This window comes from Pleurodeles waltl, chromosome 5 (genome assembly GCF_031143425.1).
Source record: "Pleurodeles waltl isolate 20211129_DDA chromosome 5, aPleWal1.hap1.20221129, whole genome shotgun sequence".
NCBI classification, from domain to species: Eukaryota; Metazoa; Chordata; class Amphibia; order Caudata; family Salamandridae; genus Pleurodeles; species Pleurodeles waltl.
The window spans coordinates 38,502,614-38,574,702 of record NC_090444.1 but is presented as its reverse complement, the minus strand read 5'-3'; positions in this window follow the sequence as shown (position 1 = coordinate 38,574,702).

Genomic DNA, 72,089 nt, shown 5'->3' with positions numbered 1-72,089 from the left:
TGTAAGGGTGCTCTCTGTTTAACTGCCTGCTGTTGGTGTCTCAGATTGGCGTTTTTGAAGCAAAGGATTGTGGGTTGTCTGGGGTTGTGTTATAGTGCAGTGTGTAGGTGTTTAAAGTGTGTGGATGTGTGGGGTTTTCAAACTGTCTAATGTGGTGTTGTGTTCTCACAGTAGTGGGTTCGGACTGCAGTGGCTCGCACCGCCAATGATTATCCGCATTGGAAGGACCACTGTGGTGATTTGTGAGTCGTAATCTGGTGGGCAGATTTGTGTTGGCCGGGTGGTGCTGGAGGTGGAATCACCACTTTCCTGCCCTCCAGGTGCCTGGCGGTAGGAATTTTGGCTGCTTTTGGCAGTCATCATGTGTTGTGTCATAAAACGGCAGTCGGATACCCGCCAATATGGCAGTCTTTTGGCAGCCACCACTGTGGTGGTCTTGCCAAAATACCGCCAAAGTCGCAATGAGGCCCAAAGGGCCTGATTTATATTTCGGTGGATGGGTTAGTCATTCACAATGTTGACTGATATGCTGTTCGCTGAAATATAAATCCCATTATTTCTTAGGGGATATGTATTGTAGCGGAGGGATATCCCGCACCACTGGGATAGTGTAACCTGTCCACGGAATTATAAATCAGGCCCTCAGCGTAAAATAAAAAATAAAAATAAGTGAAAACTAAAACCAACATTAAAATACACGATATTTCCCTTAAATATAATGCAGCTGTGTTTTTTCTAATTTCTTACACATTTAGGAGCATAGGCGGTCATTATGATCATGGCGGTCCGGACTGCTATGTCGGCGGTGGCAGTAATTACCGCCACTGGAATGGCGGTCCGGACTGCCATATTATGTTGATAGCAAGACCGTCACAGGCTGAACTCCGTCACTGCCAGGCTACTGCTGACAGGAAGCCTGGCGATGGTGGAGTTCCTTATCCATCATGGCAGCGCTGAAAGCAGCTCTGCCCGCTGCATAATGTACCTGTTTTCACCCCAGCCTTTCCCTGGCGGTTTAGCTTGCCAGGGAAAGGCTGGTGGAATGGGTGCCCTGGGGCCCCCCTGGGGGCCCCTACACTGTCCATACACTTGGCATAGGCAGTGCAGGGGCCCCTGTGCGCAGCCCTGCCACACTGCTGCATTGATGCCGTCTCCGTGTGGAGCCGGCATCAATGTACAGGCCCTGCATTCCGCTGAGCCCGGCTGGCAGAAACACTTTTTACGCCCGCCGGCCCAGCGGAATGTTGTTTATGTGGCCCGCGGGGTCTTCAATGCGCTGGCAGTCCTTTTTAGACTTCCAGTACTGAACTAGGTGGGATTTCCCGCCGAGTTCGTAATCACCCCATAGTTATTGTTTTGTGGCACAGAGCAGCAAACTACCTTCCTGCACTGGCCAGCATCACTTGGAAAGTCCAGGAATGCCCAGTATTTATGGTATGTAGTGAACTCCTGTCCCTTCCCCCTGTGCTGGCACCATTTCGGCATCCTAGTACTGATGCAGACTTCTTTGCACCATGGTATAAGGGTGCCTTCATTCAATGCAGGTTTGTTTTTGTGCAGGCAGGGGCACCTCCCTGGACAAAAACAATCATGGGAGGCTTTTTCCAGAAAGAGGAAAAAACTAGGAGAAATAATGATAGTGAACCTGGGTGTGTTTATGTTTGTTTTACTACCCTTGCGGAGACTTGGGTGTGGTAACACATGCTGTGGGGACTTGATGAAGGAACTACTATGTCTCTGCACCTGTACCATATTATGGATAGGTCATAATACTCTAAAACATGTGATACACACAACTAACATACCTATTATGCCTCCGTTATATGATGACATCATCCCAGCACTCCCAGTGCTCCACTAGCTACCCTTTGCCAGATGCCCTTTTCCATCAATAACCTTTTCATTTGCTTCCAGAGCCACCTGTAGCACTGGACGATCCTTCGTTCAAGTGATACGTGCCAAATAGAACCCTGCCCACCATTGTAAACTACTGACTGGCTATCTTGCCTTACAGAAAGTCACACATTGGTGGATCCTCCATACTTAGTACAGCTACACAAATGCATTTACAGTATAGGAACACCTTTTGGTTATTACACAGGACACCTACATATATCCCACCTGATCATTCTTTCAGTCTATACACTTCCAACATGCTGTATAGGCAGACATGATTTTAAGTAACACTCCTTGTCACTCTATTCTATGCTCAAGCATTGCAACATGATAACAGCACCCCTCTGTTTGCACTACACAACACCAAATGTTTGTGCCCACACTCTTCCTACAAGCACTACCTGTAGAGCAGTATTCTACTTGTCCACTGAAGCATTCGACACCTTGTCAGGGGTATGTCAGGGATATGATCATCCATATAAATGTAATTAGAATACAGGGCAACACAATACTGGGAATTTATTCAAACTTCAGAAAAATGATTTGTATTAAATTGCATATATCCCCATTTATTAAAGATTATGTTCAAAATTAAACGTAATTGATGTAATAGTTCTGTATTATTGTTATCAACATTTCAGGTAATTACATAAAATTAATGTATATTAATATTTAACACAATACGTGTTTATTATGTATTTTCATGTTAAATACATTTTTAAACACAATCTATTCACCTAACCAGATGGAGACTCCACAATTGGGGGTGGGACACCGGCTGTAACATATAGGAATGTTTTTTTTTAAAAACTCAAAAATGGAAAACAATATATCTTTATGTTCAATATTGTTGTAAATTCATTTGATATATTGACTTGAAATGTAGAACAAAATACAAAATGCTACAGCACAACTTTAAATCAAAATATATACTTCCAGCTAAAGATTTTTTTTTTTTTATATTCATTACTAGTTATTAAAAGCGACATGCAAAATTAATTAAAATTAATTTAATTTAGGCTTTCAAATGAATAACAATGAATCCTCCTTGTTGCATTTGTTATTTCCCTTTGAGTAATTTCCTTATAGCCTAACATTTTAGCCGTTAGTAGTAGGTTAGGTCCGGTACGAAGTGCATTTCTGTAAACATGAGCTAAGGCACTATTCTAATGTTAATCGCATTATAAGTAATATCTACTAATATCTACTTCTTGCACATGACCAGCAATCTATATATGAATAGAACATACCACATAATGCAATGCTATAACATGAAAATGTGGGCATGTGCTCATGAATGTATTGTGAGTGTGTGTCAGTGTGATTTTACTGTGTCACTGGGATCCTGCTAGCCAGGACCCCAGTGCTCATAGATGAAAACCTATATATCAGTATGTTTTGCCTGTCCCACTGGGATCCTGCTAGCTAGGACCCCAGTGATCATAGTTTGTGGCCTAATGTGTATGCCTGTGTAGCGCCTAACTGTGTCACTGAGGCTCTGTTAATCAGAACCTCAGTGCTTATGCCCTCTCTGCTTTTAAATTTGTTGCTGTAGGCCAGTGACTCCATTTACCAATTTCAATTGGCACACTGGACCCCCCTTATAAGTCCCTAGTATATAGAACCTAGGTAACCAGGGCATTGGGGTTCCAGGAGATCCATATGGGCTGCAGAATTTATTTTGCCACCCATAGGGAGCTCAGACAAACCCTTACACAGGACTGCCATTGCAGCCTGCATGGAATAGTACACACACTATTTCTCAGCCATTTTCACTGCACTTAAGTAACTTATAAGTCACCTATATGTCTAACCTTCACTTGCTGAAGGTTAGGTGCAAAGTTACTAAGTGTGAGGGCACCCTGGCACTAGCCAAGGTGTCCCCACATAGTTCAGGGCCATTTCCCAGGACTTTGTGAGTGTGAGGACGCCATTACACGTGTGCACTACATATAGGTCAATACCTATCTGTAGCTTCACAATGGTAACTCCGAACATGGCCATGTAACATGTCTAAAGTCATGGATTTGTCCCCCCATTCCAAATCTGGTATTGAGGAGCCAATTCCATGCCTCCTGGAGGCTCCACCATGGACCCCCAGTACTGCCAAACCAGCTCTCTGAGGCTTGCACTGCAACTACAGCTGCTGCCATCTTACAGACAGGGTTCTGCCCTTCTGGGTTCTGGGTAGCCCAGTCCCAGGAAGGCAGAACAAAATGTTTCCTCTGAGAGCAAGCAACTACAGGGACCACTCCCCTGTCCATCACTACCCCAGGGGTGGTGCCCAGAACTCCTCCAGAGTGTCCCTGGGATTTGCCATCTTGGATTCCAAGGTGGTAGGGCACTCTGGGAGCATCTCAGTGGCCAGTGGCAGCAGGTGACGTCAGAGCCCTCCCCTGATAGGTTCTTACCTATATAGCTGACCAATCCCCTTTTCAGGGCTATTTATTGTCTCTCCTATAGGGCTTTCCTCAGATTCGGATTGCAAGACTCCAGCAGGAATTCTCTGCAGCCTTTACTTCATCTTCTACCAGCAGAACTGCATCTGGACGCTCCAGGAACTCTACAAACTGCAACAAAAAAGCAAAGATGATTTCTGCAACATTGTATCTTCAGCTCCTGCCAGCAACTGCAACTGTTTCCGGGTCGTGCATCCTCTGAGGACTGCTTGTCTTCAGCCTGCACCAGAACAACCAAAGGATTCTCCCTTGAAGTGAGGGAGTCACTTCCCTGCTTCAGCAGGCACCCCTTTGCAATGACGACCAGTTGCGTGGGTCGCCTCTCCTGATGAAGTGCGTGGATCCAGCAACACGGGTGGTGGACTGAAGTTGTCCCGATGGTCCCAAGGTCCAGCTGTCCAACTTTGGTGGAGGTAAAAGTTGGCCTCCCCACGCAAGACAGTACCCCTGTGCACCGCATGGTTTTCATTGGCCAAGGCTTGTGTGCAACCTTCCACAAAGTTCTTCATGCACAGCACAGCTCAGGCCCCCAGCACTCCTTCCGGTGACGCAAAGCTTCCTGAGTGGTTCTCCGATGGTGTGGAATCCCTTTGTATCATGCTGCATAGGCCTCCATTTGCACCTTCTTTGTCCCAATGCTGTGGGACTCCTATGCATGCTGCCTGTTCTACTGAGGGCTCCCTAAGTTGCTGAGTGCCCCCTCTGTCTCCCTCTCCTGGATATAGGCCACCAGGTCCCTCTTGGTCCCAGGATGCACCATTTTCAGCTAAACGCTGGCTTTGCGTTTGCCAAGGCTTGCTGGCAGAATCCAGCACCGCAGACCAGACTGCAATCATTAATCCGGTTTTGGACATCATCTGCACCAACCAGGAACCCGCATCTGCTTTCTTGGGTGCATAACTGACTTTGGGCCTGATTACAACTTTGGCGGAGGAGGTTAATCTGTCCCAAATGTGACGGATATCCCGCCCGCCGTAATACGAGTTAATTATATTCTATGGAACTCGTAATATGGCGGGCGGGATATCCGTCACATTTTGGACGGATTAACCCCCTCCGCCAAGGTTGTAATCAGGCCCTTTGTCTTCTCACAGGTGGTTCATCTTTTGCACCTTCACCCAGGTTACCAGGGCCTCCTGTTCTCCCTGGACTCTTCCATGCTTCTTGGACTTGGTTTCCTTCTTCCACAGGTCTTCAGGTCCAGAAATCCATCATTGGTGTCTTGCAGCCTCTTCTGGTTATTTCATAGTCTTCTATCACTACTTCTTGTGTGTTCTAGGAAACTTACTGTGATTTACTCCTGTTTTCCTGGGCTCTCGGTGGGTTCTATTACTTATCTTTGGTGTTTCAGTACACTCCCAGCCCCCCTCTACACCCTATACTTGCCTGGGTAGGAAAACCGACTTTCACATTCTTTTGTTTTAGTATATGGTTTGTGTTCCACCTAGGCTCATTGTAACCTATTGTGATTATAACTATTTGCACTGTTTCCTAACTGTTTCTACAGCTATTTCTGCATTCTAGTGTACATACTGTGTATATTACTTACCTCCTCAGGGAGTATAGTCTCTAAGGTATTTTTGACATTGTGTCACTAAAACTAAAGTACCTTTATTTTTGTAACACTGTGTATTTTCTTTCATGTGTGTGAGTACTGTGTGACTATAGTGGTATTGAAAGAGCTTTGAATGTCTCCTAGATAAGCTGTGGCTGCTCACCTACAGCTACCCCTAGACATTCTGGCTTCAAGACACTGAATACATTTAACTAATAAGGGGTAACTGGATCTGGTGTAAGGTGTAAATATCTTTGGTACCCAATAAAGTAAAGTAAAAATACAATATTGATCTGAGGGCTCTCAGATCAACAAAGAGGGCACTTCTAATATTAAGTTTGAAATATTTTATAATTCAGATTTCTTAAATGTGTGTTCAACTCTTTTATTCATCAATTGTGTAAGGTATACATATTGTGCAATAGACATGGTGTAGATGATAATATCCAATACATTTTGAAGGTTAACGTGAATCATTTGAACCCCTATAAATTTCATACCATATGGCCCTTCCTCAAGGTGAGGTTCATGGAAAATAAAAGCAGTCAGTTTTTCATTTCAATGCTGCTCTTTCCATGGCATCCGTCTAGTCAAGGTAAACAAAACACTGTAATAATTTCCAGAATTTCTTATTGCTTCTACTAGTGCCAAGGTAAAGATGAGATATAAAGACTGGCTACTGCTCAAATGTTTGGCTGACATCACCTCTACTGTTTAATTGAATCTTTGTTTGGTGTTGGTTAGGAGCAGTACCTTAGCGTATCCTGTTCATAAGGTATGCTGTCAAGCATCCCCATTGTATGTACAGATTGCTGTGCATGGAGAAAGAGAAGGAAAATCAAGAGCCAGATGCAACAGGCTTGGTGCGAAGGGACATCCTTTTGTTAAGTAAAAGAGAATCAAACAGCTGTCAGTACAACAGTATGTACTAACATTGTATATGATAATTAGTTTGTGTTTCAATATGTATATATATATATATTCTTTAATCTCTGTGTAGGTATATTATTGTAAGAATGTTAACAGGAATTAACAGGAATAATGATTTAAGATATTGTAGGCTTAAAACAAAGGAGCATATTAACAAGGACTAACGCATCACTGCATTGCAGCAGCAATGCGTCACAAAATCTTTTGCTGCATCAAGTCAGCTTATGATGCCATGGATGTATTCTATTTACAATATGGAGCATAATGGCATAGGGTCCAAGGATGCATCAGAAATACTGATGCATCTAAAGGAAGGATGCTGCAATGCATCTGCCCAAAAAGTGATGCATTGCTGAAGTTGGGCTTAGAACAAGGGCAACTTCAGCAATGAGTAAAAACAAATAGGTGATGTGTCACTTCTGACTGGCACAAGTAGCCTCATGTGTGGCTCATCTGGGGTGAGGAAGGTCCAGTGCTCCACAATCATTTGGTGATTGGCTTCCGAGGCATGATTGGCATCTGTGGTAGTGCTGGTTGGTGGACGGGTGGACATTTGCTTAGGAATCCTTTAGAAATGTGCTGAGGCTGTTGCAGAGGTCTGGGGAGGGTGGGATGTCTGTGGTGTCCATGTCGGGTTGAGTGTTTTCTATGAATGTCAGAGACTAAACTTATACCACATTGTTCGGCAACCTATCTTTCTACAGCCGTTGAAGAAGCACAGAGTGAGCAAGAATGTCTTGTTTGAGAACAAAGTGCTGGCCTAGACAAAAACAGTCAGATAGAAGAAAATAAAACAAGACCATGAAAGTGACTACTATAACAATAATAAATTGGAGCTGAATAAAACATATCTAGGTGAAAGTGTACAGCGACAGGCCTAGTATGCTAAAATAGCGTGCATGAAGCTTATAACTAAAATGGCTATACAACAAGGTTGGAAACCGACTTTCGCATTCCACTATTTTAGTATATGGTTTGTGTTGCCCCTAGGCCCATTGCAACCTATTGTGATTATCTACTGTTTGCACTATTTTATGACTGTTTACTTACCTGATTTTGGTTACTAGTATATATATTGTGTGTAATGTTAACCTCCAGAAGAGGTATTGCCTCTAAGATATTTTTGGCCTTGTGTCACTAAAATAATGTACCTTTATTTTTGGTAACACTCAGTATTGTCTTTTATTGTGTAGAAGTAGTGTGTAACTATAGTGTAATGCAAAAGCTTTGCATGTCTCTTAGTTCAGCCTTGGCTGCTCTGCTACAGCTAACCCTGACTTGACCCAGGAGGGTCTCAACTTGGACTGAGGAGAATGAGGGGGCCCTCAGCACTTCAGAGAGCCCTCAGAAGACCAGGCAGCACCCACGGGAGTCCCAGATTACAGGCACAAAGAAGTTGCAAAATGCAGTCATCGCAGCACTACACTGGAGGATCTCACAGCGCTGGAGAACAACTTAGAGAGCTGTGCACACGCAGGACAGAGTGCTGGGGACTTGGACTATGCTGTGCACAAAGAACCTTTGGAAGAAGTGCACAGAAGCCCAAGGAGCTGCAGAAGATGTGGTGCACAGGGGTACTATCAGTGCATGGGGAGGCAAGTTCTTACCTCCACCATATTTGGACAGCTGGACCTTTTGACAGTCAAGGTCACTTCGGTCCACCACCTGTGTTCCAGGGATAATGCTCGTCAACAGGCGAGGAGTCCCAGAGTACTGGTAGTCGTTGCAGAGAGGTGCCTGCTGAAGAAGGGAAGTGACTCCATCACTCCACGGGAGATTCCTTCAGTTCTTCTGGTACAGGGTGAAGACAGGCAGTCCTCAGAGCAAGCACAACTTGGAAATTGTTGCAAGTGCTGGCTGGAGCTGATGTTGCAGGTCACAGGAGTCTTCCATGATACTTTGTTGCACTTACACCGGTTCCTGGAGCAGTCTGCGGTAGAATCGATGGTCAGAAGCTGAAGCAGAGGATGCCGATGAGTCCTGGAGGAGTCTTGCAAACCAAATCTGAGAAAACACCCAGAGGAGAGATCCTAAATAGCCCTAAGAGGGGGATTGGCTTCCTACCCAGGTATGCACCTATGAGGAGGGGTCTCTGACATCATCTGCTGGCACTGGCCACTTAGAGGTCTCTAGAGGGTCCCCACACCTTGGAATCCAAGATGGCTAATGCCAGGAACACATTGTAGGAGCTCTGGGCACCACCCCTGAGGTGGTGATGGACAGGGGAGTGGTAACTCCCCTTTCCTTTGTCCAGTTTCACTGGGTGGTCCCTGAACCAGTGTAGACAGGATTATGCAAGCCGGGCACCATTTGTGCCCTTCAAAGCATTTCCACAGGCTCTGGGAGGATACCCCTCCCGTGCCTGTAACACCTATTTCCAGTGGGAGAGGGTGTAACACCCCTCTCCTAAAGGAAATTATTTGTTTTGCCTTCCTGGTATTGAGCTGCTCAATCCCCAGGCGGGCAGAAACCTATCTGTGGGGTGGAAGCAGCTGGGGCTGCAAGGAAACCTCAGAGAGCTGATTTGGCAGTATTGGGGTCCATGGTGGAGCCCGCAGGGTGCATGGGATTGGCCCACCAATACCATATTTGGATTGGGGGTCAATTCTATGATCTTAGACATCTCACATGGCCATATTTTGAGTTACCATTGTGAAGATACATATATGTATTGACATATATGTAGTGTACACTTATAATGGTGTCCCCACACTCACAAAGTCCGGGGAATTGGCCCTGGACAGAGTGGGGGCACCTTTCGAAGTGCAAGGGTGCCCTCACACACAATAACTTTGCACCTAGCCTTCAGTAAATGAAGGTTAGACATATAGGTGACTTATAGGTAACCTTGGGCCAGATGTAGGAAAGGATTTGCAACTCGCAAACGGCAAAAACTGCTGCTTGCGAGTTGCAAATCGCATTTTCCTATGCAGAAATGCATTCTGCGAGTCGGACCGACTCGCAAAATGCATTTCAGAATCGCAAATAGGAAGGGGTGTTCCCTTCCTATTTGCGATTCCTAGTGGTATGCAATACCATTTGCGACCGCATATGTTGCAGTTACCATCCACTTGAAGTGGATGGTAACCCACTCGCAAATTGGAAGGGGTCCCCATGGGACCCCTTCCAGTTTGTGACTGAACCCCCAAAAAAATTTTCAGGGCAGGGAGTGGTCCAAGGGACCACTCCCTGCCCTGAAAAAATACCGAAACTAAAGGTTTCGTTTTTTTTTTTAAGTGCAGCTCGTTTTCCTTTAAGGAAAACGGGCTACACTGAAAAAAAAAAAAACTGCTTTATTTAAAACAGTCACGAACACGGAGGTCTGCTGACTACAGCAGGCCTCCATGTTTGCGAGTGCCCATAGTCGGTATGGGGCCGCAATTTGCGACCCACCTCATGAATATTCATGAGGTGGGTCATTGCGACCCCATACCGACTCGCAGACGGTGTCTGAGACACCGTTCTGCATAACATTTTGCGAGTTGCAAATAGCGAGTCGCTATGACTCGCTATTTACAACTCGCAAAATATTTCTTTGCTACATCTGGCCCCTAGTGCAGTGAAAAATGGCTGTGAAAAAGTGTTCAAACTATTTCACTCAGGCTGCAGTGGAAGTCCAGAAGAAAGGTTTGTATGAGCTCCTTATGGGTGGTAAAAACACATTGACAAACACTGAAAAACAGACCAAAATTGGGGGTAACCATGCTGGAAAGAGGCTACTTTCTTACACCAATTCTCGCTCTCACACTTTAAAATCTGGTGTTTTGTAAGCTCAGTTTTAAGCCAAATTTTGTTTAACCTGTATGTCTGTCCTCTAGCAGAATTAATGGAGAGTTATGGGCTGATGCTGTACAGTTATGGCAATCACAATCAGATAATCTTTTCCCTGTCCCCAACACAGACGCAGGCACCTTCTGATCTTCACCTAGTGATGAACACTAATATGCTTAAGCTTAATGGGAACAAGATGGAAATCTTGATCCTGGGTAAGCACCAATCTCTATTGGGCCCACAATACTGGTCGACTTCTATTGGGCCTCTTCCCACTCTTTCTTCAAAAATCAAAAACTTAGGCTTCCTATTGGATAACTCATTATCCATGCAGCCCCAAGTAGTGAAGGAAAGTTTTATGGTGCTTAAGTGGCTCAGGGAAATAAGCTGGCTGCTTCCTTTTTCTGTGATTTAGCCATTGTGTTGTCCCACCTGGATTACGAAAACATTCAGTACTTGGGCATAGATAAGACATCAATGCTCCATTTTAAATTGGTACATAATGTGGCCGCCAGACTATTTTTTTTGCCTTCCAAAATTTGCCTCAGATTCCCATCTGTTTCAAGAGCTGCACTGGCTCCCAATCAATAAATGCCTCACTTTTAAAGCTTTGTGCTGTATGCTCAAGGCTAAAGTTGGCCTAGTTCCCTGCTACATTAAACAAATTGGTGGCTTCTTACTATCCATCTCATCCCTTGAGATCCTCTTCTTACTCTCTTTTTTCGGTATGCAGCTTTTGCTGCTCTCGCATGAAAGGGCACTCCTTTTCTTTCTTGGCTCCGAAATTATGGAACTCTCTCCCAGAGCACCCCAGACCCTACACTTCATTGATTGGTTTTCGTAAAGATCTGAAGACCTGGCTTTTTAAGCTGTAATTTCTTCTTCAACCCTGCTTTGCTGCTTGTGCTAGGAAACCTCTGAGGTAGCTGTGCGTATTACAAATCCCATTAATGATAATAATAATAATTATAGTCCAAATTCCTATTGCTTAGGACCCTAAAATTGACTAAATATTGCCAAAGCTGTGTCTTTATAATGCTCGAGTGAATGTCAGTTCTGGGTCTCCTCCCTCCATCCACAGGGATATAGTAAATACACACCAGCTGTGTAGGGAAACTGCATCTAATTTCCCCCATGTCAAGCAAAATGCTGGTTCTGAACCTGCTGGTCATCATTGCCCTTTGAATGCCCCTTCCTCCTAGATCTTCCTTTTCTTTCCTGATCCTTCTCACCCTGCTCATCTAATTCCAGTACATCAGCCCCTCATCCTGCTGGTCCCCTTGATCTACCTGACTTCTTGTGCCCTGGCCTTCTAAGGCCTTTTCCTCCTAGCCCTTTTATTCCTGGTTTGAATGATCCTTGTCTTTCTGGCACTGAGTTTCATCCTCATGGTGCTCCTGGTACTACACCCAATGGTCTAGGCCTTCTGTGTCTTGGTTCTCTGTGGGTATGTCAGGGGCTCATCATTTTGGTCCTCGTCTTCCTGGTCCTCAGGTCCAATGCCCTTAGTCTTCCTGGCTCTGGCTGTTCTGGTCCTTCTGATCTTTCTCACCATGGTCCTACTATTCCAGGTCCTGGGCTTTCTGCTCCACTTAGGACACTGGGTCCTGGACCTACGGTCTGGGTCTCCCGACACTTCAAGCCCTTTTTACTCTGATCCTGGTCCTCCTGGCTCTGGCCCTCATCATATTCTTTGTACTGACCACCTCATGTTACTTGCCTATTCTAGCTCCCTGGTCCTAGTGGCCTAGATCTGGTCTCCCTGGTCCTGAACATCCTAGCCCAGGTCTTCATGACCCTTGTCCTCATTATTCCACTCACTCTCAACATGGTGCTCCTGAGCCTGACCATCCTGTTGCTCATCTTTTTGGCAATCCTGTTCCTAGCCCTGTGCCAAAACCTCCAGGCTGAGATCCTGGTTGTTAGGTTCCTGGTCTGGATCCTCTCAACCCTTGTCCTCCTGGTCCTGGTACTTAAGGTCCTGTTCCTCTTTGCCCTGATCATCCTGTTCCTCCTAGGCCTTTGCTTACTGGTTCTCTTAGAACTGTTCCTCCTTACTCTGGTTGCCCTTGTCTCTGGTCTCAGCTACCTGGCACTGCAGGCAAAGGTCATGTTATTTTTGTTCTCATAGTCCTTGTCATTCTCAAGATTCTGTGCAAATCGTCCCTGATCTTCTTGGTCCTGTTCCTTAGAGTTTGGGTTCTACCAGGCTTAGATCTCCTGGAGCTGACCCACCTACAGTCCTCATCTTTGTCTTCTCGGTCCTAGTCATCCTGGTCCTTCTTGTCCTATTGTGCTTGTTATCATAAACCTTGCCTTTTGGCCTTGGCCATCATGGTTCTTCTTGGTTTTCCCACTCTTGGCCCTTTCTGGTCACCTTGTCCTGGTTCTCCTAACTGCCAGCCTATTAGGCTTGGTACCCCATTTCCAGGTCCATCTTGCTTTTTGTGTATTGGTGCTGTTGATCTTTGTCTGGTTTGGACTGTCCTGGTTCTCCTGGATCTGTTTCTCATGCATTTTGTCCTACCGATACAGCAGCCATTGAGCCAGGTTTTCTTTGTTTGAGTCCTCCTGAGCCTGGTGATTTTGGTCTTGGTCTTCTTGGTAACCACTGTCCATTCCATTTGCCCTCCAATTCCTTGTTGACCTTCTTAGATCTGATCCTGCTACTTAATGATTTCCCTGCCTCACATGGTACTTCAAACTCTGGTCCTCTAGGTCCTTATCATCATGATGTTCCTAGCCTTGCTTTTGGCCCTCCTGTTCATGATCCTTTTAGTTTAATGAGTCCTTTGCTCTGGGGTTCTGTGTTTCCTTAGTACTGCCCCAGTCTTCCTAGTCCCTGCCCCGCTTATCCCAGTATTATGTACATTTGCCCATTGGCCCCAGGTCCTGATTGTTGTAGTCCTGTTCAAGCTGGTCCTGTTCCTCCTGGCCCTCATTTTCCTGTTCTTTGCCTTCATTGCTCTGCGATAACTTTTCCGGTCACAGATCACTCAGGCCTTTCCTAGTTCTGATGTTCCTTGACCTCTGCTTCTTACTAGTCTGAGACATTCTTGGTTCTGTACTTCTTAGTCCTGGTCTTCCAGGTCGTCATGCTTATAACTCTTATCCATTGTACTTTGTTTCCTGGGTCTGTTGTTTCACATGCTCCCAATCCTGAACCTTTTCATCCTCCTCATCCTAATCTCCCTGCATCACTCCTTCTGGACCTGCTCCCTGATTTAGCTAGTCCCTTAGTTTCCTGACCTATTTCTTCTGACCTTGGTCCCCCTGGTCCATAAAGTCCTGATCTTAATTCTGGTACTTCCTTGTCTGGTCCTCATGAATTGGGTCTTCAAATACTAGTTCCACTGGCCTTGGTTTCCCTAGTCCTCCTAGTCCTCCTTGTCCTCAGGCCTCCTGAACCATCCTAGTCATACTAACCCTGTTTTCCTGGTTTGCCTGTTGCGCCTTGTTCTTTTTCATCTGACCAATGTCCTTTCAGTTGTCCTAGTAATGGTCCTCCTGGGTTTGGTCTTCCTCATCCCTGTGGCAGTGTTCCCCCTAGTTCCCAATTTGTGTGTCACCCTCGTGCATGTTGACCTTTTCACAATGTTTTAGGCTCTCTGACCCTTATAGACTTTCTGATCCTTGTCCCCCAGAGCCTGGACTTCCACATCCTTTATATCTTGTGTGGATATTTTGATATAGGGTCTCCTAGTCCTGCAAGTCCCAGTGCATTCCGGTAGCTGTCTTCTTGATCCAGGCCTCTTGGTCCAACTTGATTTGATATCTTTGGTTTTGATCCTTCCCTTCCTCATCCTTCTTTCTATAGAAACCTTGTAGTGGTCTTCCTTGGTCTGTCTATCTGGGTGTACTCTTAGCCCTGGTTGTCCGCGTCCCTCTGGTCCTAATCGGTACACTGATACCCTTCTAGCCTTCCTTGTTGTTATAGTTCTCAGCCTTCTGTTCCTCTGACCTATGGTCCTTCCTTTCCTTCAGGCTCTTGTCCACTGGGTCCAGATCCCCCTGTTCCACATCCTCCTGGCCCTCCTGATCTTTCACACCCTGGTTCCGGTAACCTTTAATCATGTTTTTCCTTGACCTGCTTCTCTGCATCTATTTGTTCCTGCTCCCCTTTGGCATTGGTAAACCTGGTCCTACTGGATTTAGTAATCCTGGGCCTGGTTCTTCTTGTCTTGGTCATCATGGGTCTGGTCATCCTAGCCCTCCTGGTGGTCCACTTTCTGGAACTATATCTCCTACTGGTCATCATCCTCCTCCTACTAGTCCTAATGCTTCTTTCCTCAGACACTTCCACAAAGTCTTCAGTCAGGTACAGCCTCCAAGCTTGCCACTCAGATTTTATTTTAGCATCCAGATTTCTTTAACTTAAACATTACTGCCAATGACAGAAATGAGGCCTCATTAGAGACACAACCTTGCACACTTAAAACATTACTTAGCATGTTAAAAATCTAAATTACAATTCCCAGGATATACTGTATTGTGTGTGCGACAAATGGCTACTCGTGACCAACGGACATGACACCTACTCTGCTGAGTGAATAGTATTGAATGTGTATTCATTCACCAGACAGTTCAGTGAACTACCTAAATGCATTCCTTACCTGTCTCCTGTTTCCACTTCATCATTCCACAGAAATCCCATTATCGTGTCTTTCTCAATTTACCTCCTGTCAGTGTTCCAAACACTTTCTTCCCACCCACTAATGGTCTGCTGTAAGTATCCCTCCCTGTATGGCCTGGATACAACCTATTTGTCGGCATTCCATTTTTGCTGCTGCTTGAAGACTGCTGCAGCATTGCCAGGTTTAAAATCTTAAGCAAGCACTATCCCTTGTAAAAAGAAGCCTAAAGCTTTCAAAAGACCTCCTATAAGAAGCCCAAAAGGAGCCGAGGCCTTAAAAAAGCAACAAAAAGAGAATCACAAACATTTAAAAAACAATGTATTTGTATGAGTGAATAAAACATTAGGTCATGTATTTTAAAACCATACTCATTATTATTTGCAGACAAACAAATGCTCATAGACTGCATCTGTGTGCCATATCCTGAAGCACCACAACAGAAGCTTGATTCCTGCATTTCGTACCTAAATAATAAAGTAACATAGTGATTGTATTCAAAATACTGTTTTTCATCTATAAACAGTTTAGCTTAGTCTACACACACATCTTCGTACAAACTATTGTGCATTTGCATATGCACTTTCAAATACTTCAGACATTTTGCATCCTCCTTACAAGATAGGCACCACCCTGTCATTGTATGAAGTCTCTTTTTTCTTCATGGCTGGCTAAATACAGGCTAGCTCAACACTCCTTATGGGTGGCTTGTCAAATTGTACATTATCCCTACTATTAAACCTACATTGGCCAAATAGCCGAGATAATGTACTACTTTGCCAGCAGCCTTTTAAATAGCCACTTCCATATTTAAATTGTGGTCATCTCATCGAGTGAATCAATAATAAATCAACACATTAAATATAGCACACTACAACATATCCTTTTATTGAGAAATGGGAGAAAGGAAGTTACACAATTATCTAATGCACTGCAAATGGATTTAAACTGTGATTTAACCAAGAACAGGAACTCAAGAATAAAGACTGGAAGAGGAAAAGGAATTTGGCTATGCTCCAGAAATGTCAAGAAACACAACCTATACAGAGTCAACCTAACACCCAAAGTTAGTAAAAACATACCTAGGGGCTCTAATTAAAATAGAGGCAATATGGAGGATGAAAGATTCCATCATGTCACACAGACTGGCCCTGTTATATTGGATAACTAGGAGAATGTAGTGGTGATGTTTGTACAGACTAAACTGAGAACAGAATTACTGAACCCAAAAATTAGCCTGCTGGAGCAATTTCCAAAACCAAAAAAGAAAAAGGGAGAAAAAGCTTCTTGGATCTGAGACTATTACTACCTAAAAGATGTTTAGCTCTAAAACGAAAGTCACTTATTAGGAAGATCGAAATGTAGTGGAATAGAACAGCACTATATGGAGATAAATGAAAGGTGAGGTTAAGAGGTAGAAGCAAACATGGATCTAAGCAGAGATTGGAGAAGGTGTTGCCATCCTTTAATCTCTCAGTTCTCAGTATTTTTTAGAAGTTTGTAGTAGTTTGCACTTAAACCTACATAACTATTTTTCACAAAAGGTGTCCACGCCAACTATGAGTCCTTATTGCCAACATCGTGGGGAGTTGAAAACTACAAGGGTTTTCAGATTCTCCTGGAGGATTCTGAGGAAATATCCACAATATATATCTGTATTTTAGTATCAACATACGATTTAGGCCATGTTTTAGGAAAAGAGGTCAAGAAAGGGGGCAACCATGTGTGCACTGTATCTAAGACACGGCGCACCATGGCAGTAGTTAGGGGAACTAGTGTCAACATTTTTTGATGCTAGTTTGGAGCTTTGCAGGATTAGTATTAACATTTTTTACGCTAATCCTGAAAAGTCCATTGAGGCCCATTATATTTAATGGTGTGCCTCCTTTTAACACCTGCTCTGAGAAGACATTAAAAGTGCTGAAAAAAATTACGCATATAAATCTCTTAGATTACAAAGTGACACAATGAATGCATTGCGCCACTTTGTAAATTTGGGGCAGTGATTTTTGCCACGTTGGGCCACATTAGCGTAAAATAAAATTATGCTAATGTGGCTCAAGGAGGTTTTAGGGGCTCTCAAATCTGCCCCTTACTGTGCTAGGATCGACATCTTTCCATCTTTCATGAACAAGCAGAGTTGTATTTAAAAAAAAACAGTTCTCTTTTTTTGTATTTCTCTAAGGGATAATTCACTTTTTTGTTTTTTTGTGTTTTTAAAAAACTTTCATTTTAAGGTAAAATCAGCTGTGAAACCCAATGAGTAATCCTTGAAATCTATAGACTTTTGAAAAGTAGTCAAAAGTCTGAATTCAGCAAGGGTTAAATTTGTGTAGGCAGCTCGAGTTTTTCCCAAATAAACTAATCATTGAAGTAAAAAAAGTAATGCAAATGAGTAGGAAAAAGATAGTCATATGTTACGATGTTTTCATGTGTAAATATTTGACAGAAGGGCAAATTTTCTAAGGAAATATAACATTACATTTGGTAGACCCTTTTGGCCTCAGGTATAAATAGAGGGTTTGTAAGTCCTAAAAAAAGCAAGTAATACCCAGATCCAACAAAGGAGCTGGATTTTATTTGTGTACTGACTATACTGCAGTTTATATGGTACAATATAAAGAATGAGATGTGGATATACAGTAAACATCTATATTTTTCAAATGCACACTAGACACTGAGGCCCTCATTATGGGTTTGGCGGTCTGTTGGCAAGACTGCCGAGGTGGTGGCTGCAATAGACCACCAGTGTTGGCGGTATCCCACCTGCCATATTGAGTCCACGTTCACGACCAGCAAAAAAACATAACCACAAATCTAACACCGCCAGGTCACTGGTGGGAGGAAAATATGCTGTCCCACCACCAGCACCGCCACACTGACAGCTTTCCGCCCACCGTATTACGATCCACAAATCAGCACAGCCATTGGCGGTCCAAACTTCCGAAGTCAGAAAACACTCCTGTCAGAAAACAACACCACATTGGACAGTTTGAAGAACCCACATCTGACACACATGCACACACCACACACACACAGCACTATATAACACACTCCCACACAACCCACAAGCCTTGGCAACTAAAACCACAGATCGAGAGATGAAAGCAGCCACAATCACTAATCTAGCACATACACAATAGAGACACATATACACTTCAAACACACTACACAGCTGCGCTACCAATACTATTCACACATCACAACTACACACAAACACCACAATCTACCAGCACCCACAACCAAACACCCCCAGTCCACCTATCAGCCCACACTGCACCCTACACACATAACACTCATCCACAGCCACAACACAACCATCATATCTCATCAAAAGCACCCTTGCTTCACTGATGAGGAGTTGCAGGTCATGGTAAATAAAATCATCAGGATAGACCACAGGTACAGCAAACCTCCATAGCCAGGAAATTGGAGTTATGACAGAGAATCGTCAACAGGGTCAACTCAGTGGGCAACCATCCATGCACAAGAGAGGACATCAGGAGGAGGTGGAATGACTTTGGGGGAAGGTGCGTTCCATGGCATCCAGGCACCAGTACTGAAGACTGGCAGTGGCCGCCCACGTCCTCCCCCAGAGGTCACACTGTGGGAGGAGAAGGTCTTGGACATCCTGCATCCTGAAGACCTGACAGGAATACCTGGAGGACTGGACTCTGGTAAGTAAGTAAATCAAATGCTACTAGTGGGCCTGCAGCACTGGTTATGCCACCCACATGAGTTGCCCTGTAAACATGTCTCAGACCTGCCACTGCAGTGTCTGTGTGTGCAGACTTGCACTTCCAATTTTACCTGGCAAGTCTACCCACCTGCCAGGCCCAAACCTTCCCTTTTTCCAGATGCAAGGTACCCCTAAGGTAGGCCCTAAGTAGCCCAAAATAATGCCAAATTCATTTTTCACTCTTGCCAGGCCTAGCTTTCTCATAGGTTAACATGAGGTCTGCCTTTAAATATCATTTAAGTGTAGTTTCCCTGTGGGAGCAACTAAAGATTTGGAGTTCGGTGTCTCTGAACTCACTCTTTAAAAACACAACTTTTGGTAAAGTTGGTTTTTAGATGTCTACTTGAAAATGCCACTTTTAGAAAGTTGGCATTTTCTTGCTTAAACTGTTTTGTGGATCTGCCTGCTTGTGTATTCCTTGTCTGGGTCAGGCTGACAGTAGGACAATTTGTGAATCTCCTCTGTGACACAAAGGGAGCTGGGGCGTAGCCTGCATATCATGATGGGCCATCTTGAATAAAGTGGAGGGACGAGTGATCACTCACACCTGAAAGGGCTGTGCCTGCTCTCAAACAATGCAGTCTTCAACTCCCTGGTGTGAGTCTGGAGCCAGGCCTGGGCAATAGCAAAGACTTTCCTTTGGCGTTTGCCTACTTCAAAGGCAGAAAGGGGTATAAGTAGTGGATCCAAAACCCCAGATTTTTAGATTACTTCTGGAACCAAGAGGAACCTCTGCCAAGGAGAAGAGCTGAAGAGCTGGAGGAGCTTTGCCTTTGCGCGTTCTTCCTCAAAGAGGACAACTGCTGGACATTGTTGTATATTCCTGCTTGTGAAGAATCTTCAAGGGCTTAGACTGAGTTTGCCTACAGTTTTGAAGTCTCAGTGCCATCAAAGACTTCTTCTGCCAGCACCTGGACTCTCTGTTGAGATTCCTGCCCTGTGAAGTGGTACCCTATCCAGTCCCTGGGCCCTTGAAAGTTGAAGCTGGCAGAACAAGGACCGAAATCCATGCAAAGGAAGCTGTGAGGGGATAATTTTGACGTACCACCTGCAACGGGGCTGTAAAAATGATGCCCCACCCACCTCATGGCTGAAATCGACAAACCACCTGCATTGCGGCTGGGAAATCGATGCATCACCTGCATTGCAGCTAAAGAAACAATGCAACACCCACTTGCAATCCCCATGCAGCGTGGTTTTCCATCACTGTGCGGATGGATTTCTCATGCATCATGGCTGGGTGTCAAAAATCATGGTGAACCTGCACAGAACCGAGGTGCCCCATCCAGAAAATGTAGCATGGCCTCACTTGGAAGTGAGAAAATTAGCCATTGCTGACCTTTTCAACACATTCTCGCCCAGGTGGCTTTATTTTTTATGCAAACCGGCAACTTTGTGTAACAACAACGCGTCCTTTGTTTTCCATGGGGTAGGATTCTTTTTAATTTGAAAAGTCATAACTTTACTTGCGTATGTTGGAGTTTTGTCATTTTGGTCTTGTTTGATTTAGATAAATATTGCCTATTGTTCTAAACTGGTGTGGTGCCCATTTTGTAGTGTTTTCACTGTGTTACTGTGTGTATTGGTACAAATACTTTACACTTTGCCTTTGAGACAGCCTGACTGCTTGTGCCAAGCTACCAAGGGGGTGAGCAGGGGTTGTCTTAGGAGTGTAACCACTTTACCCTGACAAGAGTGAGGGTCCCTGTATGGACAGAGTACAAACTGACTTCCAAACCAGTGACCCCATTTCTAACGGGTGCATCTCTTGCAACTGAGATAGTTCTTAGGAACTGCAAATTAGTATAGGGTCTGGCTATACTGTGAATCAATGTGTAAATGCATATGAAAGTGGAGTCCGTGTGCTACGTAGCTGAGGGCATACATACAGGGAATCATATGGGCTGTGAATAGGCCCAGGTGGTAAACTTTACTCTGCTTGTGGCATTTGCAAAATTTGGGCACTCTGTGCTACACGGAAAGATGCGGAGTTCCCAGAATTCTGCCATATGGCACGTGGGTACATTTGTTCTCCCAGAACAATGTGTGAAAATTGGTTTCGGGGCTTGCTTGCCAGTGCCACAATGTTATCAGACCGCTGGTGAGCACGTGCAAGATTTTGCACCTCCTTGCACAGCTTCAGGCTGCAACAAAACCATTATAATGCAGATTGCAAGCCACTGTCTCTCTACTTGAGAAGCAGCTAAATCTACTCAAAATTATATTTTCAGGTGGATTTTCTACCCCAATTGACTATTCAAGTTATTTTCTAGTGTGAACGGCTAATTTTTTTTTTTTTTTTTTTTTTACAAAACTGGAAGGAGGTGCCCCAGAGACTCCATCTTCCTTTTCCAGCCCAGCAGGCACCTCTTAGTGCTTTCTCCATTTCCTGGTCACTTTTCACTTGGATTTCAAAGTGGAAGGATTACTCTCTTTGCCATGCCTCATATATATCATTGGATTCAAGGGCTTTGGGCCTCATCACAAGACCACCGGCCTCACTGTGGTGGTCGGACCTCTGCGGCTGTTGTGGTCTGACCGCCACATTACAAGTTTGGGGGTTGGACCGTCATCCGGTTGCTGACTCTGCCAGGATCCTAGAACCCGATGGGGTGACTGCGGTCCTGGTTGCAATCAGACAGGGCGGCGCTGAACAAACACGGCCCGGCTGATTACAACTTTGCTCTCAGTCAGCCTTTTTATTGTGGTTCACCATGGCATGAGCAGAGCAGGGGCCCCCCTGCCCAACATCATCGAAATGCGCACTCTCTGCTTTGCAGTCCGTGTGCATTCTGAGGGTACTGGTTTGTCCCCTCTGTTCCTGCTGGTCATACCATTGGTAACACTCTATTTCAAGGTTTCATCCAGTCAGTTAGGTCAGGCTGGTAGAAGCCATGTAATAAGGTGGGGAACACCATTGCCATGGTGGTGGCGTCCTCCCTGTGAGTTTGCCAGTTTAGTTTTGGGTCGGCCAAACTTATAATGAGTACCTTTGTTTTTGTGATGTCATAGAAGTAAGTTCAAAAACCATCATATACGTTTGTTGTTTGTTTGATTGTGCATGCACCAGTATTTCTTTGCACTTTTATTTGATTTTTACATTTCACTGTGGTGGGTGGCCTGGAGTCAGTCACTGCAGACTTATTATTTATTTTATTTTTTTGCATTTCATTTTTTACCTTTTCTGAAGAGAAAATGCTCCACAGTTCAGTACCTTTTCTCAATGTTTGTTACATTTGCAATATTCATTTAGTTTACTAGGGGCCTGGTGTGCCTATGGGCCATCCAACCAGTAAGCCCATTACTAGTCATCAGTACATGAAAGACATGTTTTTGTGGTAAATTTATTTTTTTAAACATAATTTAGAGCAGGCGTGGCATTGCATTAAATGAAAAATGTTGGCTATTGTTAATATTCCCTTCTTTTTGTCTGAACAAAGTGCATATGGAAACTGGTGTGTGGTGGGTACCTAAGGTAGTTACACCTTATACCAGGTCCCTATTAGTGTAGTGTAGGCGGTGTCTAGAGGCCAGGCTCTCTAGAGGTTGCTATGTAAGAGCAGCGAAGGCTTATCTAGGAGACATGCAAGGCTTATGCAATACCACTATAGTAACACAGCACTTGCACTCATGAAAGAAAACACTCAGTGTACAAAATTAAAGCTATTTTATTTTAGTAACACAGTATCAAAACGTACTAGAGAGGCAACCCGTCAATAGAAGGTAAGTAACACACTAAATAAATACAGAAGCAAACAGCAATAGGCATAGAAAGTGATAGAAAACAGTGCAAATGCAAATAGACAATAGTGACCCTAGGGAATGGGAACACAGGACCCCCACCTAGGTAAGTGGTGTGTTTAGAGGGGAGCTGAGTGTATTAGGAAATCCAAAGGTAAGTACCACTATGCCCCTAGCGATCAGGTGGAAAGGATTAAATTACTAGATTTTCCCTAAACCAACCAAAAAGAAAAAAATGAAGAAAATGTAACACCCAGGCGAGACTGCAAGAAACCAGTAGTGAATTCCTGAAGAAGAAGACCTGTGGAAGAAGGGGACCACGCCCAGAAGTCACAGAAGAGTCCAGGAGGAGTAGGAGCTGCTACACACCCAGCTGTGGGGCAGGAGTTGGTCGACGGTAGGATGAAGACAGCAAGGAAGGCAGCCCTGGGGCAGGTGAAGAGTTCCTGGAGGATGCAGTCAACATTCCACACCGAATGGATGGTTGCAATTGGTCAGGGAAATGGAAAAGCCAGCAACAAGCCCTGGAAAAGACAGAATTTGCTGTGAAGCAAAGGTGGAGCTGCTGACGACCAGCAAGGTCCAGGAGAACTCAATCCATGAGGGGAGTCCCCAGGGGAACCCTTAACAAGGCAGAGATTCCACAGAAGAAGAGGCAGTCACTTCTAGAGACCTATTGGACAAGGAACCAGGAGTCGCAGAGGAGCCAACGCAGCACAACTGGAAAAGAGTCCCATGGCACAGGAGAAGCACACAGAGGGATGTGGGTCACAGAAAGGAATGATGGGGGTTGGGGCTACATGAAGCCTGAAGATCCCTTGGACGAGATGCAAACAAGCCTTGGCAGCTGCAAGCAATGCCGTGCACTGAGGTAGCGTCTTGCGTGGGAAGGCAAGGGCTTACCTCTACTAAAGTTGGATAGCTGACAGAGAGGACCAAGAGGACTACTCTAGACCACCACCCATGATGCAGGATCCGTGGAGCTCAGGATGAGACGAGATACACACAGCCAGTTGTTGTTGCAGCAGGGGACTGACTCCTTCACTCCAAGGGCAATTTATTTTTACTTCTTGTGCAGACTGAAGCCTTCCTGCCCTCAGAGGGTGCACAGCTAGGGAAATGTTGCAGAAGCTGGAAGGAGCCGTGGAACAATGTTGCAAGCACAGTCTTTGCCATGGATATAGATTGTTGGTTCCTGGAGGGTCCAGTCACGGTTACAGTGTCTAGATGTTGAAGTAAGGTTGCAAAGGGGTCCTTCTGGAATCTTGCAAGCTGAATCTGAGGACCCACCCAAGAGAGAGATCCTAAATAGCCCTGAAATGGGTATTGGTCACTTAGCCAGGTGACCACCTATCAGGAGGGGCTCTGATGTCACCTGCCTGACCTGGCTACTCAGATGCTTGCAGAGGCCCCTGCCAACCTTGAATTCAAAATGGCAGAAGCCAGGTACCCCCAGGAGGAGCTCTGGATACCACCCCTGGGGTGGTGATGAACAGGGGAGTGGCCCCTCCCCTTTTATTGTCCAGTTTCGCACCTGAGCAGGGACTGGAGGTCCCTGAACTCGGGTAGACTTGTTTATGCATGGAGGGCACCAAATGTGACCTTCAAAGCATACCAGTGACTTGAGGAGTCTACCCCTTTCAAACCATGTAACACCTATTTCCAAAGGGAGAAGGTTTTACACCCCACTCCCAAAGAAAATCCTTTCTCCTGCCTTCCTGGGCTTGAGCTGTTTAAGCCTCGGGAAGACAGAAACCTGTCTGAAGGGGGGCAACAGCTTGGACTGCCCAGGAAACCCCGGAAGGCTAGTAGGAGCAATGCTAGGTTTCCTCCAAGGAGTCCCCAAAGTGCATGGACTCATACTTCCAATACTGGCAACAGTATTGGGGTATGATTCTGACATGTTTGATACTAAATATGCCTAGATTCTGAGTTAGCATTATGTAGCTGGACATAGGTGGTGATCTATGTCCAGTTCATGCATAAAATGGTGTCCTTGCACTCACAAAGTCCATGATAATGGCACTGGAGTTCCTGGGGGTACCTCTGCTAGTGCAGGGGTACCCCCACACACAGGTACTTGCACCCTGCCCTGTGGGCTACGAGGGCCCACTTACAGTGACCTGGCGCAGTGACCTGCAGTGAAACAGGGCAAATGCACCCTTTCAAACAGGCTGTAATGGCAGGCCTGCAGAACACTTTGCATTAGCTCCCCATGGGTGGCATAATACATACTGCACCCCATGGGGATCCCCTGGTACCCCAAAGCCCTGGGTACCTGGGTATGATATACTAGGGACTTACATGAGGACATCAGTATGCCAAATGTGGGGAGAAAATGGTACAGTTACCAAGTTAGAAGGTAGAGAGCATAATCACTAGGGTCCTGGTTTGCAGGATCCCAGTGAACACAGACATAAACACTGACAAGACAGGCAAAAAGAGGGGTAACCATGCTAAGAAGAGGCTACTTTCCTTCAGTGGAGTAATATTTGATGTCATAAGAGGATGTGTGTTGTTGTAGAATTTTTATAGCTCAGTTAAATTTCATGTTTGGCTTTGCTGGATTAATGGTACTGTTTTCTTCAGTGTTACCATACCTCCTTTGTCTGGTCAGTGTGTGTGTATGCCGTAGACAACCATGTGTCTCTTTTCTCTATGCCAAGTGGTCAGGGGCTTTTTTGTGTAGCCTGTGTCCATAGGCTTGAATGTGTTCTTTGTTCTACTTGTCTCCTTACCTGTCGTTATGGTTGTTTCACCAAGTGGCTTTTGGACATTCTGTGCAGCCAGCCAGTGTGTTTTTTGCCATAGAGTTGCATGTGTTCTTTGTTCTCCATGCCTCCTTGCTTGCTCTTCATGTTTGTCCAAGTGGTTGTTAGCCATTTTGTGCAGTCAGCCAGTGTTCTTTGTTCTTCATGCCTCCTTGCTTTATCTTCTTATTTGACCATGTGGCTGGTGCCATTTTGTGTAGTTAGCCAGGGTGCTTGTGCCATAGGCTTGCATGTGTACTTTGTTCTTAATGCCTCGTTGTTCGCTGATGTTGTTTGAGTATGCGGCCGGAGGCCATTTTGTGTACTCAGTTAGTGTTCTTTTGCCATAAGTTGCTGTGTAGCCATTTTAGCTATAGCTCCATGCACGTTATTTTAACACATTAGGCCAAGCCGCTGTGCACTCTAACCTAAATATATATTTAATTCAGCTTTATTTTATTATTGTTACAATAGCCACTTGTATGGTCTTGTTTTATTTTCTGTCTATCTAACTGTTTTTGCCTAGGCCAACACTCTGTTCACAAACAAGACATTCTTGCTCACTCTGTGCTTCTTCCAAGGCTACAGCATTGTCGATGAATGTGGTATGAGTTTAGTCTCTGACATTCGTAGAAAGCACACATCCTTACTTAGGGACATTTTCTGCTGTTTGTTGAATGCTTCGATAAAGCTGTTTTGCAGACAGCAGGCCTTTTCTCAGGAATGGGGGATGATGTCTTCCCAGGGGAACCTGAAGGGCAGAATTAGAGCTTAGCATGCTGTGCTCTATTATAGCTTAGGTAGGAGTTAGACTATTGACTGTAGTGACAATATGGTAGCGTTATTCTTATGCTTCACTCTCCTTGTCACAATTTTAATAACGTCATGCTGTGTCGTCCTGGTTATTGCAGCTCACGCTTTGCTATCTAAGATGCAGTTGCTTCATTAAAATATTATTAAAACACAGACTGCCTCTGTTTGTCATTGTATACATGAGACTAATGTAATTGAGAGAAACGGACGGTGACTACGGGTTCCCTGAGAAACCAATTATGTTGTGCGCTTGGCTGCCCAGTCATCCCTGCCCTGGGGTAGAGATGAGGCACTGCTAGTTGGCCGGAGCAAAACCTGGATTGGAGCGACAGGTGTCACCTGCAGTGGGTCAAGCTCAGTCTTCCCACATCGTAGGCGATTCGGCCGCTCAAAATCCAGTAGTCTCATTAGGATAATGAGAGTCTACGCGGCATGGTACCACCAACGTTTGGTCAGGCTCTAATTTCAGGTCCTCCTGAGTATCTTTGTCTCATTATATACAATGATATCCCAGTACCGTCTGCGGAGACGTCTGTGGTACTGAGGATTTCTGCCCGAGCCACGTAGTTTATCCTATCTGGTGCTGGAGGTTGTTCAAGCTTGAACTCTAAAAGGAACAACCCTATTTGCTGTGTGAAGGTATTTGCTATCTAGCATGGCGAATCCGCAGCAGGTAGCAATAGCAGTCAATATGAGACAACCTCTGACTACACATTTATTAGCAAATGGCCTAACGGCCCAGGGGGGTTAAGTCACATTTGTGGTGGATGCCCATCCGGCTTATATAACAGAACTTTTCTATTCTTGGGTCACATTTCCAGCAGTTGATGGGAACACAAATACTTTTCATCACTATACATTTTCAAACGTACCTGGACAATACAGGGCATATGCATATTTAGAAATACCTTTATCTTATAAAGAAGATAATAATTGGCTTGATGGCCCCCTACCACACAATATTACGAGTAAGGTTAAGTCCTCTAAGAAATGATGGTCCTACCTGGCCTTTATTGGCCACCTATACACCGCACCCTGCTGTAGTGACTTTAGCAGTAGCTGAAGTTTGTTGCTTATATACTGAACTAACAGCGACATATGGACGATTAGTAAAGTTTGTGATGCAAACATTAAATACAAACCCAGCACGTGCTGCTCGAGCACAACCACATGCAGTCACGCCAGGTATAAACCCTGCGGCTGTACATTTGATCATGGGTAAAGTACCCGCCAAACAAGAGGAAACTCTTGGTTAGCAAAAAAAATAAATGAGCTGTAAGCAGTATTTCCGCATACGGGACCTCAGGATAAACATAGAATTATAACAATGTGCTTGCCATTTGGGAAGGTCCCTACATTGGATAACTGTAATACCTGGGGCACGGTATTTGCCGCGCTCTACACAACCGCACACGGTACACCAACACTTGCCAATTTACCAGAATTGTTGAAGCACATTCAAGATTCAATTGATGGGTAATTTTGCAACACTATCCTCAATTATTTTAAGTAATCTTAAAGGGGAAGCAGTCGAACTAGCAGTGCGCATGAGGCTCCGTGATGTTGCGCAACAGGATCAGGAACTTGAGCTGCCTAAGATTATCGCAGGGACCTATTCTAGCATTGGTCGAGATAGTCTCGGGGCCAGACCAACTAATCCACAATTTAATAACCAATCTAATAAAGATTTTTTCAAGCAAGTTCCTGAGGGTAATAAGAAATGCTGGGATAAAAAAAAAAAAAACTCCTAAAAACGAGAGGGGAGAATCCCAGCATACGGAGACCCCCACAGAATAGATATAATCTCAGAAATAGAGATAATATAAAATGCCTGATAGATATCAATATGCTGATACACGTCAATCTTGTTCCTTTCAGGACTCATCGGAAAAATGAAGTGAGAGAGGTGGGCGGTAAGGGCAAAGAACAGAGTATATGAAACCAAGACAGGAATCACAAAGCTCATCTGAGGTTTTGATTAAAAAGGAAGAGAAACCTCCCCAACAAAAAACCCAATTTAAAAAGAAAAAGGTGGCAGCAGTCGCATTACGACATGCCAGTCAAGAAGAGGGTTCTCTTGTAGAACAGGAAGTTGGCACTAGCACTGCTAGTCATTTTGGCAGAGGTCACAATAGTTCACCAGAGTCTTCTAGAGCATCTAGAGGTGAAAGAAACTGATGACTTTCTATAAGTAGAAACTGCGGAGATGCGTGTCTCCATGCCTGATAGGGTGTATAAATTAATGCTACAGTTAGAAGGAGACATTGAGCGCATAATGGACGCAATCTTTCGTGTAGTAAACATATGTGATGTCTTGTTGGCCGAACAAGATTAGCCACCTGAATTTGTCCGTACCTGCCCATATGGAGAAGATGTTATTAAACCTTCCTTCTCGCCCCTTGTTCCGGTGGAACTCGCTGAATCCTGTGCCATTGATTGGGCTTTGGCACAGGCACCCGCGTTATATTGCAATCACATAGGATGGGATAAAGAATCCCCCCACCATGTAATTCCTAATAAAACATGAAGCAAAAGCACCAGTGAGCGAATACTCACACAACTAGAGTACCAGGGCGTAATTGAACCCTGTGCCTCCCCAAAGAATAATCCTTTATTCCCAGTAGCCAAACCGGACCATTCATACAGATTAGTTTTAGACTACAGACACTTAAACATTTATACACGCCCATATGCTATACAAAATTCACATAGCACAGCACTGATGAACACATAGTGCATAAAAAATACAAAACCACACTCAATATTTCACATTTTTTTTCTGCCAGAATATAGCGCCTGATGTAGGAAAGTACCATCTTGCCTGGCATGTTACCCCCATATTTCACTGTATATATGTTGTTTGTGTCACTGGGACCCTGCCAGCCAGGGCCCCAGTGCTCATAAGTGTGCCCTGTATGTGTTACCTGTGTTATGACTAACTGTCTCACTGAGGCTCTGCTAATCAGAACCTCAGTGGTTATGCTCTCTCATTTCTTTCCAAATTGTCACTAACAGGCTAGTGACCAATTTCACCAATTTACATTGGCATACTGGAACACCCTTATAATTCCCTAGTATATGGTACTGAGGTACCAATGGTATTGGGGTTCCAGGAGATCCCTATGGGCTGCAGCATTTCTTTTGCCACCCATAGGGAGCTCTGACAATTCTTACACAGGCCTGCCACTGCAGCCTGAGTGAAATAATGCACACATTATTTCACAGCCATTTTCATCTAGTAAAGGTTAGGTGCAAAGTTACTTAGTGTGTGGGCAACCTGGCACTAGCCAAGGTGCCCCCACATTGTTCAGGGAAAATTCCCCGGACTTTGTGAGTGTGGGGACACCATTACACGCGTGCACTACACATAGGTCAATACCTATGTGTAGCTTCACAATGGTAACTCCGAATATGGCCATGTAACATGTCTAAGATCATGGAATTGCCCCCTCTATGCCATCCTGACATTGTTGGCACAAACCCATGATCCCACGTGTCTGTAGCACAGACCCGGGTACTGCCAAACTGCCTTTTCAGGGGTTTCACTGCAGCTGCTGCTGCTGCCAACCCCTCAGACAGGTTTCTGCCCTCCTGGGGTCCAGCCAGGCTTGGCCCAGGATGGCAGAACAAAGGACTTCCTCAGAGAGAGGGTGTTACACCCTCTCCCTTTGGAAAAAGGTGTTAAGGCAGGGGAGGAGTAGCCTCCCCCAGCCTCTGGAAATGCTTTCATGGGCACAGATGGTGCCCATTTCTGCATAAGCCAGTCTACACCGGTTCAGGGACCCCTCAGCCCTGCTCTGGCGCGAAACTGGACAAAGGAAAGGGGAGTGACCACTCCCCTGACCTGCACCTCCCCTGGGAGGTGCCCAGAGCTCCTCCAGTGTGCTACAGACCTCTTCCATCTTGGAAACAGAGGTGCTGCTGGCCCACTGGACTGCTCTGAGTGGCCAGGGCCAGCAGGTGACGTCAGAGACTCCTTCTGATAGGCTCCTTCAGGTGTTGCTAGCCTATCTTCTCTCCTAAATAGGCAAACCCTCTTTTCTGGCTCTTTAGGGTCTCTGCTTTGGGGATTTCCTTAGATAACGAATGCAAGAGCTCATCAGAGTTCCTCTGCATCTCTCTCTTCACCTTCTGCCAAGGAACCGACTGCTGACCGCGCTGGAAGCCTGCAAAACTGCTACAAAGTAGCAAAGACGACTACTGCAACTCTGTAACGCTGATCCTGCCGCCTTCTCGACTGTTTTCCTGGTGGTGCATGCTGTGGGGGTAGTCTGCCTCCTCTCTGCACTAGAAGCTCTGAAGAAATCTCCCGTGGGTCGACGAAATTGTCCCCCTGCAACCGCAGGCACCAAAGAACTGCAACACCGGTCCCCTGGGTCTCCTCTCAGCACGACGAGCGAGGTCCCTTGAATCCAGCAACTCTGTCCAAGTGACTCCCACAGTCCAGTAACTCTTCAGTTCAAGTTTGGTGGAGGTAAGTCCTTGGCTCCCCACGCCAGACTGCATTGCTGAGAACCGCGTCTTTTGCAGCTACTCCGGCCTCTGTGCACTTCCAGTGGAAATCCTTTGTGCACAGCCAAGCCTGGGTCCACGGCACTCTAACCTGCATTGCATGACTTTCTAAGTTGTCCTCCGGCGGCGTGGGACTCCTTTGTGCAACTTTGGGTGAGCACCATTTCACTCCTCTTTGTAGTGCTTGTTCCAGCACTTCTGAGGGTGCTGCCTGCTTCTGAGAGGGCTCCTTGTCTTGCTGGGTGCCCCCTCTGTTTCCAGACGCAATTGGAGACATCCTGGTCCCTCCTGGGCCACAGCAGCATTCAAAAACCCTAACCGCATGATTTGCAGCTAGCAAGGCTTGTTGTTGGTCTTTTGGCAGGAAAACACTTCTGCCCGACTCCTCACGACGTGGGACATCCATCCTCCAAAGGGGAAGTTTCTAGCCCTTTTTGTTCCTGCAGAATCCTCAGCTTCTACTGCCTAGTAGCAGCTTCTTTGCTCCCACATCTGGCATTTCCTGGGCATCTGCCCATCTCCGACTTGCTTGTGACTTTTGGACTTGGTCCCCTTGTTCCACAGGTACCCTCGTTTGGAAATCCATCGTTGTTGCATTGCTGGTTTGTGTCTTTCCTGCAGAATTCCCCTATCACGACTTCTATGTCCTTTGGGGAACTTTAGTGCACTTTGCACTCACTTTTCAGGGTCTTAGGGTGGGCTGTTTTTCTAACCCTCACTGTTTTCTTACAGTCCCAGCAACCCTCTACAAGGTCACATAGGTTTGGGGTCAATTCGTGGTTCGCATTTCACTTTTGGAGTATATGGTTTGTGTTGCCCCTATCCCTATGTGTCCCCATTGCATCCTATTGTAACTATACATTGTTTGCACTGTTTTCTAAGACTATACTGCATATTTTTGGTATTGTGTACATATATCTTGTGTATATTTGCTATCCTCATACTGAGGGTACTCACTGAGATACTTTGGCATATTGTCATAAAAATAAAGTACCTTTATTTTTAGTATATCTGTGTATTGTGTTTTCTTATGATATTGTGCATATGACACTAGTGGTACTGTAGGAGCTTCACTCGTCTCCTAGTTCAGCCTAAGCTGCTCTGCTAAGCTACCATTATCTATCAGCCTAAGCTGCTAGACACCTTATACACTAATAAGGGATACCTGGGCCTGGTGCAAGGTGTAAGTACCCCTTGGTACTCACTACAAGCCAGTCCAGCCTCCTACATTGTTTGTGCAGCGGTGGGATACGTACTTTGTAACTACTTACCACTTTTGTCATTGTACTTTTCATAAGAGAAAAATATACAAAACAAGTTCAGTGTATGTACACCTAACCAAAAAGTTTTGCATTTCCTCTTTTCACTTCTTTTCTAAGTGCTGAAAAGTACCTCTAAACTTTCTAAAAGTTCTTAAAAAGTTTTAAAAGTTTTTTTTCTGTCTTTCCAAAAGTTCTGAAAAACTTTTTCTTCACTTTTTCTGTCACTTAAACACTGTCTAAAATGTCTGGCACAGGCCAAACTGTTGATCTGTCCAAACTTGCTTATGATAACCTTAGCTGGAAAGAAGCAAGGAGTCTCTGCATAGATAGAGGTTTAAGTGTAAGGAAGAATCCTTCTAGAGAACTGTTGGTTAATATGTTTGTTGAACAGGATAAGGCCAGAGCTGGCACTCCTGTTGAAAAGTTAGCTGATGGTTCCCACTCTGATTCTGGGGCACCCCTAGTAAAAGAGGTGGGAGGGAAACTTCCAAGCCTGCCCCCTAGCAGACAACCTAGCATAGTTGGTACTGATGTTGAGTCACATCATACAGATATTGTTGTCTCACATCACAGTAAGAGTATTCCTTCTCACCATAGTAGAAGTGCTGTTTCTGTTAGCCAAGCTGTTAGGGTGCCATCTGTTAGGGCCAGGTCTCCTTCTGTTCATTCTCATCATACTTCTGTTTCTAGACATGTCCCTCCCACCCACCCTGATGACAGAGTGTTAGAAAGGGAGCTCAATAGATTGAGAGTGGAGGAATCCAGGCTGAAGCTCAAGAAGCAACAGATGGATTTAGATTGGCAGTCCTTAGAGATAGAAAGAGAAAGACAGAAAATTGGGTTTGAAACCCATGGTGGCAGCAGCAGTATCCCCCATAGTCATCCTGTAAGAGAGCATGATTCTAGGAATTTGCATAAGATAGTTCCCCCTTATAAGGAGGGGGATGACATTAACAAGTGGTTTGCTGCACTTGAGAGGGCCTGTGTTGTACAGGATGTCCCTCAAAGGCAGTGGGCTGCTATCCTATGGCTATCATTTAGTGTAAAGGGTAGGGATAGGCTCCTTACTGTGAAAGAAAGTGATGCCAATAATTTTACAGTTCTTAAGAATGCACTCCTGGATGGTTATGGCTTAACCACTGAACAGTTCAGAGAAACCAAAAAGGAGTCTTCACAAGACTGGGTAGACTTTGTTGACCATTCAGTGAAGGCCTTGGAGGGGTGGTTACATGGCAATAAAGTTACTGATTATGAAAGCCTGTATAACTTGATCCTGAGAGAGCATATTCTTAATAATTGTGTGTCTGATTTGTTGCACCAGTACTTGGTGGACTCTGATCTGACCTCTCCTCAAGAATTGGGAAAGAAGGCAGACAAATGGGTCAGAACAAGGGTGAACAGAAAAGTTCATACAGGGGGTGACAAAGATGGCAAGAAAAAGGATGGTAAGTCTTCTGACAAGGGTGGGGACAAATCTAAAAATGAGTCTTCATTAGGCCCACAAAAACACTCTGGTGGGGGTGGTGGGTCCAAATCCTCTTCAAATCAAAACAAAGAAAAAAACCATGGTGCTATTTATGTAAAATAAAAGGCCATTGGACAACAGAACCCAGTTGTCCAAAGAAAAGCACCAAGCCTCCTACCACTACAACCCCTACTGCTACACCTAGTGTCCCTACTAATAGCAGTGGTGGTGGGAGCAAACCTACTAATAGCCAATCCAAGGGAGTAGCTGGGCTCACTATTGGTAACTTAGTTGGGGCTGGTCTGATTAGGGAGACCACAGAGGCTGTGTTAGTCTCTGAGGGGGCTATTGATTTAGCCACCTTGGTTGCTTGCCCCCTTAACATGGATACGTACAAGCAACTACCCCTAATAAATGGTGTTGAGGTTCAGGCCTACAGGGACACTGGTGCCAGTGTTACAATGGTAATAGTGAAACTGGTCCACCCTGAACAACACCTACTTGGTCACCAGTACCAAGTAACCGATGCTCACAACAACACACTTAGCCACCCCATGGCTGTTGTAAATCTCAACTGGGGGGGGGGGTTACTGGTCCAAAGAAAGTTGTGGTAGCCTCAGATTTACCTGTAGACTGTCTACTAGGAAATGATTTGGAGACATCAGCTTGGTCAGATGTGGAGTTGGAGGCCCATGCAGCAATGCTGGGCATCCCAGGGCATATTTTTGCTTTAACCAGGGCTCAGGCCAAAAAGCAAAAAGGACAGGGTGACTTGGATCCTGGAACAATGGACCAAGTGCTCCCTAAAGCTAGGGCTAGTAGAAGTAAAGCACTACCTACTATCCCTCCCTCTACAGTGGATTCTAATTCTGAGGAAGAAGAATTTCCACCCTGTGCAGAACCTACAACAGTGGAGCTGAAAGCAGACACTGCTGAGCTTTTGGGTGAAGGGAGGCCTGCCAGGGAGGAGCTGAGTGTGGCACAGCAGACCTGTCCCACACTAGAGGGTCTAAGACAGCAAGCTGTCAAACAAGCAAATGGGGATGTCAGTGACTCTCACAGAGTTTACTAGGAGGACAACCTCTTGTACACTGAAGCAAGGGATCCAAAACCTGGAGCTGCCAGGAGATTGGTGACTCCTCAGGAGTACAGAAAGTTCCTCCTAACTCTTGCTCACGACATTCCCTTAGCTGGACATTTGGGGCAAATGAAAACTTGGGACAGGCTTGTTCCATTGTTTCATTGGCCTAGAATGTCAGAGGACACAAAGGAATTTTGTAAGTCCTGTGAAACCTGTCAAGCCAGTGGCAAGACAGGTGGCACCCCAAAGGCACTCCTTATGCCACTGCCTGTGGTTGGGGTTCCCTTTGAAAGGGTAGGGGTTGACATAGTTGGCCCCCTTGACCCTCCTACTACTTCAGGCAATAGGTTTATCTTGGTGGTAGTGGACCATGCCACCAGATACCCTGAAGCAATTCCTCTAAGAACCACTACAGCTCCTGCAGTGGCAAAGGCCCTCCTGGGAATCTTTTCCAGGGTGGGCTTCCCAAAAGAGGTGTATCAGACAGGGGAAGCAATTTCATGTCTGCTTACTTAAAGGCCATGTGGAAGGAGTGTGGTGTTACATACAAGTTCACCACACCCTATCATCCACAAACAAATGAACTGGTGGAGAGATTTAACAAAACTCTCAAAGGCATGATTATGGGACTCCCTGAAAAACTCCGCAGGAGATGGGATATCCTTTTACCATGTCTCCTTTTTGCTTACAGGGAGGTACCCCAGAAAGGAGTGGGCTTCAGCCCCTTTGAACTCCTATTTGGACACCCTGTGAGAGGTCCTCTAACACTTGTTAAGGAGGGTTGGGAACAACCTTTAAAAGCTCCAAAGCAAGACATAGTGGACTATGTACTTGGCCTCAGATCAAGGATGGCTGAGTATATGAAAAAGGCCAGTAAAAACCTTCAGGCCAGCCAAGAACTCCAGAAGCAATGGTATGACCAGAAGGCTGTTTTGGTTCAGTACCAACCAGGGCAGAAAGTGTGGGTCTTGGAGCCTGTGGCCCCAAGAGCACTCCAAGATAAATGGAGTGGACCCCACACAATTGTTGAGAAAAAGGGTGAAGTCACCTACTTAGTTGACTTAGGCACTGCCAGGAGTCCCCTTAGGGTACTCCATGTCAATCGCCTGAAACCCTACTATGACAGGGCTAATCTCACCCTGCTCATGGCAACTGATGAGGGACAGGAAGAAGACAGTGATCCTCTCCCTGATCTCTTCTATTCCACAGAACAAGATGCTCTAGTGGAAGGTGTTGTACTGGCAGATTGTCTTACTGCTGAGCAGAAGACCACTGCATAAATCTCCTGGGTCAGTTTTCTGAACTCTTCTCTACTGTGCCAGGTACCACTTCTTGGTGTGAGCACACTATAGATACTGGAGACAGCTTGCCTGTCAAAAGTAAGATCTATAGGCAGCCTGACCATGTCAGAGACTGCATAAAGCAAGAGGTGCAGAAAATGTTAGAACTGGAAGTGGTTGAGCACTCTGAAAGTCCATGGGCCTCTCCTGTGGTACTTGTACCAAAACCTCATCCCAGGAATGGAAAGAAGGAAATGCGGTTTTGTATTGACTACAGAGGTCTCAACCAGGTAACCAAAACTGATGCTCACCCTATACCCAGGGCAGATGAGCTCATAGATACACTGGCATCTGCCAAGTATCTAAGCACTTTTGACTTGACTGCAGGGTATTGGCAGATCAAATTATCAGAAGATGCAAAAGCAAAAACTGCATTTTCAACCATTGGAGGCCATTACCAATTCACAGTAATGCCTTTTGGATTGAAAAATGCACCTGCCACTTTTCAAAGGTTGGTGAATACAGTCCTGCAAGGGCTGGAGGCTTTTAGTGCAGCATATCTGGACGATATAGCTGTCTTTAGCTCCAGTTGGGATGATCACCTGGTCCACCTATGGAAAGTTTTAGAGGCCCTGCAAAAGGCAGGCCTCACTATCAAGGCTTCAAAGTGCCAGATAGGGCAGGGGAAGGTGGTTTATCTGGGACACCTGGTTGGTGGAGAACAGATTGCACCACTGCAGGGGAAAATCCAAACTATTTTAGATTGGGTTGCCCCTACTACTCAGACTCAAGTGAGAGCCTTTTTAGGCCTCACTGGGTATTACAGGAGGTTCATAAAGAACTATGGCTCCATTGCAGCCCCTCTTAATGACCTCACCTCCAAGAAAATGCCTAAAAAAGTATTATGGACAGCAAACTGTCAGAAAGCTTTTGAGGAGCTGAAGCAGGCCATGTGCTCTGCACCTGTCCTGAAAAGCCCTTGTTACTCTAAAAAATTCTATGTCCAAACTGATGCATCTGAATTAGGAGTAGGGGCAGTTCTATTGCAACTTAATTCTGAGGGCCAGGATCAACCTGCTGCTTTTATTAGTAGGAGGTTGACCCCTAGAGAAAAGCGTTGGTCTGCCATAGAGAGGGAGGCCTTTGCTGTGGTCTGGGCACTGAAGAAGTTGAGGCCATACCTGTTTGGCACTCACTTCATTGTTCAGACAGATCACAAACCTCTACTTTGGCTAAAACAAATGAAAGGTGAAAACCCTAAATTATTGAGGTGTTCCATATCTCTACAGGGGATGGACTATACAGTGGAACATAGACCTGGGAGTACCCACTCCAATGCAGATGGACTCTCCAGATATTTCCACTTAGACAATGAAGACTCATCAGGTCATGGCTAGTCTTATTGTCCTTCGTTTGGGGGGGGGTTGTGTAGGAAAGTACCATCTTGCCTGGCATGTTACCCCACATTTCACTGTATATATGTTGTTTTAGTTGTATGTGTCACTGGGACCCTGCCAGCCAGGGCCCCAGTGCTCATAAGTGTGCCCTGTATGTGTTACCTGTGTTATGACTAACTGTCTCACTGAGGCTCTGCTAATCAGAACCTCAGTGGTTATGCTCTCTCATTTCTTTCCAAATTGTCACTAACAGGCTAGTGACCATTTTCACCAATTTACATTGGCATACTGGAACACCCTTATAATTCCCTAGTATATGGTACTGAGGTACCCATGGTATTGGGGTTCCAGGAGATCCCTATGGGCTGCAGCATTTTTTTTGCCACCCATAGGGAGCTCTGACAATTCTTACACAGGCCTGCCACTGCAGCCTGAGTGAAATAATGCACACATTATTTCACAGCCATTTTCACTGCACTTAAGTAACTTATAAGTCACCTATATGTCTAACCTTTACCTAGTAAAGGTTAGGTGCAAAGTTACTTAGTGTGTGGGCACCCTGGCACTAGCCAAGGTGCCCTCACATTGTTCAGGGCAAATTCCCCGGACTTTGTGAGTGCGGGACACCATTACACGCGTGCACTACACATAGGTCAATATCTATGTGTAGCTTCACAATGGTAATTCCGAATATGGCCATGTAACATGTCTAAGATCATGGAATTGCCCCCTCTATGCCATCCTGGCATTGTTGGCACAAACCCATGATCCCACAGGTCTGTAGCACAGACCCGGGTACTGCCAAACTGCCTTTTCAGGGGTTTCACTGCAGCTGCTGCTGCTGCCAACCCCACAGACAAGTTTCTCCCCTCCTGGGGTCCAGCCAGGCTTGGCCCAGGATGGCAGAACAAAGGACTTCCTCAGAGAGAGGGTGTTACACCCTCTCCCTTTGGAAAAAGGTGTTAATGCAGGGGAGGAGTAGCCTCCCCCAGCCTCTGGAAATGCTTTCATGGGCACAGATGGTGCCCATTTCTGCATAAGCCAGTCTACACCGGTTCAGGGACCCCTCAGCCCTGCTCTGGCACGAAACTGGACAAAGGAAAGGGGAGTGACCACTCCCCTGACCTGCACCTCCCCTGGGAGGTGCCCTGAGCTCCTCCAGTGTGCTCCAGACCATCTTGGAAACAGAGGTGCTGCTGGCCCACTGGACTGCTCTGAGTGGCCAGGGCCAGCAGGTGACGTCAGAGACTCCTTCTGATAGGCTCCTTCAGGTGTTGCTAGCCTATCTTCTCTCCTAAGTAGCCAAACACTCTTTTCTGGCTATTTACGGTCTCTGCTTTGGGGATTTCCTTAGATAACGAATGCAAGAGCTCATCACAGTTCCTCTGCATCTCTCTCTTCACCTTCTGCCAAGGAATCGACTGCTGACCGTGCTGGAAGCCTGCAAAACTGCTACAAAGTAGCAAAGACGACTACTGCAACTCTGTAACGCTGATCCTGCCGCCTTCTCGACTGTTTTCCTGGTGGTGCATGCTGTGGGGGTAGTCTGCCTCCTCTCTGCACTAGAAGCTCCGAAGAAATCTCCCGTGGGTCGACGGAATGGTCCCCCTGCAACCACAGGCACCAAAGAACTGCAACACCTGTCCCCTGGGTCTCCTCTCAGCACGACGAGCGAGGTCCCTTGAATCCAGCAACTCTGTCCAAGTGACTCCCACAGTCCAGTGACTCTTCAGTTCAAGTTTGGTGGAGGTAAGTCCTTGCCTCCCCACGCCAGACTGCATTGCTGGGAACCGCGTCTTTTGCAGCTACTCCGGCCTCTGTGCACTTCCGGTGGAAATCCTTTGTGCACAGCCAAGCCTGGGTCCACGGCACACTAACCTGCATTGCACGACTTTCTAAGTTGTCCTCCGGCGGCGTGGGACTCCTTTGTGCAACTTCGGGTGAGCACGATTTCACTCCTCTTTGTAGTGCCTGTTCTAGCACTTCTGTGGGTGCTGACTGCTTCTGAGAGGGCTCCTTGTCTTGCTGGGCTCCCTCTCTGTTTTTAGATACAATTGGCGACATCCTGGTCCCTCCTGGGCCACAGCAGCATCCAAAAACCCTAACTGCACGATTTGCAGCTAGCAAGGCTTGTTGGCAGTCTTTTGGCGGGAAAACACTTCTGCACGACTCTTCACGATGTGAGACATCCATCCTCCAAAGGGGAAATTTCTAGCCCTTGTCGTTCCTGCAGAATCCTCAGCTTCTACTACCTAGTAGCAGCTTCTTTGCTCCCACAGCTGGCATTTCCTGGGCATCTGCCCATCTCCGACTTGCTTGTGACTTTTGGACTTGGTCCCCTTGTTCCACAGGTACCCTTGTTTGGAAATCCATCGTTGTTGCATTGCTGGTTTGTGTCTTTCCTGCAGAATTCCCCTATCACGACTTCTATGTCCTTTGGGGAACTTTAGTGCACTTTGCACTCACTTTTCAGGGTCTTGGGGTGGGCTATATTTCTAACTCTCACTGTTTTCTTACAGTCCCAGCGACCCTCTACAAGGTCACATAGGTTTGGGGTCCATTTGTGGTTCGCATTCCACTTTTGGAGTATATGGTTTGTGTTGCCCCTATCCCTATGTGTCCCCATTGCATCCTATTGTAACTATACATTGTTTGCACTGTTTTCTAAGACTATACTGCATATTTTTGGTATTGTGTACATATATCTTGTGTATATTTGCTATCCTCATACTGAGGGTACTCACTGAGATACTTTGGCATATTGTCATAAAAATAAAGTACCTTTATTTTTAGTATATCTGTGTATTGTGTTTTCTTATGATATTGTGCATATGACACTAGTGGTACTGTAGGAGCTTCACTCGTATCCTAGTTCAGCCTAAGCTGCTCTGCTAAGCTACCATTATCTATCAGCCTAAGCTGCTAGACACCCTATACACTCATAAGGGATACCTGGGCCTGGTGCAAGGTGTAAGTACCCCTTGGTACTCACTACAAGCCAGTCCAACCTCCTACACCTGACAGTAGAGACTTAACAAGTTTCAGTGCACTAGGCTCCCAGAATAAAATTCTGTTGTTTACCTCAGGGGTGTAAGAACAGCCCGGGACTGTTTGCAGCTCGTGTCACTGCAATTCTGCACGAGATTGATCCTGAAGCATTGTCCTATGTAGATTATATTTATCTGATGGATGATGAATTACTACAACATTTAAGACGGGTAGCCTGCATTATTGTCGGATTTGCTGAATTTGGCTACAAATTCAACTTAAAAAAAACTAAAATTGCCTTCCTCAGCACCCTGTTCCTGAGATATGAGCTATCAAACGAAGATAAGCGCCTAGCGCCACAATTCTGAGAAAAATGCGCACAATTACAACCTCCAAACGCGAGGTTTCTAAATTTTGGCAGAATTTATATTCAAGATTACGCTTCATGCATAAAACCTTTACACGACTTAACACGTCAGGACTTTTCAAGTAAATTCTGGACAGTCAAACACACACGAATACTTAGGGAACTGCAGACAGACATGCTTGCAGCAGAACACCTACAAACAAGGGACAACAAAACACACTTGGTCATCAGAGTAATTGCTGGGGCCATTGGTTTCACTTATGTAACTTTTAATGAAGGTGAGACCGTCCCAATAGCTTACAAATCACATTTGTACTCAGTAGCAGAACAACACTTTGCTCCCACTGAGAAAATTCTCACTGCTGTTAAGATGGCTGTCATTGAAGAAAGACCTCTAGCCCAGGGCAAACACATTATTGTCTTTTCTCAGATTCCAGCCCTTGAGGCTGTTACAAAAGCTAGCGCCCCTACCGCAAAAACATTACATTACCGTTGGATACAATTGGCCATGTCTTTGACAGCCACTGGTGTAGACTACATCTTTGACCCAAAATTACAAACTCAAGAATGTTTGCAATATGAACTAGAATACCCAGTACCAGCAAACACATTGCCTATTGAACAATATCACCGAGCCATGTACACCGATGGCTCAGCACAACCTGCAATTGGCACAAAGCATCAATACTCTGCTGCTTGCGCAGTCGTAAGCGGCTATATGGAGGACAATAAATTCCTTCCACTCCATACATTTACGCAAGCCCTAGGGGATTGCACAGCACAATTAGCAGAGCTAAAAGCTCTGGTGATGGCACTGGAACATACAGATCCTGCACAGTACACACTGATTGTTTGTGATTCGTACTATTGTGTCCAGTCCTTCAATGAATACCTGCATTACTGGCACCAGAATGGGTCCAGAGATTCTAAAGGCAACACCATTAAACACAGTCTTCTGTGGGGGAAAGTAGCCGATATGAAGGAAACGCTACCAAATGTCCATGTTGTACATACACTTGGACACCAGTGTGTTGGAATACACGTTACTGGGAATACATTTGCTGATAAAGCCGCAAAGTCAGCAGTGGCTGTGGCTGCTGTTGCTGCAGTAACTCGCTTGAGTTCGAAACTAGACACAGACATATGGGCTGCTGTGAAAGCTACGGCTGATGGTACGCCCTATCCAAAAGTATTTCCTGACAAATATTCCTACCGAATGGGAGGCTCCCTGAAAGCTGAAGTTAAGATACCAGGCGTAGGGGTGCGAGATATTCCCAACAGCGATATAAGACCACAATTCATAAAAGCAGCACACAAAGGGGTAGCATCTGCCCATGCTGGAGTGACAGCTACAATATCAATCTTACAGGCCCACTATTGGTGGCCAGGCCTCTACAAGGAGGCCAAGCAGTATGTCCTTTGTTGTGACATCTGCCAACAAATCAAAGTTTTAACCGCCAAACGCCTGCCGCAGACACCCCTATTAATTTCAAATAAACCTTTACAATGTGTGTACTTGGACCATTGCGGTCCCCTGACGCTGGACAGTGCAAACAAGTAATTTCTAGTCGCTGTTGATTCTTGCTCCAGATGTCTATGGGTGTGGCCACAATTCTCGGCTGACATTCGGACTGTTATTAGAGATTTGCGAGTCTTTATTGGTACATATGCAGTTGCAGCTTTTCACTCGGACCAGGGCCCTGCTTTTGCCTGAAGGGCATTCAGGGACACCATGGTTTTTTTGGGGGTGCAACTCCAGTACTCGTCTCCATTTCATCCCGAGGGAAATACTGTTGTGGAGCGATTAAACCATGATTTAAAGCAGTTCTTAACAGCCAGAGTCTTAGGTATGGGTCGTAGTTGGCTTAATCACCTGTATGGAGTCCAGAGAGCACTTAACAATCTGCCTAAAAGGTCCCTTGGTGGTTGTACTTCACATGAGTTCCTTTTGGGAGCTCAAATGTATGTTCCAGATCTTGATGGTCCTGGCGTGGAGAAACACCCTTTGACATAAATGAACGTGTCACTATTTTATAGGATCTACAACAGTTCCGTGATGACAATTCTACTCTCAGTGCTGCCTCCACAGTAATCAAGGATGTACCTGTAACGCCAACCGGCTGGATTCCGAGAGTGGGGATCTAGTACGTGAAAAGGTTGGTGTGAAAAAGGAATTTGGTCCGTCTTATCGAGCTCCAGTCCCAGTGTTGGGAATCCACGGTACCAGAACTGTAATTCTACCACTGTTGGCAGGTGACAAAGAAAATCGTTTTGTCTCCATTGACAATGTCAAACTATACCATGTGGCCGATGCTGCACAGCAGACCAAGAGGAACACCCTGTAGTTCCCAAATCCCTCTCACTACTAGTCAGGACATTCCTATACAAGTTGTAAGCAGCAACACTGACACCTCTCCGAGCTTGGCGAGGGTGGAAATGATCTTGCATTGGCTCAACTAACATCAAATAATACAGAAATAGTTGATCACTTCGATACAGCTTCAACACAAATGAATGGTGCGATTTATTCCGTGCCACCAGGAGAAACACCAACTCCTCCAATTAACACAGCTCCAGTCTTTGCACGAACTGCTTCTGGATATTTTGCTGATGTCAACAATGACGTCTCAGACTCATTTGCCTTGTCAGCACTTGAATTGTCAAAAACACGTAAGCTAATGAACTGGCTTAAAATAACATACTTTGTTCTTCCATGGAACTATCTATGGCTTTCTTTGACTAAAACAGCTTTTCTTCTTTCGATTAGTTTTGTCATAACTATCTTTTTGTTAATACATGGACATTTTCTTCCTGAAAAATAAACAGTTGAACTGGTGGATGAGGTCTTAAAGCCACGTTTTTCATCACATACAGACTGAAGAGACTTGTCTTTTGTGAACATTGCCGCAATACCAATTCCTTGATGAGATTGTTTGGGATAGAGTAACTTTTGATATATACGGTCCCACAGAGGTTATTCAAATAACATATGTGTTCAAACTTTCCATGAATGATATAATAACACCAGGCTTTGTTTCTGATGATTGGGATGTAAAAACAGTTGATTCTATGATGACTGAATTACAGAATTACTCTTTTTGAAAACGAAGATGTTTCTCAATCTAAAAAAAATTATGGTGACATGTTTTGCTATAATTATTGTGGGCACCATTTCATACACAGAGCAAGCAGCCCCAAAACTGTTTTTAATTATAAACAATGGGAACATTGTCCGACTCCACCACAAGGGAGTTACAAAACGTATTCTGAAAAGTTTACATATTTCTCTGGGCATGATGTTAAAAATGTTGAGTCATATTATTTTAAATTGCCACCTACTGAAAACATATGCATATTATTGACAAATACGAAATGTATATATTCGGATTCCTTTGTTTCCCGGTCGACTATAAAAGCCTATGAATATTGGCTGAAGTCGATTGACTTAAAAAGTGTGTGGGGAACTAGACATTATCAAATAAGGGGGAAGGAAGCTTTATTCACAGCATGCCTGATACCAGTACAAATGACATTTTTAAATGAGAGAGTACAACAGACAAGTTGTCTAGGCTAGGATCAAACAATTAAACCTGCCCAGTATACCTGCCCCATCAAAACTTTACAAATGACAAAAACATACAAATGCAACTGAAGATCAGCTCGACGAATGGGTCCAGAATGGTACATTTAATGTTTCACTGACAAGTCCTGGTGGGTGGTTATTGTAGCAGTAGATACCAATGGGTGTCACTGACGTTTTATCAACTCCTCGGGGGGTTTTAGAACTAACTGTCCAGACTCTCATACATATCATCCGAATATATGGGTATAGTTACAACATACAGTGTAGGGAAACTATGCCAGCGTTAAGAACGTCCTCACTAGATGAGGTTAGAAAACATCTCAGTCTCCTGTCTAATAATACCGACTTACAGGATTTCCTGTTAGGCCCCAGAAAACACAGCAGAAAGTGTTTCTTATATGAAGTATATAATAAAATTTGGAAGCTTGCCCAACAAGAAGCAGCTGCCCGATTAAGGCAAATAGACCACGAAAATCTAAGAAAGGCATTAGCTGTTGTAGATAATGCGATTACTACCCTGTCTGACCGGATATACACTTTAAATAACTTTGTTTCCTCTTCTATAGACATTATACAAACACATATGTCTTTTTTACATCATGGACAGAGTCAGCTAAGGTCCATTATGAAGTTGGGTTGGTCACTTCAAACACTAAAGGCGGGTCGTGTTGCCTGGCAACATGTCTGCACAAGGGAAATATTTTCTTCTTTCAATCTAACACAACAACAACAACTAATGGCTAAGAAAGAAGCGACTTATGTCATGTTGAATATCGAGAAATTGGAAAAGTTGCCTTTTACTGTGGCTGAAATACCATCTGCTGAGAGGATAATACACAGGGTCATTTATCTGCCTATTTCTACACTTCAATTTACCTCCTGTCTAAAACAAGTTCCTGTAGGCAGATATGAAAAACTGGGAGAACTTTACATCCATGAGGTGTGGGAGCTTCCCTTCTCATACAAATGTCTCAGTGGCATGAAATAAATCTTTCTTAGCGGTAGTGAATGTGAGACTTCAGTCAGCTATTCGATGGTTTGTAAACAGCTATCCTTGCATGGGCCGTGTAACGCGTCTGCTGCAAATTTAGCTTGTTATCTGAAGGAAGTTCCAGTCCCCTTGATTAGACCTACGTTCCAGGTGCTTTCAAACGCAAGCTATGTCCTCCTCAACGGCTGAAGACTGTTGTAGGATGCAAGCCGGAAAAGTTTATATTGTTTTAGTCAGAATGATCATTACATGCTGCAGGAATGTACTTTTTTCCTCCTACTAAGATAAAAGCGGTAGCTGACATTTGGCCTTACATTGCTACTTCAAATGTGAATTCTGACAAGTTGAGCAGACTCAAGGCTTTATTGTTTCAAAAGCATGTGGCCCTTACATCTGTATGTGAGACCTACGCACTTCAGGTGGCAAGGTCGTCAGCAGAAATACAGGGCCATATTTATACTTTTTGACGCAAAACTGCGCTAACGCAGTTTTGCGCCAAAAAAGTTAGCGCCGGCTAACGCCATTCTGAAGCGCCATGCGGGCGCCGTATTTATTGAATGGCGTTAGCCGGCGTTAGCCGACCGGCGCTGCCAGGTGTGCGTGAAAAAAAACGACGTACACCAGGCAGCGCCGGCGTAGGGAAAAATGGCGTTTGGGCGTCCCAAAATGGGGCAAGTCAGGCTGAGGCAAAAAAATCATCTTAACCCGATTTGCGCCATTTTTTTTGGGCGCCCAGACGCCATTAACATGACTCCTGTCTTAGCAAAGACAGGAGTCATGCCCCCTTGCCCAATGGCCATGCCCAGGTGACTTATGTCCCCTGGGCATGGTCATTGGGCATAGTGGCATGTAGGGGGGCACAAATCAGGCCCCCCTATGCCACAATTTTTTTTTTACAAAAATACTTACCACAACTTGCCTTTTCTTCCCTGGGATGGGTCCCTCCATCCTTGGGTGTCCTCCTGGGGTGGGCAAGGGTGGCAGGGGGTGTCCCTGGGGGCAGGGGAGGGCACCTCTGGGCTCATTCTGAGCCCACAGGTCCCTTAACGCCTGCCCTGACCCAGGCGTTAAAAAGAGGCACAAATGCGGGGTTTTTTGCCCCGCCCACTCCCGGGCGTGATTTTTGCCCGGGAGTATAAATACCACGCACATGCCTGGGAGTCATTTTTTAAGACGGGAACGCCTACCTTGCATCTCATTAACGCAAGGAAGGTGTTCACGCAAAAAAATGACGCTAACTCCATGAACTTTGGCGCTAGACGCGTCTAACGCCAAAGTATAAATATGGAGTTAGTTTTGCGTCGAATTTGCATCGAAAAAAACGACGCAAATTCGGCGCAAACGGAGTATAAATATGCCCCACAGTCCCTTTTAAGTACAAACTTTCCGAGACACTTTGGTGAACTTGTGAGACGGATATTTAATGGGTCCAGTACAACTGGAATTGCAATTTTTTTTAAGGCTGTTGGTTCTGGTTTCATTCACACCTTCTCCTCCATATTCGATTTAATACCATTGGCCATCCACTCAATTTTCTCTAGTATTTTCGGGGGATTTCCAGTAACTTTGGCTTTATTAGCTGGCATTTTGCTGTTGCTATTTTTGATGTGCAATGGCTCTCCCACTGCAACAAGAAGGAATGAAAGCTCTCCCATCAGTGCAGCTGTGTCGTGAACGCATGATGCAGTATTTTGGAGCAACACTCCTGGAACAATTGTAGTGTGACGGGTGTAGGAAAGTACCATCTTGCCTGGCATGTTACACCCATTTTTACATTTAAACTATGAAAGCCCATTTAATCTTATTCTGAGAGAGCATATTTTGAATAATTGTGTGTCTGACTTGTTGCATCAGTACTTGGTAGACTCAGATCTGACCTCTCCCCAAGAATTGGGAAAGAAGGCAGACAAATGGGTCAGAACAAGAGGGAACTGAAAAGCTCATACAGGTGGTGACAAGGATGGCAAGAGAAAGGATGGTAAATCTTCAGACAAGGGTGAGGACAAAGACAAAAATAGTTCAGAGTCTTCATTAGGCCCACAAAAATCCTCTTGGGGAGGTGGGTCCAAATCCTCCTCATACAATCAAAAGAAGCCATGGTGTATATTATGTAAAAGTAAAGGACATTGGGCAAGTGATTCCACTTGTCCAAAGAAAAAAGCAAGGCTCCGACTACCACAACCCCAACTGCATCCACTAGTGCCCCTAGTAATAGCAGTGGTGGTGGGAAGAGCACTACAAATAGCCAAACAAAGGGTGTAGCTGGGCTCAACATTGGTGATGTAGTTGGGGTTGGTCTTGTTTGGGATACCACAGAGGCTGTTTTAGTCGCTGATGGTAGTATTGATTTTGCCACCTTGGTTGCTTGTCCCCTTAATATGGATAAGTACAAGAAACTCCCCCTAATAAATGGTGTTGAGGATGAGGCCTACAAGGATACAGGAGCCAGTGTCACCACGGTGATAGAGAAACTGGTTGCCTCTGAACAACAACTACTTGGTCAGCAGTACCAAGTGACTGATGCTCATAACAACACTCTTAGCCCCCCCATGGCTGTTGTAAATCTCAACTGGGGGGGGGGGTATACTGGTCCAAAGAAAGTTGTGGTAGTCACTGATTTACCTGTAGACTGCTTACTAGGCAATGATTTAGAGACATCAGCTTGGGCTGAAGTCGAGTTGGAGGTTCGTGCAGAAATGCTGGGCATTCAGGGCATAACTTTGCTCTCACAAGGGCTCAGGCCCAGAAGCAAGGAGGACAGGGAAGCTTAGATCCTGGAAAAATGGACCAAGTGCTCCCAAAAGCTGGGGTAGAAAGGGTAAATCCTTGCCCACTATCCCTCCCTCTCCAGAACATTCCCCTTTTGAGGAAGAGGAATCCTCTCCCTGTGCAGAACCTACACCAGATGAGCTGGCAGCAGACACTGCTGAGCTTTTCGGTGAATGGGGGCCTTCTAGGGAAGAGCTGAGTGTGGCACAGCAAACCTGTCCCACACTAGAGGGTTTAGGACATCAAGCTATCAAACAGCAGAATGGGGATATCACTGATAGCCATAAAGTCCTTTGGGAAGACAACCTCCTCTATACTGGGTCAAGGGACCCTAAACCAGGAGATGCCAGGTGATTGGTCATCCCTTTGCAGTATAGGGAGTTTCTTCTGACTTTGGCTCATGATATTCCTTTGGCTGGAGCTCTTGGGACAGACTTGTTCCATTGTTTCACTGGCCTCATATGTCAGAGGACACTAAAGAGTTTTGTCGCTCTTGTGTGACCTGCCAAGCCAGTGGCAAGACTGGTGGCACACCTAAGGGCCCCTTAATTCCACTTCCTGTGGTTGGGGTGCCCTTTGAAAGGGTAGGGGTTGACATAGTTGGCCCCCTCGACCCTCCAACAGCTTCAGGCAATAGATTTATCCTTGTGGTAGTGCACCATGCCACAAGGTATCCTGAAGCTATTCCCTTAAGGACCACTACAGCTACTGCAGTGGCGAAGGTCCTCCTGGAAATCTTTTCCATAGTGGGCTTCCCTAAGGAAGTGGTGTCAGACAGAGGTAGTAACTTTATGTCTGCATACCTCAAAGCAATGTGGAAGGAGTGTGGTGTAACATACAAGTTCACTACTCCTTATCATCCACAAACCGAACAAATGGTCTGGTTGAGAGGTTTAATAAAACTCTCAAAGGCATGACAATGGGACTCCCTGACAAACTCAGAAGGGATGTCCTGTTACTTTGCCTCCTTTTTGCTTACAGGGAGGTACTCCAAAAAGGAGTGGGCTTTAGCTCCTTTGAACTCCTCTTTGCACTTGTTAAGGAGGGTTGGGAACAACCTTTAAAAGCTACTAAACAGGACATTGTGGACTATGTACTTGGCCTAAGATCAAGAATGGCTGACTACATGAAAAAGGCCAGTAAAAACCTTCAGGCCAGCCAGGAGCTGCAAAAACAATGGCATGACCAGAAGGCTGTCCTGACCCAGTACCACCCAGGACAGAAGGTGTGGGTATTATGGAGTGGACCTCATCTCATTGTTGAGAAAAAGGGTGAGGTTACCTACTTGGTAGACCTGGGCACTGCCAGGAGTCCCCCTAGGGTGCTCCATGTCAACCGCCTAAAACCCTACTATGACAGGGCTGATCTCACCCTGCTCATGGCTACTGATGAGGGACAGGAAGAAGAGAGTGACCCTCTCCCTGATCTCTTCTCCACCACTGAAGCTGATGGCTTAGTGGAGGGAGTGGTGTTGGCAGATTGCCTTACTGCTGAGCAGAAGGACAACTGTGTAAATATCTTAAGTTAGTTTTCTGAACTCTTCTCACTGATACCAGGTAGAACTACCTGGTGTGAGCACACAATCACTACTGGAGACAGTTTACCTGTCAAAAGTAAGATTTATAGGCATCCTGACCATGTCAGGGACTGCATTACACAAGAGGTTCAGAAAATGTTAGACTTTGGAGTGATTGAGCCTTCAGAAAGCCCCTGGGATAGCCCAGTTGTGCTTGTCCCAAAAACTCACACTAAAGATGGTAAAAGAGAGATGAGGTTTTGTGTAGACTATAGGGGACTCAAGCAAGTAACTAAGACAGATGCTCACCCTATACCCAGGGCAGATGAGCTAATAGATACACTGGCTTCTGCCAAGTATCTAAGCACTTTTGATTTAACTGCAGGGTATTGGCAGATTAAGTTATCAGAAGATGCTAAACCCAAAAACTGCATTTTCAACCATTGGAGGGCACTATCAATTCACTTTAATGCCCTTTGGTCTGAAGAATTCAAAGCTGGTTAACACAGTCCTGCAAGGGTTGGCCGCTTTTAGTGCAGCATATCGAGATGATATGGCTGTCTTTAGCTCCACCTGGGATGATCACCTGGTCCACCTGTGGAAAGTTTTGAAGGCCCTGCAAAAGGCAGGCCTCACTATCAAGGCCTCAAAGTGCAAAATAGGGCAGGGGAAAGTGGTTTATCTGGGCCACCTGGTAGGTGGGGAACAGATTGTGCCAATAGAGGGGAAGATCCAAACCATTATGGAATGGACTCCCCCCATAACTCAAACCCAGGTGAGAGCCTTCTTAGGCTCATAGGAGGTTTATTAAGAATTATGGCTCCATTGCAGCCCCTCTTAATGATCTCAATAGTAAGAAGATGCCTAAAAAGGTATTGTGGACAGCTAGCTGTCAAAAAGCTTTTGTTGAGCTCAAACAGGCCATGTGTTCTGCACCTGTCCTAAAAAGCCCTTGCTACTCCAAAAAGTTCATAGTCCAGACTTATGCTTCTGAATTGGGGGTTGGGGCAGTGCTATCACAGCTGAATACTGTGGGTGAGGATCAACCTGTTGCTTTTATCAGCAGGAGGTTGACCCCTAGAGGAAAGCGTTGGTCTGCCATATAGAGGGAGGCCTTTGCTGTGGTCTGGGCACTGAAAAAGTTGAGATCATACCTATTTGGTACTCACTTTATTGTTCAGACAGACCACAAACCTCTACTTTGGCTAAAACAAATGAAAGGTGAAAACCCTAAATTGTTGAGGTGGTCCATCTTCCTACAGGGAATGGACTATACAGTGGAACATAGACCTGGGAGTACCCACTCCAGTGCAGATGGACTCTCCAGATATTTCCACTTATACATTGAAGACTCATCTGGGCAAGGTTAGCCTTATTGTCCCTCATTTGGGGGGGATTGTGTAGGAAACTATCATCTTGCCTGGCATGGTACCCCCATTTTTACTTGTATGTATGTTTGTTTTTGCCTATGTCAGTGGGATCCTGCTAGCCAGGACCGCAGTGCTCATAAACTGTGCCCTGTATGTGTTCCCTGTGTGGTGCCTAACTGTATCACTGAGACTCTGCTAACCAGAACCTCAGTGTTTATGATTTCTTTGCTTTTAAAATTGTCACTGCAGGCTATTGACTAATTTTACCAATTCTGATTGGCACACTGGAACACCCTCATAATTCCCTAGTATATGGTACATAGGTGCCCAGGGTATTGGAGTTCCAGGAGGTCCCTATGGGCTGCAGCATTTCCTTTGCCACCCATAGGGAGCTCAGACAATTCTTACACAGGACTGCCACTGCAGCCTGAGTGAAATAACATCCATGTTATTTCACAGCCATTTTACACTGCACTTACGTTACTTATAAGTCACCTATATGTCTAACACTCACTTAGTGAAGGTTAGGTGCAAAGTTACTAAGTATGAAAGCACTCTGGCACTTGCCAAGATGCCCCCACATCGTTCAGGGCAATTTCCCCAGACTTTGTGAGTGCGGGGACACCATTACACGCGTGAACTACATATAGGTCAATACCTATGTGTAGCGTCACAATGGTAACTCCGAACATGGCCATGTAACATGTCTAGGATCATGGAATTGCATCCCGTGGCTCCAGCATGGACCCCTGGTACTACCAAACTACCTCTCCGGGGTTTTCTCTGCAGCTACCGCTGCTGCCAAACCTCAGACAGGTTTCTGCCCCCTTGGGGCCTGGGCAGCCCAGTCCCAGGAAGGCAGAACAAAGGATTTCCTCTGAGAGAGGTTGTTACACCCTCTCCATTTGGAAATAGGTGTTAAGGGCCTGAGAGGAGTAGCCTCTCCTGGCCTCTGGAAATGCTTTGAAGGGCACAAGCCAGTCTACACCGGTTCAGGGATCCCCCCAGCCCTGCTCTGGTGCGAAACTGGACAAAGGAGAGGGGAGTGACCACTTCCCTGTCCAGCACCTCTCCAGGGGAGGTGCCCAGAGCTCCTTCAGTGTGTTCCAGACCTCTGCCATCCTGAATGCAGAGGTGTGAGGGCACAATGGAGACCTCTGAGTGGCCAGTGCCAGCAGGGGACGTCAGAGACCCCTCCTGATAGGTGCTTACCTCTTTCTGTAGCCAATCCTCCTCTGAGGGCTATTTACGGTCTCTCCTGTGGGTTTCTCTTCATATAAAGAATGCAAGAGCTCACCAGAGTTCCTCTGCATCTCCCTCTTCGACTTCTGAGAAGGATCGACCGCTGACTGCTCCAGGACACCTGCAAAACTGCAACAAAGTAGCCAGAAGCCTACTAGTGACATTGTAGTGCCTACTCCTGCCGACTTTCTCAACTGTTTCCTGGTGGTGCATGCTCTGAGGGCCGTCTGCCTTCACCCTGCACTGGAAGCCAAGAAGAAATCTCCCTTGGGTTGACGGAGTCTTCCTCCTGCTACTGCAGGCACCAAATTTCTACTTCACCGGTCCTCTGGGTCTCCTCTCATCTTGACGAGCGTGGTCCCTGGAACACAGGCGCTGGATCCAAGTGACCCCCACTGTCCTGTGGTCCTTCTGTCCAAATGTGGTGGATGTAAGTCCTTGCCTCCCCACGCCAGACAGTAATCCTGTGTACTGCGTGAACTGCAGGTAGTAGGGCTTCTGTGCACTCTTACAAGGATTCTTTCGTGCACAGCACAGCCCATGACTCCAGCACTCCATAATGCATTGCTCAACACGCTGAGTTGACCTCCGGCTTCGTGGGACCTCTTTTGTGTTGCTGAGTCGACCGCCGTGCTCAGATTTCTTGAATGCCTGTTTGAGTGGTTCTGCAGGTGCTGCCTACTTCTGCGTGGGCTCTCAGTGTTGCTGGGTGCCTCTTCTCTCTCGTCATCCAAGTGGCAACCTCCTGGCCCTTCCTGGGCCCGGGCAGCACCCTTTATCTTCAACTGCAACTCTTGCAGCTAGTAAGGCATGTTTGCAGTCTTTTTGTGTGGAAACAACTCTGCATCCTCCAGCACGCTGTGGGACATCTTCTGACCAAAGGAGAAGTTCCTGGCTTCTTCCGTTGTTGCAGAATCCTCAGCTTCTTCCACCTAGAGACAGCCCTTTTGCACCTTCATCCGGGGTTTAGTGGGCTCCTAACCCCCTGGACACTCGCGTGACTCTTGCTTTCTTCCTTCGCACGTCCTCAGGTCCAGGAATCCGTCTTCAGTGCTTTGCAGTCAGTTGTTGTCTTTGCAGAATCCCCTATCTCAACTTTACTGTCTTTCTGGGGTAGTAGGGTAACTTTACTCATACTTTTCAGGGTCTTGAGGTGGGGTATCTTGGACACCCTTAGTGCTTTCTTACACTCCCAGTGACCCTCTACACACTACATTAGGCCTCAGGTCTCTTCGTGGTTTGCATTCCACTTTCAGAGTATATGGTTTGTGTTTCACCTAGGCCTATTGCATCCTATTGTGTTCTATAAAGTTTTCACTATTTTTTTAACTGTTTACTTACCTGATTTTGGTCTGTGTGTATATTTTGTGTATTCTACTTACCTCCAAAGGGAGTATATCCTCTGAGATACTTTTGGCATATTGTCAGTAAAATAATTTACCTTTATTTTTAGTAACTCTGAGTATTGTGATTCTTATGATATAGTGCTATATGATATGTGGTATAGTAGGAGCTTTGCATGTCTCCTAGTTCAGCCTAAGCTGCTCTGCTATAGCTATCTCTATCAGCCTAAGCTGCTAGAGCACTACTGATCTACTAATAAGGGATAACTGGACCTGGCACAAGGTGTAAGTACCATTTGGTACTTACTATAAGCCAGGCCAGCCTCTTACACATATGCAAACAGCCGCTTCTCCATAGATTGAATGTGATATACGCTCATGGCTAGAGTGAACAGAATCACTTCCAAAGTGGACAAACAGGAAAAGCTCATAACAGATACTAAAGCCAGAATATTGACTCCAGAGGACAACACAGCAGGCCACTACAGAAAACTGTTCAACATGGCAAAGGTCCTGAAGGTAATCTAGGCCATGCATGAAGACCTTGACGCCAGCTCAACAACATCCAACTGACAGGCCTGCCAGAGTCCACCAACATTTGAAACATGGTAGAATGGAGGAGAATTTATATGACTACGTTGATTTACCAGGTTTCAATAATGTAATGCTTATTGCCTTCCACAGGGACATAGGGAGCTGTCCGTAGGATTGGGTCTCTTTACAAACAGCCTAGCACAATACTTGGACAAGTTTAACCACATATTCTTTATAAAACTCACTTGTGAGCCTGTCACTGCCCGAGGCCCAACAATTTCTCAGTCTTAGCTGTTTTCCACTTCCTTGAAAGTAATGGAGGACACAGCTTCTCCTGCTTGTCTGCTTCTATCCATGCTAATGTAGTACGACCAAAATAGTTGTGTATTGTGTAAGCAAGTGGATTGTTGATAGAGTCATATAACTTGGCACAGTATAGTGGGAACACATTCAGTATATCATTGGGGTGGCACTCTGGGTGCCATTAGGTGATTTAATCAACTCTATGTCTGACAGCCACTGTGACATCAGTTGTCTAGAGTGCACTCGGGTCTCAAATCCCTCACAAAATCTCCTGGACAATGCATATTTTCTAATTAATTTAATTTCTCAGCTGGCCTCATCCATATAGTCCTGCTGATTACCATGCACATTTTGCAACATTCCTTGTGGGCCTGAGATGTTGTATGCATCCTCTACTGTTTTGAGTCTGAACTTAAGTATGCCATCCACTTTGGCTATACATTCCCTCTAATGAAAGCCTTGACAGCCTCCCAGAGTGTGGCATTTGTGTTGACAGATTCTTTGTTTATATCAAAATATGGTGTGATTCCCTTTCTAATTTCCTCTTTCAACAGTATCTAGTAGCATGGATGACTGTAGCGTCCATATGCTATGCCTGCGTATGTGATCTGGCAATTCTAAATTCAGAACCACAGGTGAGTGGTCCAAGCATGTCCAGGAAAGATTTGATATGTTGTCAGTTTAGCCAGCCACATCTCTAGTGGGCATTCGGAAATCAATCCTGGAAGCAGTGTCATGTACTGTGGATTCGAATGTTTACGCTCTATCAGTTTTATGTCTAGTTCAGTGACCATCTGCCATATCATTTAGCTGTAATATGCAGACACGTGTTTATCTAGCTTAGATATGATGTCTGCCTCTACAGCTGGTTCTGCGAAATGTAGCATGTAGTGTAAGATTATGTCTGCTTCTCTAAATAATTGCATCTCAATCTAATGAAGGGGTGTTAATTATTGAGTGCTGTTAGGATGAACATTCTGATGCCTGCATCAGGACTTGGCACATTTTTCCCATGATGTAGGTTGTGTTATGTGCAAGGGTAAAGGAAGTACAAGGGTGGTACCGAAAGGAATAGAGTTGAAATAAGCATGTGTGATTTTAGAAGGAACAGGATGGAAGTAGGCAAGGTAGTCCAGAAAAAGGGTTTCCTGAGGGGGTTTAGAGTTTGGTCCCTGTGTCTTACAAGGTTTTAACAGGGCTAAACATGTACAACATTGCATTTATATATTGTACTTTTTGTCCCCTTGCTTTCAGGCCCACACTAGGATGCTCAGAGTGTCTTGCAAAGCAGGAAAGGCTTTGTCACTTGATACTTAAGTAAGCATTTTACTCGTGGGTCATAGAGAAGGTTGCCGCACAAAGCTGTTTGTAGCCCTGGCTTTTCAGAGGAGGAGACTGAATGCTCTTGATAACTTAAAGCACACCTGAGCTTTCTTGTCATCCAGTTCCCTAAGTATTTCTAGCCTGATGTTCTGCCCACCATATTGTTCTGCTTGATTTTCTGAAAATATATAAGGACATACATTTGTGAGCCTTGCATAACTCCACCTGTAGCTGCAACAAACCACAAAAAGGTTCATGTGAGAGATTTTTAGTAGAGTCACTTTCCACCAAGTAAATTAGAATTAGTTGGTTATTTCTCTCACAAATTGTATTTTTTGAATGATCTGTCACCAAGATTTTTTTAAACAAAAACACAGTTAATGTATCCAATTATTTACATAACAAAGGAATTCAGTAAGAATGCTAAAGGTAAGTATGGCAACTGTGTACATCCCTAGTCACATGGTCCTGTGGACCAGGCAAGGGCATGAGATGGGTGATGGGGTCAGTAGATGTCAGGGATTCAGCAGTCTCTCAGAAGGGGAAGAGGGATTATGCATAATTGTCACTTAGATTCCCTATTTCAATTAGAATTATTTTGGATTGTGTTTGGACTCTGTAAACCATCCTTTTCAGAGAGCCAACTGAATTATCCTCTTAAGAGAATGATAGTATATAAGAATTTCACACACCAAGATAAGGATTTGAAGAATGAAAAGCAGCATGTTTGTGGGTCCTTTGGGCCTGATTTAGAGTTTGGCAAACAGGGTATTCTCCCATAAGTGTGACTGAGTACCATATATGTCAAACTGGCTGCTTGCCCACTCTATTTAAAGAGTCAGACAGACCATCACGTTTTCCTTGGTGGTGACTTTGCTTGCTCTGCTGGTGGAAGCTTTACACCAATAGCCCAGTGGACATGTGTAGGAGGCTGGTCTGATGTGTAGTGGGTACCTATGGTACTTATACCTTATCCCAGGTCCATTTATCCCTTATTATTGTAGTTTAGGCAGTGTCTAGAAGCCAGGCTCTCTAGAGTTTGCTGTGGATGAGCAGCAAAGGCTTATCTAGCAGACATGCAAAGCTCATGCAATACCACTGTAGTCACACAGTACTAACACACATGAAAGAAAATATTCAGTGCTTCAAAAATAAATGTACTTTCTTTTAGTGACACAAATACCAAAAATACCAAAGAGACTATACTCCCTTAGGAGGTAAATAATACACAAATTATATACACTGGTATGCAAAAATAGGCATAAAAACAGTTAGAAAACAGTGCAATTAGTGAAAATCACAATTGTTAAAAATGGGTCTAGGGGGAGCACAAACCATATACTAAGAAAGTCGAATGCAAAAATCGGTCTCCCACCTAGACAAGTGTAGTGTGAAGAGGGGAGCTGGGAGTACTTAGAAAGCCCAAACATAAATACCACAACCCACCGCAGTGAACAGGAAAGCAGCAGTAAATAATAGTAACGTTCCCACAACACACACAGAAACAAGAACAATTATGCAAAACCCAGAAGAGATTGCAAGACACCAACAGTGGATTCCTGGACAGGAAGACCATTGGAAAAGGAGACCAAGTCCAAGTCCAGGAAGAACAGGAGACCCTGCTAACCCGGATGAAGGTGAAAAGGGAGAACCACCGGTGGAGAAGAAAAGTCAGTACTGCACCCAAGGAGAAGAAGTCAGGTTTCTGGAGGGAGCAAATGATGTACCACACAGGATGGAGGATTGCATCGTCGGAGTCTCCCAATAAGCCTTGGCACACGCAAAGCTCGTGGTTCGCAGAAAATGGTGCTGCCTGGGACCAGGAAGGACCAGGTGGACTCTACCCAGAAGGGAGAGTCATAAGGGGCCCTCAGCGACATATCGAGCCCCCAGAACACCAGGCAGCACACACAGGAGTCCCCCAGGAGGGAGACGAGGAAATTGCAGAGGAGGCCCACGCAGCACTACGACAAAGGCTCTCATGCCGCTGGAGAACCACTCAGGAAGCTGTGCATCACAAGATAAAGTGCTGGTGGCCAGGGCTACAAGATGTATGAAGGACTTGGAGGAAGGATGCCACAAGCCTTGGCAGCTGCAAAACATGCGGAGTACGGGGTTACTGTCTTGCGTGGGGAGGCAAGGTCTTACCTCGGCAGCTCAGCAGTAGAGTAGATCCATGCAGCTTGTCGTCGTTGCAGTTGGAGCCTGCAGAAGCAGGGGAGTGACTCCTTCCCCCCAAGGGAGATTCCTTTGCTCTTCTGATGCAGGCTGAAGACGGGCTATCCTCAGAGGCTGCACAACCAGGAAACTGTTGCAGTTGCTGGCAGGATCCAGGGATACAATGTTGCAGTAGGCATCTTGCTTCTTTCTTGCAGTTCATAGTGTTCCTGGAGAGTCCAGATGCAGTTTTTTCAGTGAGAAGTCGAAGTGGAGGATGCAGAGGATTCCTGCTGGAGTCTTGCAATCCCAATCTGCGGAACCACCCAAAGGAGAGACCATAAAGAGCCCTGAAAGGGGGATTGGAAACCTAACCAGGTAAGCACCTATCAGGGGAGGGCTCTGACATCACCTGCTGGCACTGACCACTCAGATGCTCCCAGAGCTCCCTACCAACCTTGAATCAAAGATGTCAAAACCCAGGGACCCTCAGGAGGAGCTCTGAGCACCACCCCTTGGGTGGTGATGAGCACGGGAGTGGCCACTCCCCTTTCCTTTGTCCAGTTCAACGCCAGAGCAGGGATTGGGGGTCTCTGATCATGTGTAGACTGGTATATGCCAGGAAAGCACTAAATGTGCCCTTCAAAGCATTCCCAGTGGTTTGGGGAGGCTATCCCTCCCAAGCCTGTAACACCTATTTTCAGGCAACAGGAGGGCAGAAACCTGTCTGGGAGGTGGCAGCAACTGGGGCTGCCTAGGAAACCTCAGAAGGCTGAAATGGCAAAACTGGGGGTCCTCTAAGGAGCCCCCAGAGTGCACGGGATCATACAACCAATGCTATCAAAAGCCTTGGTATAAGATTCTAACATGTTTGATACTACTCATGCCTATGTTTGGAGTTACCATTATGTAGCTGGACATAGGTAGTGACCTATGTCCAGTGCACGCGTAAAAGGGCACTCACACCATATGGGAAAGTGGTCCTGGAGGTCGTGGGGGCATGTCTTCTGGTGCAGGGGTCCCCTCACACACAGGTACTTTGCACCCTGCCTTCAGGGCTGGAGTGCCTGCTATAGGGGTGACTTATATGTGACGTGGTGCAGTGAAAATGGCAGTGAAAGGGTACTTGCACCTTTTCACGCAGGCTGCAATGGCAGTCCTGCAGAAGCGTTTAGATGGGCTCCCTATGGGTGGCTACATATATGCAGCCCATAAGGAGCCCCTGGAACCCCAATGCCCTCGGTCCCTAGGTACCCTACACTAGGGGCTTATAAGGGTGCAGCAGTATGCCAATTGTGGGTAAAATACTGACATTTGGGAGAGAGAGAGCATAATCACTGGGGTCCTGAATAGCAGGATCCCACTGAACACAGTCAAGACGGTACTTCCCTACAACTTGGGTACATCACTGTAAGAGTATCAGATCACCCATCCTCTTTAGTGTGGGTGGTATAATGTAGTTTTGTTTCTGTTCAGGACCACCAGCAAAAATCTAGGAGTGAAACAGAAAAAAATGAAAATTACCCCCACACTGTGAGAAAACTCTTGTGATGTGAAGGTCATTAGTTTTTCTTTTATGTTTTGAAAATAAACTCCCATTTTGGAAGTTTCTTTTTCAAAAAAACAAAAACAAATGCTGAGTGGCTGTCAGAGACATGGTGGCATGCAGTAGACTGTCTATGCCTTCAGAAGAGCAACCATAGCAGTGGCATCTCTCAGAGCACAGATATCTCCACACGGGCAGAGATTTCATATTACAGTGGGTAGTAGTCCAGCCATGGTGGTGGAGGCGATGGCCTCTACCACCCTGGCAGATGGCATTCCACCCACCCATTGGCCAAAATCCAAATCAGGACCTGGATGTGAAAAAGTACTTTGTGGGAACTAAGCTTTCCGAGTAATTTAAAATATAGCAATGATAGATTTATTTAAAAAAAAAATTTATGATGATACCAGATCATGTTTGAAATCCACAGCTATACTGCTTTTTAATAACAGAGCCATCTTCAAAGACACTTGAACATGTGTTACCAACCCTGTACAGACTTACATCATGATTATCATTTGCAAATGAGTGTATTGATGAGCACATGTCCACATTTTAATGTTATAGCATTGCATTATGTGGTATGTTCTATTTATATATGGATTGCTGGATATGTGCAAGAAGTAGATATTAGCAGATATGACTTATAATGCGATTCACATTAGAATAGTGCCTTAGCTCATGTTTACAGAAATGCACTTTGTACTGGACCTAACCCACTACTAAGTGCTAAAATGTAAGGCTCTAAGGAAATTACTCATAGGGAAATAACAAATGCAACAAAGAGGATTCATTGTTATTCATTTGAAAGCCTAAATTAAATGAATTTAAATTTTAATGAATTGTACATGTCGCTTTTAATAATTATTAATAAATAGCAAAATATTTTTTTCTTTAGCTGGAAGAGTATAATTTAATTTAAAGTTGTGCTGTAGCATTTTTTATTTTGTTCTACATTTCAAGTGAATATATCAAATAAATTTACAACAATATTCAACATAAAGATATTTTTTATATTTATTTTTGAGTTAAAAAAAAAAACAAATCCTATATGTTACCATACACCCCCACCCCAAATATGGAGTCTCCATATGGTTAGGTGAAGGGATTGTGTTTATAAATGTATTTAACATGAAAATACATAATAAACACATTTTGTGTTAAATATTAATTTTACACATTAATTTTATGTAATTACCTGAAATGTTGATACAAATAATACAGAACTATGACATTAATTACATTTAATTTTGAATATAATCTTTAATACATGGAGACATATGTATTTTAATACAAATCATTTTTCTGAAGTTTGAATACATTCCCAGTATTGTGTTGCCCTGCATTCTAATTACATTTATATTGATGATCATAACCCCGACATACCCCTGACAAGGTGCCAAATGCTTCAGTGGACAAGTAGAACACTTCTCTACAGGTAGTGCTTGTACGAAGAGTGTGGGCACAAACATTTGGTATTGTGTAGTGCAAACAGAGGGGTGCTGTTAACATTGGATGTAGCAATGCTTGAGCACACAATAGAGTGATAAGGAGTGTTACTTATATTCATGTCTGCCTATACAGCATGTTGGAAGTGTATAGATTGAAAGAATGATCAGGTGGGATATATGTAGCTGTCCTGTGTAATAGCCAAAGGGTGTTCCTATACTGTCAATGCATTTGTGTAGTTGTTCTTAAGTATGGAGGATCCACCAATGTATAACTTTTTGTAAGGTGAGATAGCCAGTCAGTGGTCTAGAATAGTGGGTAGGGTTCTATTTGGCACGTATCACTTGAACGAAGGATCGTCCAGTGCTCTGGGAGCAAATGAAAAGATTATTGATGGAAAAGGGCATCTGGTCAAGGGTAGCTAGTGGAGCACTGGGAGTGCTGGGATGATGTAGCCATATAGCTGAGGCATAATAGGTATGTTAGTTGTGTGTATCACATGTTTTGGAGTGTTTGTAGTATTATGACCTATCCATAATATGGTGCAGATGCAGAGGCAAAGTAATTCCTTCATCAAGTCCACACAGCATGTGTTATCACACCCAAGTCTCCGCAAGAGTAGTAACACAAACATACACACACCCAGGTTCACTATCACTATTTTTCCTAGTTTTTTCCTCTTTCTGGAAAAAGCCTCCCATGATTGTTTTTGTGCAGGGAGGTGCTCCTTCCTGCACAAAAACAAACCTGCATGCAATGCAGGCACCCTTATACCATGGTGCAAGGAAGTCTGCATCAGTACTAGGCTGCCAAAATGGTGCCAGCACAATGGGAAGCGACATGAGTTTGCTTTATACCATAAATACTGGGCTTTCCCTGTGATGCAGGCCAGCTCTGAAAGGTAGCTTGCTGCTCTGTGCCACAAAACAGTAACTATGGGGGTGATTATGAACTCCCACCGAGTTCGGTACTGGTGGTCTAAAAAGGATTGCCAGCGTGTTGAAGACCCGCCGGCCACATAAACAATATTCCGCTGTGCCGGCGGGCGGAAACAGCAGCACCCGTCGCACCTATCACTGCCCATAAATCGGGCAGTGACATGCACCACGGGGCTGTGCACAGGGGCCCCTGCACTGTCCATGCCAAGTGTATGGGCAGTGCAGGGGCCCCAGGGCACCCATTCCACCAGCCTTTCCCTGGCAGGCTAAACCAGCAGGAAAAGGCTGGGGGAAAACAGGTACATTATGCGACGGGCAGCGCTGCTTGCAGCGCTGCCCTGTCGGATAAGGAACTACACCATCTCCAGGCTGCCTGGCGACGGTAGCCTGGCAGTGGCGGAGTTCCGCCTGTGGCAGTCTTGCAATGAACATAATATGGAGGTCCAGACCGCCATGCCGGTGGTGGTAATTACTGCCACCGCCGGCATGGCTGTCCAGACCAGCATGTTCATAATGACCGCCTATGCTCCTAAATGTGTGAGAAATTAGAAAAAAACACAGCTGCATTATATTTAAGGGAAAATAGTGTATTTTAATGTTGGTTTTAGTTTTTACTTATTTTTATTTTTTATTTTACGCTTCGGGACAGATTTATATTTCTGCGGACAGGTTACACTATCCCAGTGGTGCGGGATATCCTTCCGCTACACTACATATCCCCTAGGAAATAACGGTATTTATATTTCAGTGAACAGCATATCCGTCAACATTGTGACTGACTAATCCATCCACCAAAATCTAAATCAGGCCCTTTGGGCCTCAATACGACTTTGGCGGTGTTTTGGCAAGACCGCCACAGTGGTGGCTGCCAAAAGACTGCCGTATTGGCGGGCATCCGACACAACATGATGACGGCCAAAACCAGCCAAAATTCCTTCTGCCAAGAAACTGGAGGGCAGGAAAAAGGTAGTTCCAAAATCAGCACCGCCAGGCCCACACAAATCTGCCCACTAGATTACGACTCACAAATCACCACAGTGGTCTTTCCACGGCGGATAATCATTGGCGGTGCGAGCCACCGCAGTCCAAACCCACTACTGTGAGAACACAACACCACATTAGACAGTTTGAATACCCCACACATCCACACACTTTACACACCTACACACTGCACTATAACACAACCCCAGACAACCCACAATCCTTTGCTTCAAAAACGCCAATCTGAGACACCAACAGCAGGCAGTTAAACAGAGAGCACCCTTACACTATAGGCACGCACACCATACGCATCACACACTACACACCAGCACAACTAACACATAACACACATAACAAGCACACACATTTCACAAGAAGCTTCCATCCCACATAATGAAGCACCCACACCTAATCAATCACCCAACACAGCACCCTTACACATACAACACCCCCTCCACTGTCAACACAACCACTAGCTTCTCCAAACAAAAGAACCATCATTTCACTGATGTGAGAAAGTAGCCTCTTTCTAGCATGGTTACCTCCACGTTTGGCCTGTTTGTGAGTGTGTGTCAGTGTGATTTTACTGTGTCACTGGGATCCTGCTAGCCAGGATCCCAGTGTTCATAGATAAATACCTATATGTCAGTATGTTTTGCCTGTCCCACTGAGATCTTGCTAGCCACAACCCCAGTGCTCTTAGTTTGTGGCCTATTATGTATGCCTGTGTAGTGCCTAATTGTGTCACTGAGGCTCTGCTAATCAGAACCTCAGTGCTTATGCTCTCTCTGCTTTTAAATTTCTCGCTGTAGGCCAGTGACTTCATTTACCAATTTAAATTGGTACACTGGACCCCTCTTATAAGTCCCTAGTATATGGAACCTTGGTACCCAGGGCATTGGGGTTCCAGGAGATCCATATGGGCTGCAGCATTTCCTTTGCCACCCATAGGGACCTCAGACAAACCCTTACACAGCACTGCCATTGTGGCCTGCATGAAATAGTGCACACACTATTTCACAGCAATTTTCACTGCACTTAAGTAACTTATAAGTCACCTATATGTCTAACTTTACCTTGCTGAAGGTTAGGTGCAAAGTTACTAAGTGTGAGGGCACCCTTGCACTGGCAAAGGTGCCCCCACATAGTTCAGGGCCATTACCCCGGACTTCGTGAGTGCGGGGACACCATTACACATGTGCACTACATATAGGTCAATACCTAGCTGTAGCTTCACAATGATAACTCAGAATATGGCCATGTAACATGTCTAAGTTCATGGATTTTTCCCCCATTCCAAATTCTGGTACTGGGGAGCCAATTCCATGCATCCTGGGGGCTCCACCATGGACCCCCAGGACTGCCAAACCAGCTGAGGCTTGCACTGCAGCTACAGCTGCTGCCACCTCACAGACAGGGTTCTGCCCTTCTGGGGTCTGGATAGCCCAGTCCCAGAAGGCAGAACAAACCATTTCCTCTGAGAGCAGGGTGTTACACCCTCTCCCTTCGGAAATAGGTGTTACAGGCTGGGGAGGGGTAGCCTCCCCCAGCCTCTGGAAATGCTTTGAAGAGCACAGATGGTGCCCTCCTTGCAAAAAACAGTCTACACCAGTTCAGGTATCCCTTCTCCCCACCACTGCTCTGGTGGGAAACTGGACAAAGGAAAGGGGAGTGACCACTCCCCTGTCCATCACCACCCCAGGGGTGGTGCCCCGAGCTCCTCCAGTGTGTCCCAGACTTCAGCCATCTTGCTTTGCAAGGTGTGGGGGCACTCTGGAGGGCTCTGAGTGGCCAGTGCCAGCAGGTGATGTCAGAGACCCCCCGGATAGGTCCATACCTGATAAGGTATCCAATCCCCTTCTCAGGGCTATTTAGGGTCTCTCCTGCAGGCTCTCTTCAGATTCTGCTTGCAAGTTTCCTTCAGGAATCCTCTACAACAACTTCAGCATCCTCTGACCTCGGATCAATCGCAGCCTGCTCCAAGAAGGGCTGTAACTACAACAAAGTGTCTACAAGAGACACTTTCCTTCAGCAACCTCAGCTCCAAGTCAGCAACTGCAACAGTTTCACAGTGTGCATGCTCTAGAGACTCCCTGTCTTCATCCTGCACCGGAAGAACCTAAGAAGTCTCCTGTGGAGTCACTCCCCTGCTCCAAGCAGGCACCTTCCAAGGTGATGAACGGTACCCTGGGACTCCTCTCACTGCAACGAGCTTGCTCCTAAGGACACAGAGGGTGGACATCATCGACATAGACTGTCCTTAGGTCCTGCTGACGCAATTTGGAGGAAGTAAGAAATCCCAGAAATGAGGTGAACTGTGTCCTAAGGAAACTTGCAGTACTTTACTCCTGCTTTTCTGGGCTCTGGGGTGGGGTCATTTACTTACCTTTACAGTATTCTAACTCTCCCAGTGAGTCTGTACACACTACACTTGTCTAGGGGGGAATTCATGATTCACATTCCACTTTCTTAGTATATGGTTTGTGTTGCCGCTAGACCTATTTTGTCCCATTGCATTCTATAGAATTTCCTACTGTTTGCATTGCTCTATGACCATTTACTTGTCTAATTTTGGTGTCTAGTGTATATATTGTGTATAATACTAACCTCCAGAAGGAGTATTGTCTCTAAGATATTTTTGGTGCTGTGTCTCCCAAATAAATACCTTTATTTTTGGTAACTTTGAGTATTGTCTTTACATGTGTATAAGTACTGTGTAACTATAAGTGGTATTGCTTGAGCTTTGCATGTCTCCTAGTTCAGCCTAAGCCGCTCTACTATAGATACCTATCAGCCTAAGCTACTAGAACACTACTACATTCACTAACAATGGATAACTGGACCTGGTGTAAGGTGTGAGTACCCAAGGTACCCACTACAAACCAGGCCAGCCTCCTACATTGGTGGTGCAGCGGTGGGATAAGTCCTTGCAATTGCTTTACCACTTTGTTACATGTGCTTTTCACAAGAAAAGCTTGCTCCAATAGTTATATAATATATACCTAGAAGCAATTTTCTAACTTTCTTAAAAGTTCTTGAAACTTTTCAAACATTTTTACAAAGTTCTGAAAAGTTTTTTTCTTTTCTCTGAAAAGTTAGCTCTGTTTTTCTACTAACTTTTTACTCACTTTCCTATTTTTTTTCTTTCAATAAGTCTTCTGTAGAAGCTACTCCTAGAGTTGTCAAGACTACCTATGAGAATCTAAACTTTAAAAGTTTGAGGGGTCTCTGCATTGAAAGACGTTTTGGGATTGAGAAAAACCCCAACAAGGAGTTCCTCTTAAATCTTCGCCTTCAGGATGACTAGGGACTCAGCACTGGTCCAGCTCAGACAGGGAAAGAGGTAGAGAATGACTCAGAGGAGCAAGATGACAATCCTGGGGAGGGTCCTTCCACAGACCTATCTGTCAACAAGCCCCCTAGTATAACTGGTAGGGAGAAGGGTTCACACTCAAGTAGGACTCTCTTCACCCATAGAGGCCAGGTCACTAGAGTGGCCCCTGTTAGAGATATGTCATCTACTGCACACTCTCATGTTACCTCTGGTTCAGAGGCTTCACATAATTCTAACCCTGAGGACCAGTCCCTAGACAGGGAACTCAGAAAGCTAAGGTTAGAAGAGGCCAGACTGAAGCTAATGAAGCAGCAGTTGGCCTTAGACAGGGAATCTCTGACTGTGGAGAAAGAGAGGCAGGGTTTGGGGTTAGTTCCCCATGGTAGCAACAGCAGTTTTGGAAATACAAATGTTAGGGAACCTTCATTTGATTCTAGGAATCTGCATAATGTTGTCCCTCCTTACAAGGATGGTGATGACATCAACAGGTGGTTTGCTGCACTTGAGAGGGCCTGTAAAGTTCAGAGGGTCCCTCATGTGCAGCGGGCTGCTATCCTTTGGTTATCCTTCTCTTCTAAAGGTAGAGACTGACTTCTTATTGTCAGAGGAGGTGATGCAGATAATTACCAGGTTCTTAAAATTGCACTCTTAGATGGTCTGGGTTTAACCACTGAACAGTACAGACTTAAGTTCAGAGAAACCAGAAAGGAGTCATCACAAGACTGGACAAACTTTGTAGACTGTTCTGTGAAGGCCTTAGAAGGTTGGTTACATGGCAGTAAGGTAACTGATTATGAAAGCCTATATAACATAATTCCGGGAGAGCATATCTTCAATAATTGTGTGCCTGACTTGTTACATCAGTATCCTGTGGACTGAGATCTGACCTTTCCCCAAGAATTGGGAAAGAAGGCAGACAAATGGGTCAGTACAAGGGTGAGCAGAAAAGCTCATGCAGGGGGCGACAAGGATGGCAAGACTAAAGATGGTGAAAAATCTCAGGACAAGCATGGGGATAAAAGTAAACACAAAGATCCTTCTTCAGGTCCAAAACACTCCTCTGGGGGTGGGTATACAACTTCTTCATCTTTTTCAAACTCTTCACACAATCAGAAAAAGCCCAGATGCTATATGTGTAGAAAAAATGGCCATTGGCCAGGGGATAAGTCCTGCACAGGTAAAGCCCCTGAGCCTACCACCACTAAGACATCAGACTCTAGTGCCCCTAGCAGTAGTGGTAATAGTGGTGGGACTACTGGCAATAGTAAAACTAAAGGTGTAGTTGGCTTCACGTTTGGGACCATAATTGAAACTGGGGTAGACAGTCCTAATACAGTTTCTCCCACACCTGGTGGCATTGGCCTTGCCACCTTGGCTGCTTGTCCCCTTAACATGGATAAGTACAGCCGGTCAATCTTAATACATGGTGTTGAGGCCCAGGCCTACAAGGACACAGGTGCCAGCATCACTTTGGTGACTGAAAACCTGGTGTCACCTGCACAACACCTCCTTGGACAGAAGTACAAAGTTACTGATGTCAATTACTCCACTCAGTCTCTCCCCTTAGCTGTAGTTAAACTTAGTTGGGGTGGAATTACTGTCCCAAAGCAGGTGGTGGTATCACCTAGCTTACCTGTAGTTTGTCTCTTAGAGAATGACCTAGAGACCTCAGGTTGGGCTGAGGTAGAGTTAAGTACCCATGCATCCATGCATCCATGCTGGGTATCCCGGGTATCCCTGAGGAATTGCTTCCTCTCATTTCTGGTGAAATGAAAAAGCAAAGGAGAGATATAGGCCTGAAATCTCAGGATCCCTCTCCACCAACAGGAAAGAAGGGCATCAAAGTATCCCTTCCCCACCCTGACACTAAGGATAACATTCCTGTGGTGGGAGAAACCTCTCCTGGGGTGGAACCTGTACCAAAGGAGCCACCAGCTACCACAGCTGGACTCCCAGAGGTAAAAGTACCTCTCTGTGGAACTACTAATCCACATGTGCAAAAGTGCACCATTTTAGTAAATATGGAGCATCCCTCCAACCCCCCAAGAGAAACTTTAGTGCAGCAGCCCTGCACTGCCTCAAAACACTTAGGTCAGCAGCCCTGTCCTGGTGTGGAGCTTATAGGACAGCAGCCCTGCCCTGCTCCAACTCAAGAGAAACAGCAACCCAGTTCTCTCTTACAGCCAAATAGTTTTTGCCCAGCTATGCTTTATTGAGACAGCATCCCTGTATAGCATTTTCTGCATTTAACATAGGCCCAGTTGACCAATCCTACTGCCCAACTTTAAAACATACTAATAGGAACTCTGAGAATTTACACTCACACAGTTGGTTAGGTAAAAATCTCCAAACAGGGTGGTTTACATCCCCACAGGGAAGTAACCATATAGTGGATGATAAAGGGAGTAACCACTCTATTGCAGATCTACTCTCCACTTATCACCAAGTAGACAATAAAGTCTCAACTGGCTAAGGTTAGCCTTATTGTCCTTCGTTTTATTTTTTTGGGGGGGGCAGGTTGTGTAGGAAAGTAGCCTCTTTCTTTCATAGATACCCCCACTTTTGGCCTGTTTGTGATTGTGTGTCAGTGTGCTTTTACTGTGTCACTGGGATGCTGCTAGCTAGGACCCCAGTGCTCATAAATAAACACCTATATGTCAGTGTGTTTTGCCTGTCCCACTGGGATCCTGCTAGCCAGGACTCTAGTGCCCATAGTTTGTGGCCTAATGTGTATGCCTGTGTAGTGCTTAACTGTGTCACTGAGGATCTGCTAACCCGTACCTCAATGCTTATGCTCTCTCTGCTTTTAAATTTGTCACTGTAGGTCAGTGACTTAATTTACCAATTTCAATTGGCATACGGGCCCCCCTTATAAGTCCCTAGTATATGGTACCTAGATACCCAGGGCATTGGGGTTCCAGGAGATCCATAAGGGCTGCAGCATTTCTTTTGCCACCCATAGGGAGCTCAGACAAACCCTTACACAGCACTGCCATTGCAGCCTGCATGGAATAGTGCACACACTATTTCACAGCCATTTTCACTGCACTTAAGTAACTTATAAGTCACCTAAACGTCTAACCTTCCCTTGCTGAAGGTTAGGTGCAAAGTTACTAAGTGTGAGGGCACCCTTGCACTAGCAAAGGTGCCCCCACATAGTTCAGGGCAATTGCCCCGGACTTTGTGAGTGTGGGGACGCCATTACATGCGTGCACTACATATAGGTCAATACCTATATGTAGCTTCGCAATGGTAACTCTGAATATGGCCATGTAACATGTCTAAGATCATGGAATTGCCCACCCATTCCAAATCTGGTATTGGGGAGCCAATTCCATGCATCCTGGGGGCTCCACCATGGACCACCAGTACTGCCAAACCAGCTATCTGAGGCTTGCACCGCAGCTACAGCTGCTGCCACCTCACAGACAGGGTTCTGCCCTCCTGGGGTCTGGGCAGCCCAGTCCCAGGAAGGCAGAACAAAGCATTTCCTCTGAGAGGCAGGGACCACAGTGACCACTCCCCTGTCCATCACTGCCCCAGGGGGGGTGCCCATAACTCCTCCAGAGTGTCTGTGAGTTTTGCCATCTTGGATTCCAAGGTGGTAGGGCACTCTGGGAGCATCTTAGTGCCCAGTGGCAGCAGGTGACGTCAGAGCCCTCCCCTGACAGGTTCTAACCCGTATAGCTGACCAATCCCCTTTTCAGGGCTATTTATTGTCTCTCCTCTAGGTCTTTCCTCATATTTGGATTGCAAGACTCCAGCAGGAATCCTCTGCAACCTTTACTTCATCTTCTACCAGCAGAACTGCATCTGGACGCTCCAGGAACTCTACAAACTGCAACACAGAAGCAAATACGATTTCTGCAACAGTGTATCTTCAGCTCCTGCCAGCAACTGCAATGGTTTCCAGGTCGTGCATCCTCCGAGGACTGCCTGTCTTCAACCTGCACCAGAACAACCAAAGGAATCTCCCTTGAAGTGAAGGAGTCACTTCCCTGCTTCAGCAGGCACCCCTTTGCAATGACGACCGGTGGCGGGGGTCCCCTCTCCTGACGAAGTGCGTGGATCCAGCAACACGGGTGGTGCACTGAAGTTGTCGCGATGGTCCCAAGGTCCAGCTGTCCAACTTTGGTGAAGGCAAAAGTTTGCCTCCCCACGCAAGACAGTACCCCTCTGCACCACTTGATTTGCATTTGCCAAGGCTTGTGTGCAACCTTCCATGAAGTTCTTCATGCACAGCACAGCTCAGGCCCCCAGCACTCCTTCCTGTGACACACAGCTTCCTGAGTGGTTCTCCGGTGGCGTGGAACCCCTTTTTGTCATGCTGCATTGGCCTCCATGTGCAACTTCTTTGTCCCGATGCTGTGAGACTCCTATGCATGCTGCCTGGTCTTATGAGGGCTTTCTAAGTTGCTGAGAGCCGCCTCTGCCTCCCTCTCCTGGATATAGGCCACCAGGTCCCTCTTGGTCCCAGGCTGCGCCATTTTCAGCTAAAAGCTAGTTTTGTGTTTGCCAAGGCTTGTTGGTGGAACCCCGCTGCGCAGACCAGACTGCAATCATCAATCCGGCATGGGACATCATCTGCACCAATCAGGAACCCGCATCTGCCTTCTTGGGTACATAACTGACTTTGGGGGTCATTACAACATTGGCGGTAAAAAACGCTTACCGCCGTGCAGAAGACCGCCAACACACCGCTGCGGCCGCGGAATTCCACCACGGTCATTATGACCCACAGCTTGAAATTCGCCAAAATTTAGACACCCACATAAGTCCGCCACACCAAAGGTCAGTGATAAACTGGCGAAAACAAAACCTCAACCGTCACGCCAACAGGAATACACCCACACTATCACGACCCACAAATCCATGCAGCGGTCTTTCAACCGCGTATTCCATTGGCGGTACACACCGCTGCGCTCAAAATACACACACATTTACAAAACACTACCACATTGGACAATTTAAAATACTCACACCTGATACAAATACACACACTACTCCCACACACCCAATACAATATAAAACACACACCCACATCACCCACAAACCCTTATGACCAAAAATTCCGAAATAAGGCCAGAGAGAGACACCACAATCTACAAACAAGCATCCACAGGCACTCAATACCATCACCCACATAACATCTGTGCACCTCACACAACACACCACTAAATATCACCCCATGCATCACAACACACACAAACCCACAAATCACCCACACCACCCCATGGCACGGCAAAGATACCCCAGGTTTTCTGAGGAGGAGCTCAGGGTCATGGTGGAGGAAATCATCTGGGTAGAGCCACAGCTATTCGGAGCACAGGTGCAGCACACCTCCATAGCTAGGAAGATGGAGCTATGGCAAAGAATCGTGGACAGGGTGAACCCAGTGGGACAGCACCCAAGAAATTGGGATGACATCAGGAAGAGGTGGAAAAACCTACGGGGAAGGTGTGTTCCGTGGTCTCAAGACACCACCTTGCGGTTCAGAGGACTGGCAGCGGACCCCCACCTCCTCCCCCACAACTAACAACATGGGAGGAGCAAGTCTTGGCTATTCTGGATCCTGAGGGCCTCGCAGGAGTATCTGGAGGAATGGACTCTGGTAAGTCAAGTCTTTACTATTACATCCCCCTCCCTACCTGCATGTCATCACATACCCCTAACCCTCTCCCTCACCCCCATCACTCCTACTCCTCACAAATGTCCCAATATCACAAACCACCCATCCCAACACCAAGCCCTGCATGCAACAACAAAGCATGGACACCCATCACCAAAGCATGGCCACTGCACATACCCATACACCCTCCTAAACCATCATCACACAAAGGTCCCACACAGGAATGCAAGCACTGGGGTACACGGTCACCCACCCATTGCACACCATGGCACACACAGATGCAATAATCATGCTTTTACACCCCTGCAGGACCCATACCCAACGTCACCGGTCAGGAGGGTCCAGACATGTCCACACCACCAACAGAAGAGACCCACAGTGATGACGGCAGCTCTGTCCAACTGGATCTAAATGACCAGCCCGGCCCATCGGGGACCTCTGGAC